Source organism: Balaenoptera physalus (genome assembly GCF_965194825.1).
Source record: "Balaenoptera physalus genome assembly, chromosome: X".
Taxonomy (NCBI): domain Eukaryota; kingdom Metazoa; phylum Chordata; class Mammalia; order Artiodactyla; family Balaenopteridae; genus Balaenoptera; species Balaenoptera physalus.
Genome location: NC_138903.1, coordinates 71,006,185 through 71,078,273, shown reverse-complemented (window position 1 = coordinate 71,078,273; position 72,089 = coordinate 71,006,185). Strand labels below are relative to the sequence as shown.

Here is a 72,089-nt window from a genome sequence, read left to right as displayed (position 1 = left end):
TCTCAGGGAATATTAATTGGCATGAGTTCTCCTGGAGATCTCCATCTCAACACCAAGATACAACACCACCCAACTGCCAGAAGGATCCAGTGATGGATGCCTCACACCAAAAAACAACAAGACAGGAACACTGCCCCATCCATCAGTACACAGGCTGCTTAAATTCTTACTAAGCTCACAGACACCCCAGAACATACACCTTGACGTGGCCCTGCCCACCAGAGGGACAAGACACAGCTCCACCCACCAGAGAACAGGAACCAGTTCCTCCCACCAAGAAGCCTACAGAAACCCCTTGACCAAGCTCACCAACCAGAGGGCAGATAACAAAAACAAAAGACCTACCACCTTGAAGACTGCAGAAAGGAGACCACAAACACAATACGTTATACAAAATGAGATGACAGAGAATTATGTTATAAACTAAGGAGCAAGGTAAAAATCCACAAGATTAAATAACTGAAGAAGAAGTATTCAATATACCTGAAAAAGAATTCAGAGTAATGATAGTTAAGGTAATCCAAGGTCTCAGAAATAGAATGGAGGCATGGATCTAGAAGATACAAGAAATGTTTAAAAAGGACCTAGAAGAATTAAAGGACAAACATACATTGATGAACAATACAATAACTGAAATGAAAAATACACTAGAAGGAATCAATAACAGAATAACTGAGGCAGAAGAACGGATAAGTGAGTTGGAAGATAGAATGGTGAAAATAACAGCTGTGGAGCAGAATAAAGAATAAAGAAAAAAGAATAAAAAGAAATGAAGAGTCTCAGAGACCTCTGGGACAACATTAAATGCACCAACATTTGAACTATAGGTGTCGCAGAAGAAGAAGAAAAAGAGAGAGGGTCTGAGAAAATATTTGAAGAGATTATAGTTGAAAACTTCCCTAACATGGGAAAGGAAATAGTCACCCAGGTCCAGGAAGCACAGAGGGTCCCATACAGGATAAACCCAAGGAGAAACACATGAAGCCACATATTAATCAAACTAACAAAAATTAAATACAAACAAAAAATATTAAAAGCACCAAGGGAAAAGCAGCAAATAATATACAAGGGAATCCACATAACATTAGCAGCTGATTCTTCAGCAGAAACTATGCAAGCCAATAGAGAGTGGCATAATATATTTAAAGTGATGAAAGGGAAAAAAAAAAAAAACCTATAACCTAGAATACACTACCCAGCAAAACTATGGCTCAGATTTGACAGAGAAATCAAAATCTTTACAACCAAGCAAAAGATAAGAGAATTCAGCACCACCAAACCAGCTTTACAACAAATGCTAAAGAAACTTCTCTAGGCGGAAAACACAAGAGAGGAAAAAGACCACAAAAACATATGCAAAACAATAAAGAAAATGGTAATAGGAACATACATATCAAAAATTACCCTAAAGGTAAATGGATTAAATGCTCCAACCAAAAGACACAGAATGCCTGAATGGATACAAAAACAAAGCCCATGTGTATGCTGTCTACAAGAGACCCACTTGAAACCTAGGGACACATACAGACTGAAAGTGAGGGGATGGTAAAAGATATTCCATGCAAATAGATATCAAAAGAAACCTGGAGTAACAGTACTCATATCAGACAAAATAGACATTACAATAAAGACTATTACATGAGAAAAGGAAGGACACAACATAATGATCAGGGGATCAATCTAAAAAGATGATATAACAATAGTAATTATTTATGCACCCAACAGAGGAGTACTGCAATACTTAAGGCAAATGCTAACAGCTATAAAATGGGAAATAAACAGTAAAATGATAATAGTGAGGAATTTTAACACTTCACTTACAAAAATGGACAGATAATCCCAACAGAAAATTAATAAGTAAACACAAGCCTTAAATGGCACATTAAAACCAATAGACTTAACTGATATTTATAGGACCTTCCATCTGAAAGAAGCAATATACACTTTCTTCTCAAGTACACATGGAACAATCTCCAGGATAGATCACATCTTGGGTCACAAATCAAGTCTCAGAAAAGGTAAGAAAATTGAAATCATATCAAGCATATTTTTTGACCACAACAGTATGAGATAAGAAATCAGTTACAGAAACAAATAAAAACTGTAAAAAACACAAACATATGGAGGGTAAACAAAATACTGCTAAATAACCAATGGATCACTGAAGAAATCAAAGAAGAAATCAAAAAATACCTACAAACAAATGACAATGAAAACACAAGGACCCAATTCCTATGAAATGCAGCAAAAGTCGTTCTAAGAAGGAAGTTTATAGCAATACAATCCCACCTCAAGAAACAAGAAAGATCTCAAATCAACAGCCTAACCTTACACCTAAAGCAACTAGAGAAAGAAGAACAAACAAAACCCAAAGTTAGTAGAAAGAAATCATAAAGATCAGAGCAGAAATAAATGAAATAGAAAGGAAGAAACCAATAGCAAATATGAATGAAATTAAAGCTGTTTTTTTTGAGAAATTAAAATTGATAAACCTTCAGTGATAACCATAAAAAAAAAGGGAGAGGACTCAATTGAATAAAATTAGAAATGAAAAAAAGAGAAGTTACAAAGGATCAAAGATACAAAGGATCAGAAATAGGACGGATCATAAAGGACTACTAGAAGCAACTATATGCTACAAAATTGGACAACCTGGAAGAAATGAACAAATTCTTAGAAAGATAATACTTCCAAGAAGAACCAGGAAGTATTAGAAAATATGAACAGACCAATCACAAGTACTGAAACTGAAACTGATTCAAAACCTTCCAGCAAACAAAATTCCAGGATCAGATGGCTTCACAGATGAATTCTATCAAACATTTAGAGAAGAACTAACACCTATCCATCTCAAACTCTTCCCAAAAATTGCAGATGTAGGAATACTCCCAAGCTCATTCTACAAGGCCACTATCACCCTGATACCAAAATCAGACAAAGGTATCACAAAAAAGAAAATTACACACCAATATCACTGATGAACATAGACGCAAAAATCCTCAATAAAATACTCACAAACAGAATCCAACAACATATTAAAACGATCATACACCATGATCAAGTGGGATTTATCCCAGGGATGCAAGGATTCTTCAATATACAAAAATCAATCAGTGTGATACACCATATCAACAAATTGAAGAATTAAAAAAAATATGATCATCTCAATAGATGCAGAAAAGACATTTTACAAAATTCAACACCCATTTGTGATAAAAACTCTCCAGAAAGTGGGCACCTACCTCAATGTAATAAAGGCCATATATGACAAACCCAAAGCAAACATTCTCAATGGTGAAAAACTGACAGCATTCCTTCTAAGATCAGCAAAAAGACAAGGATATCCACTCTCACCAATATTATTCAACATAGTTTTGGAAGACGTAGCCATGGAAATCAGAGAAAAAATGAAATAAAAGGAAAACTGACACCATTTGCAGATGACATGATACTATCCATAGTAAATCCTAAAAAATGCTACCAGAAAACTACTATAACTAATCAATGAATTTGGTAAAGTTGTAAGATGTAAATTAACACACAGAAATCTCTTACATTCCTACATACTAAAAACGAAAGATCAATTAAGGAAACAATCCATTTACCACTGCAACAAAAAGAATAAAATACCTAGGAATAAACCTAAGGAGACAAAAAACCTGTACTCAGAAAACTATAGGATATTGATGAAAGAAATCAAAGATGATACAAATGGAGAGATATACCATGTTTTGGGGTTGGTAGAATCAATATTGTGAAAATGACTATACTACCCAAAGCAATCTACAGATTCAGTGCAATCCCTATCAAACTACCAATGGCATTTTACACAGCATTAGAACAAAATGTTTCACAACTTGTATGGAAACACAAAAGACCACGAATAGCCAAAGCAAGCCTGAGAAAGAAAAACGGAGTTGGAGAAATCAGGCTCCCTGACTCAGACTATACTACGAAGCTACAGTAATCAAAATTGTATGGTACTGGCACAAAAACAGAAATATGGATCGATGGTACAGGATAGAAATCCCAAACATAAACCCATGCACCAATGGTCAACTAATCTATGATAAAGGAAGCAGGAATATACAATGAATAAAAGACAGTCTCTTCAATAAATGGCACTGGAAAAACTGGACAGCTACATGTATAAGAATGAAATTAGGACACTCCCAAACACCATACACAAAAACAAACTCAAAATTGATTAAAGACTTAAATGTAAGACCAGACACTATAAAATTCTTAAAGGAAAACATAGGCAGATAACGCTTTGACATAAATCGCAGCAAGATCTTTTTTCACCCAACTCCTAGACTAATGAAAATAAAAAAATAAATAAATAAATTGGACCTAATTAAACTTAAAAGCTTTTCCATAGCAAAGGAAACCATAAACAAGACAAAAAAGACAAGCCTCAGAATGGGAGAAAATATTTGCAAATGAAGCAATCTAATTTTCAAAATAAACAAACATCACTTGCAACTCAATATCAAATAAACAAATAACATAATCAGAAAATGGGCAGAAGACCTAAATAGACATTTCTTCAAAGAATACATAGAGATGGCCAACAAACTCAAGAATAGATGCTCAATATCACTAATTATTAGTGAAATGCAGATCAAAACAACAGTGAGGTATCACCTCACACTGGTCACAATGGTCATCATCAAAAACTCTATAAGCAGTAAAAGCTGGAGAGGTTGTGAAGGAAAGGGAACCGTCTTACACTGTTGGTGGGAATGTAAATGGATACAGCCACTATGGAGAACAGTATGGAGGTTCCTTAAAAAACTAAAAATAGAATTATCATATGACCCAGCAATCCCACTACTGGACATATAGCCAGAGAAAACCATAATTCAAAAAGACACATGCCCCCCCAATGTTCATTGCCCCACTATTTAAAATATCCAGGTCATGGAAGCAGCCTAAATGTCCATCAACAGAAGAATGGATAAAGATGATGTGGTACATACATACAGTGGTATATTACTCAGCCATAAAAAAGTACAAAATGGTGCAATTTGTGGAGATGTGGATGTACCTAGAGACTGTCATACAGAGTGAAGTGAGTCAGAAAGAGAAAAACAAATGTAGTATTATATCACTTAAATGTGAAATCTAGAAAAATAATACGGATGAACTCATTTGCAAAACAGAAATAGAGATACAGAGATAGAGAATGGATATATGGATACCAGGGTGGGAAGGGGGGATGGGATGAATTGGGAGAATCGGATTGACATATGTACACTAGTATGTATAAAGTAGATAACTAATGAGAAGCTACTTTATAACACAGGGAACTGTACTTAATTCTCTGTGATAATCTAAATGGGAAGGAAATCCAAAAATGAAGGGATATATGTATACATATAGCTGATTCACTTTGCTGTACAGCAGAAAGTAACACAACATTGTAAAGCAACTACACTCCATTAAAAAATAATAAAAAAATATAATGTACATAAACCCACTCTAGGTATTTACTCAAGTAAAAAAAAGAAAAGAAAAAAAAACACATACAAAAGAACCTTTATGTAAATGGTTGTGGTACCTTTATTCACAACTGCCCAAAGCTGCAAACAACCCAGATGTTCCTCAATAGGTAAGTGGATGGACAAATTGTGATAATACAAAAGAATGCTACTTGGCAATAAAAAAAAAGAAAAAAAAATTAAGAAAAGATACTTGCATCCCAAAGTTCATTGCAGCACTGATTATAATAGCCAAGACATGGAAGCAACATAAATGTTCAATATAGATGAATAGTTAAAGAAGTTGTGGCACATATATACAATGTAATATTACTCAGCCATTAAAAAGAATGAAATAATGTCATTTATAGCAACAAGGATGGACCCAGAGATTGTCATACTAAGTGAAGTAAGTCAGACAAAGGCAAATATCATATGTCACTTATATGCATAATCTTAAAAAAAAATTGAAACAAACAAACTAATTTACAAAACAGAGACAGACTCAAAGAATTAGAGAAAGAACTTATGGTTACCAGGGCGCAAGGGTTGGGGGGAGGGACAGATTGGGAGTTTGGGATTGACAGGTACATACTGCTACATTTAAAATAGATAACCAACAAAGACCTACTGTATACCATCGGGAACTCTGCTCGATACTCTGTAATAACCAAAATGGGAAAATAATTTGTAAAAGAATTGATACATGTACATGTATAACTGAATCACCTTGTTGTACACCTTGAAAGTAACACAACATTGTTAATCAACTATACTCCAATATAAAATAAAAAATAAACAAAAGGAAAAAATAAATAAAATAAAATTGGAAATAAAAGGAAAGAAATAAATTAAGAAAAAGGAACAAATACATGAAGATTTGGAAAATTTTCACCCTACCTATACTGCAGAAAATTTTTAAAAAAGCATGCTTTAGAGAGACCATTAGGGTTATGGCCGAACATTTGCTGAAGAGATTATAGGCTTGTGATTTATGGATCCAATCAACCATTTCAGCTGAAGCCAGGAACAGAAATGGAGTTATACTAGCACAATCACTACCAGCTTGGACTGAGGGGAGAAAGATACAATAAAATAAAGGAAAGCTGTTAGACTGGTGTGCTTATAAAACAAGAAGATTAGGACACAGATACAGAAAAATAAAAGAGCATATAAATACAGTAAAATATTGTGGCAAACTACAAACCAAGGAGAGAAGCCTCAAATAAATTAACTCCACTGACAGAAAGATCTTGGATTACTAGGCTCCAGAACTGTGAGAAAATACATTTTTGTTGTTTAAGTCACCCAGTCTGTGGTATCTGTAATGTTAGCCTTAGCAAACTAGTACACATTTTTTTTAATGTGACAGATTTATTTTGGAATAAAAAATAACAAAATTTAATAATTTTAATATCCTAAAAACAATCACTCTTTTGGCTATATTAGTTTTTTCCCAAATATATTTAAGATTATCACTATTTTTTTATTGAAGTGTAGTTAATTTATAACGGTGTTTTAGTTTTAGTTCTATAGCACAGTGATATATATATAGTTCAGAAATATATATATAGTTCTAAAATATGTATATATTTCAGATTGTTTTCCATTATAGGTTATTTAAAATATTGGGTATCTTTCCCTGTGCTATAGAGTAGGTCCTTGTTGGTTATGTTTTTTTTTATTTAATAGTGTGTATATGTTAATCCCAAACTCGTAATTTATACCTCCCTTTCCCCTTTTGTAAACATAAGTTTGTTTTCTATGTCTGTGAGTCTTCCTGTTTTGTGAATAAGTTCATTTGTATCCTTATTTTAGATTCCACATATAAGTGATATCATATGATATTTGTCTTTCTCTGTCTGACTTACTTCACTTAGTATGGTAATTCCTCAGCCCAACCATGTTGCTTCAAATGGCATTATTTCATTCTTTTTTATGGCTGAGTAATATTCCATTGTATATACACCACATCTTCTTTATCCATTCATCTGGTGATGGATATCTAGGGTGCTTCCATGACTTGGTTATTGTAAATATTGCTGCAGTGAACATCGGGTACATGTACCATTTTTAGTTGTTTGTTTGTTTGTTTGTTTTGGATATATACCCAGGAGTGGGATTGCAGGATCATATGGTAATTCTATTATTATGTTTTTAAGGAACCCCCATGTTGTTCTCCATTGTGCCTGTACCAATTTACGTTCCCATCAACAGTGTAGGATGGTTCCTTTTTCTCCACACCCTCTCCAGCAATTTTATTTGTAGATCTTTTGATGATGACCTTTCTGACGGAGTGAAAAGTAACCTTGTTATAGTTTTGATTTGCATTTCTCTACTAATTAGCAATGTTGAGCATTTTTTCCTGTGCCTGTTTGCTATCAGTATGTCTTCTTTGAATATATATCTGTTTAGATCTGCTGCCATTTTTTTTAATTGGGTTGTTGGTTTTGTTATTGATCTGCACAAGCTCTTTGTATATTTTGGAGATTAGTCCCTTGTCAGTTGCATCTTTTACAAATATTTTCTCCGATCCTGTATGTTGTCTTCTTGTTTTGTTTATGGTTTCATTTGTTGTGCAAAAAGATTTTAAGTATAATTAGGTCCCATTTATTTATTTTTGTTTTTATTTCCATTACTCTAGGATATGGATCCAAAAATATACTGCTGTGACTTATGTCAAATATTGTTCTGCTTATGTTTTCTTCTAGGATTTTTTTGAAGTGTATTTGACTTACAATGTTGTGCTAATTTCTGCTGTACAGAAAACTCTAGGATTTTTACAGTATCCTGTCTTATGTTTAGGTCATTAGTCCCTTTTATTTTTTTATATGGTGCTAGAGAAAGTTCTGGTTTCATTTTATTACATGTAGCTGTCCAATGTTCTCAGCACCACTTATTGAAGAGACTGTCTTTTCTCCATTGTATACCCTTGCCTACTTTGTGGGTTTGTTTCCAGGCTTTCTATCCTGTTCCATTGATCTATATGTCTGTTTTTGTGCCACTACCATATTTTTCTCATGACTGCTGCTTTGTAGTACAGTCTGAAGTCAGGGACCCTGATTCCTCCAGCTCCATTTTTCTTTCTTAAGATTTCTTTGGCTATTCGGGGTCTTTTGTGGTTCCATACAAATTTTAATATGCTTTTTTTCTAGATCTGCAAAAAAAATGCCATTTGTAATTTGATAAGGATTACATTGAATCTGTAGTTTGCCTTAGGTTGTATGGTCATTTTAACAATATTGATTATTCCAGTCCATGAATATGGTATATCTTTCCATCTGCTTGTGTCATCTTCAGTTTCTTTCATCAGTGCCTTATGGTTTTCCAGTACAGGTCTTTTTCTTCCTTAGGTAGGTTTATTCCTAGGTATTTTATTATTCTTGATGTGATGGTACATGGAATTGTTTCCTTAATTTCTCTTTCTAATTTTTCATTTTTAGTGTATAGAGGTGCAACAGATTTCTGTGTATTAATTTTGTATTCTCCAACTTTACTGATATCATTAATGAGCTCTAAGATTTTTCTACCAACATGGTTTCTTAAATGGGCTAGCACTTGAACACATATTTCTCAAAGAAGTTATACAAATAACCAATAAGTACATGAAAAGATGCTGAACATGACTAGTCATTAGGGAAATGTAAATCACAATCACAATGAGATACCACTTCACAACCTATGGTATGGCTATTATAAAAAAAAATAATGGAAAATAGCAAGAGCTGGTTATGATGTGGAGAAATTAGAAACCTTGTGCAGTGCTGGTGGGAATGTAAAACATGCAGCTTTTGTGGAACACAGTATGAAAATTCCTCAGAAAATAAAGCGTAGTGTACCATGTTATACATCCATTCCACTTGAAGTTATATAGCCAATAGAATTTAAAGTGGGGCCTCCAAAATAATTGCAAACCCATGTTTATAGCAGCCTTGTTTGTCAGAGCCATAAGATATAATTAACCCAAATGCCCATCAATGAATGAATGGATAAACACAATATGGTATATGCATAGATAGAATACTTTTAAGCTTTAAAAAAGAATAATATTGTGATGCATGATACAACATATAATCATGCTAAGTGAAATAACCCAGACACTGAAGGACAAATATTGTATTGTTTCACCTATATGAGGTATCTAGAATAGTCAAAGTCATAGAGACCTAAAGATAATTATGTGTGTACCTTAGAGAATAGAGGTTATCAGGAGTTGGAAGGAAGAGATAATAATATGTAGTTATTGTGTAATATGTAAAGAATTACAGTTCAGAATAATAAAATATTTTGAAGTTGTAGAGTGGTGATGGTTGCCCAACATTGTGAATGTACTCAATGCTACTGAACTGTACAATTAAAAATGGTTAAAACTGTAATTTATGTATATTGTATAACAATAAAAATGTACCATAAAAATAAACTAGAGTTTTATACTTTATATCTATATATTAGATATATGGGTTTATTTCTGGATTCTCATTTCTATTCCATTCTATATGTCTAGCCAAATGCAAATACCACACTGTTTTGATTACAATGTCTTTGAGGTAATTAAAAAAAATTATATTTTGCCTGAATTTGGTTTTCATTGCTGCATGAGGGCTCTCTCTAGTTACGGCAAGTGGGGGCTACTCTTCATTGCAGTGCATGGGCTTCTCATTGCGGTGACTTTTCTTGTTGCAGAGCATGGGCTCTAGCCACACAGGTTTCAGTAGTTTCAGCATGCGGTCTCAGTAGTTGTGGCACACTGGCTCAGTAGTTGTGGCACATGGGCTTATTTGCTCCATGGCATATGGGATCTTCCTGGACCAGGGATCAAACCCATGCCCCCTGCATTGACAAGTGGATTCTTAACCACTGTGCCACCAGATAAGTCCCACTTGGAGGTAATTTTGATATTGGAGACTGTGAATATTCCACTTCTTTTCTTTTTCAAAGTTGTTTTGGCTATCTGTGGTTGCTTGTGATTCCATAGGAATTTTAGGATCAGTTTTTCAAATTTTGGAAAAACAATTATTAAGATTTTCATATATATTTAAGTAAATCAATACATTGTTTTGGGTAGTATTGACATATTCACCATATTAGGTTTTCTATTTCATGAACATGGGATCTCTTTCCATTTAAATAGGTTTAAAATTTTTTTTCAGCAATATTTCTTTTCAGTTCACAAATCTTTCAACTTTTTTGGGGTTGTTGCTATATTTATTCCTGCTAGTTTGTTATTTTGCATACAATTGTAAATACAACTGCTTTCTTAATCTTTTCATATTTTTCATTCCTCATTTCTATACAGAAATAAAACTTATTTTTGCATTGATTTTGTGCTTTCCTCTAGGCAGAATTCATTTCTTCATTCTAGTATCCTTTTAGTAAATTTTTTTGGATTATCTTTATCTAGGATCATGTCATTTGCACTGAAAATTTTCCTTCTTTCTTTTCAAATGTGATGCCTTTTATTTCTTTTACTTTCTAGTTTTTCTGGCTAGAACTTCCAGTACAGTGATGAATAACAGTAGTAAAAGTGGAATGTTTGTATGGTTCCTGACCTTAGAAGAAATGTTTCAGTCATTCAACATCAAGTCTGACGTTTGTTATCAGTTTTACATATATCCCCTTTATCCTGTTGAGGAAGTTTTGTTTTGTTTTTTTTTCTTAATTTTCTGAGTATGTTTATTGTGAAAGGGTGTGGATTTTTTCAAATGACCTTTATTATCATTTGAAATAATCATTTCTTCCTGTTCATTCTATTAATGTACTGTGTTACATTGATTTTCTTATGATTAACCAACCTTGCGTTCCTGGGATAAATCCCACTTGGACACGGTGTATAATCTTTTCAATATGTTGTTGGATTATGTTTGCTAGTATATTGTGGGGGGTTTTTGCATCTATATTTATAAAAAATATTGGTATATCTTTTCTTGTGATGCCTTGTCTGGCTTTGGCATCAGTGTAATGCTATCCTTATGAAAGGAATTAGGAATTGTCTCTCCTCTATTTTTTGGAAGAGTTTGAGAAAGATTGGTGATAAGTCTTTAAATATTTGGTAAAATTTACCACTGAAGCCAGCTGGTTCTGGAGCTTTTTGTTGTTGTTGTGAGGTTAGTTTTTGATTACTGATTTATTCTCTTTTGTTGTTTGAAAAGACAGCCCTTTCCTCATTTATTTATATTGGCACTCTTGTCAAAAATCACTTGGGCATATACAGGAACATGTGGTGGGTCGCTCTTTACTATTCCATTGGTGTCTATATATGTTTTAATGTAAGTATCAGACATTTGATTATCATTACTTCGTATTAAGTTTTGCAATTAGGAAGGCTGAGACCTCCATATTTTTTCTTATTTTTCAAGGTTATTTTGACTATTTGAGATTTCTTATAATTCCACCTAAATTTAGGATGGATTTTTCTATTTTTTCCAAAAAATATTATTGGATTTTAATAAGGATTGCATTGAATCTATAGATTCTTTATGTAGTATTGACATCTTAACAGTATTGTCTTCCAATCCATGAACATGGAAGGCCTTTTTGTTTATTTGTGTCTTCTTTATTAGTTTTTTCCAGAGGCATTTTGTAGATTTCAGTGTACAAATCTTTTGCTTCCTTGGTTAAATTTATTCCTATATATTTTATCGGTTTGATATAGAAGCATAACTAATGTAAGTATTGATTTCATTTCCTGCAAATTTGATGAGATTGTTTATTTTAACAATTGTTTAATTTTTAGATTTTTCTACATATAAGATTATGTTGTCTACAAATAAATATAATTTTATCTTTTTCTTTGCAATTTGGACACGCTTATTTCTTGTTCTTGCCTAAATTCTCTATTAAGGACTTAAAGTATTACATTTAGATGATGCTAAAGTGCACATCCTTTTCTTTTTCCTAATACTAGAAAAAGATATCTCAGCCTTTCACAATTGAGTGTGATGTTAGCTCTGGGTTTCTCATATATGTCCTTAATTATATTCATATATTCGCCTTCTATTTAGTTAAAAATTTTATTATGAAATTATATTGAATTTTGTCAAAAGGTTTCTCTGCATCAAGATAACCATTTTTTCTCTTCATTCTGTTTATGCAGTGTATTGATTAAATTGTCTGATTTTCTTTTTTTGGTGATTTTTTTAAATTGAAGTATAGTTAATTTACAATGTTTCAGGTGTACAGCAAAGTGATTTGGTTATATGTATACATACATCATATATATCTTCTTTTTCAGATTCTTTTACATTTCAGGTGATTACAATATAGTAAATATAGTTCCCTTTGCTATACAGTAGGTGCTTATTGTTTATCTATTTTCAATATCATAGTGTTTATCTGTTAATCCCAAATCCTTAATTTATCCCTCACCTCCCCTTTCCCCTTTAATAACCATAAGTTTGCTTTCTGTGTCTGTGTCTATTTCTCTTTTGTAAATAACTTTATGTACATCACTTTTTAAGATTCCATATACAAGCGATATATATTTGTCTTTCTCTGTCTGACTTACTTCACTTTGTATGATAATCTCTAGGTCCATCCATGTTGCTTCAAATGGCATTATTTCATTCTTTTTTATTGCTGAGTAATATTCCATTGTATATATATATACCATTTCTTCTTTATTCATTCCTCTGTCAAAAGACATTTAGGTGGCTTCTATATCTTGCCTATTGTAAATAGTGCTGCTATGAATATTGGGGTGCATGAATCTTTTCAGATTAGAGTTTTCTTGGAATGTATACAGATGTTGGGTTGCAGGATCACATGGTAACTTTATTTTCAGTTTTTTTTTAAGGAACTGAATACTGTTCTCCATAGTGGGAGCACCAATTTACATTCTCACCAACAGTGTAGGAGGGTTCCTTTTTCTCCACACCCTCACCAGCATTTATTATTTGTAGACATTTTGATGATGGCCATTCTGACCAGTGTGAGGTTATACCTCATTGTAGTTTTGATTTGCATTTCTCTAATAATTAGTGACACTGAGCATCTTTTCATGTGCTTTTTGACCATCCATATGTCTTCTTTGGAGAATTTCTATTTAGGTCTTCTGCCAATTTTTTGATTGGGTTGTTTGTTTGATATTGAGCTGTATGAGTTTTTTGTATATTTTAAAAATTAATCCCTTGTTAGTTGCATTGTTTACAAATATTTTCTCCAATTCCTTAGGTTGTCTTTTAAGCTTTTAAGTTTATTCAGTTCCCATTTGTTTATCTTTGCTTTGTTTCCATTACACTAGGAGACAGATCCAAAAAAACATTACTGTGATTTATGTCAGAGTATTCTGCTTATGTTTTCCTCTAGGAGTATTATGGTGTCCAGTATTATATTTAGGTCTTTAATCCATTTTGTGTTTATTTTTATATTGGGTTAGAGAATGTTCAAATTTCATTCTTTTACATGTAGATGCCCAGTGTTCCCAGCACCACTAATTGAAGAGACTGTCTTATCTCCATTGTATATTTTTGCCTACTTTGTCATAGATTAATTGACCATAAGTGTGTGGGTTTATTTCTGGATTTTCTATCCTGTTCCATTGATCTATTTTTCTGGTTTTGTGCCAGAACCATAGTGTTTTGTTTCCTGTAGCTTGGTAGTATAGTCTGAACACAGGGAGCTTTATTCTTCTACCTTTGTTCTTTCTCAAGTTTATTTTGGCTATTCGAGTCTTTTTTGTTTCCATACACAATTTAAAATTATTTACTCTAGTTCTGTGAAAAATGCCATTTGTAATTTGGTAGGGATTGAATTGAATCTGTAGATTGCCTTGAGTTTTAGGGTCATTTTAATAATATTGATTCTTTTCATCTAAAAACACATTATCTCTTTTCATCTGTTTGTATCCTCTTCAATTTCTTTCTTCAGTGTCTTATAGTTTTCTGAGTAAAGTTCTTTTATTTCCTTAGGTAGGTTTATGCCTAGGTAATTTATTCTTTTTGATGCAGTGGTAAATGAAATTGTTTCATTAATTTCTCTTCTTGATAGCTTGCTGTTAATGTATAGAAATGCAACAAATTTCTGTGTATTAATTTTGTATCATGCAACTTTAGAAAATTCATTGATAAGCTCTAGCAGTTTTCTGATAGCATCTTTAGGGTTTTCATTGTGTAGTACTATGTCATCAGCAAACAGTGACAGTTTTACTTCTTCTTTTCCAAGTTGGATTCCTTTTTTTTTCTTCCCTGATTGCCATGGATAGGACTTGCACAGCTATGTTGAATAAAAGCAGCAAGACTGGCCATCTTTGTCTTGTTCCTGATCTTAGAGGAAATGCTTTCAGCTTTTCACCTTCGAGTATGATGTTAACTGTAACTTTGTCCTATATGGCCTTTATTATGTTGAGTAATTTCCCTCTATGTTGGATTCAGTTTGCTAATATTTTGTTGAGTATTCTTGCATTTATGTTCTTCAGTTATATTGGCCTATAATTTTGTTTTCTGTGATATCTTTGTCTGGTTTGGGTATCAGGGTGAATCTGGCCTCATAGAATGAGTTTGGAAATGTCCCTTCCTATGCAATATTTATGAATCATTTGAGAAGGATAGGTGTTAATTCTGCTCAAACTGTTTGGTAGAATTCACTTTTGAAGCCATCTGGTTCTGGACTCTTGTTTGTTGAGTTTTGAGTTAAAGATTCCATTTCATTACTGGCAATTGGTCTGTTCAAATTTTCGATTTCTTTTTGGTTCAGTCTTGGTAGATGGTACCTTTTTAAGAATTTGTCCATTTCTTCTAGTTTGTCCATTTTATTCACATATAGTTGCTTGCAGTAGTCTCTTATGGTCCTTTGTATTTCTGTGGTGTTGGTTGTAACTTCTCCTTTTTTATTTCTGACTTTATTGATTTGAGTCCTCTCCTTTTTTTTCTTGAGGAGTCTGGCTAAAGGTTTATCAATTTTGTATATATTTTCAAAGAATCAGCTTTTAGTTTCATTGTTCTCTTGTATTTTTTTTTCTTTATACATTTTTCAGCTACCATCTATTGTTTTATTTCAACCTGAAGGACTCTATTTAGATCTCTTGTAAGGCACATGTAATAGTTACAAACTCCTTCAAGTTTTGTTTATCTGGGGATGTATTAGTTCACTTTTTAGAATAGTTTTTCTAATATAGAATTTTTGATTTGTAGTTTTCTTCTTGAACACTTTAAATATGTCATCACATTACCTTCTAAACTCCATGATTTCTGATGGGAAATTGAATGTTAATCTCATTGAGGATCCCTTGTACATAAAGTGTTCCCTCTTGCTGCTTTCAAGATTTTTTTCCTTTGGCTTTAAACAGTTTAAGTATAATGTTTTTCCTTGTGAAATTCTTTGAGTTTAATTTACTTGGGCTTTGTTGACATTATTGCATGTTTATATTTGCATCTTTTCAAATTTGAGAAGTTTTGGGACACTATTTTTTTGAATATTCTCTCTAATCCTTTCTCTTTGTCTTCTTCCAGCAATGACTCTTGATGGAGTTCCACAGGCTTTGTCACCTTTCTTCATACTTTTAAAAAAGTTTTGCTCCTCATGTTGTATACATTTAATTGTCATATCTTCTATTATATTAATTATTTTTCCTGCTCAAATCTGCTGTTGAACTCCTGTAACAATTTTTTATCTGTTATTATAATTTTTAGCACAGGAATGTCTATTTGGTTTATTTTTATAATTTGTATTCCTTTATTAATATTCTAATTTTGCTCATACATAATTTTTTCCTGGTTTCCTTTAGGTCTTTGTCCTTGTTTGCCTTTATCTCTTTGAGGGATAAAGACACTTGGTGTACAATCTTCATCTAGGAAGTCCAGTGCCTGGGCTTCCTCAGGGATGATTTATGTCAATTAGTTTTTTTTCACTTTCTAAATTACAAATATTTTCCTATTTCTTTGTATGCCTTATATATTTTTTTGTTAATAACTGAACATTTAAATATTACAATATGGTAACACTGAAAGTCAAATTCTCCTGTTCCTTGGGTTTCATTTATTTTTTTAATTGTTGAAGGTTGTAGTGTTCTATTTGTCTTGCAAATTGTTCAGCCCAAGGTGAAAACTTTAGGTCTTCTCACATTTTTCTGAGCTTTCATGTTGACCTGGACATGAGCATGCCTTCCTATATTTCCCTGTATACATGATGGTTTTAATTTGCTTCATTTTTCTCCCTGTTTTTTCTGCCCAGTATTTAGGTGAGCTACTGTATGTCACGAGTGTAATCCTATCTCAGGTGTCTGCAGATGGTTTGTACATATTACCATGTTTTTGAGCAACGTGTATCACTTTTCTGATTTTGGTGATTTCGGAGTTTGGCAAAATAGAGATGAATGTCTTCCTTCAGTTTTTCAGGTGGCCTCCAGACAGTTTAGAACAAACCTACCCAATTTTTTTTAAATAAATTATTCTCTGCTCCCCCCAGAATTAGTGACTAGGATCCCACAATTTGAGTACAGTTTCCCACAATTTGAGTACAGGTTGCTCTCTTTAAGACTCATACCAAGCCAGAGGGAGTAAAGTAAGTCAAGTAAAAATGCTTGAAAAAAGAAAAAAAGCTTAGTGAAGCTTTCTTACCATTTTTAAGTTGACTTTTTCTTGATTCATTGCTTGCTTATTTGCTATAAACTATTGAATGTTTTCCATAGTTTTGACCAAGTTGTTTCTTATAGTTTCTGTTTATTTTTTAATATGTCTATGGGGAGATGGGAGCATGGAGCTGCTTACACTGACATTTTACTGAAGTCAATCCTCTGAAATAATTTTTACTGCAAATTGTTTCCTTGAATTTGGCAACATAGTGCATAGTAAGTATTTAATATTACTTTTTTGAGCTGACTACATTATACAACTTTTTCTCTTTATATTTAAAGTCAAATTTGGGGAAATTTTAAATCATGCTTTCATGTTTTAACCTAATCTTTGGGCACAGTTAAGGTACAGTTCCCTGAGTGACATCTGAACTGTTTTGTACATCATACATAATAATACTAATGTATTATGCATAAAATTAGCATTAATATATTATGAGTGTTAGTATGTGTACACACTGTTCTAAATGATTTTTCAATTATTTATAAATTTATTTTATTTATCAAACGTTTATTGAGTACCGAATAAGTGTTGCTCACTGTTGTAGGAGCTGTTGTTATAGCAGTCAACAAGACAAAATTCTTAATTAATAGATGTTATATTCTAGTGTGAGAAAACTCCTTTGAGTTAGGTACTACTACATCCTCATTTTATGCTGGTGAAGCTGAGATGCCAAGCTGTTAGTTAAATAACTTGCCAAGGGCCACACAGTGTTTGAACCTTGGCAGTCTGATGTTTTTTGTGTGAAAGTGGAACATTTTAGGCAGAGGATACATTGATACATTGTGTACATAGATCCTGAGATGAAAGAGCATAATGTATTTCTGATTGAAAGACAAAAGTAACTCTCCTTAAAGCTTTCCATTGACTTCAGAGATTTACTACGACTGCACTAAAGGAAGAGGAGTTTAAGGATAGCAAGAATGAAGGCAAAGGAGACGAGTTAGGAGGGTATTGAAAATGTCTAGAGTAGTTGATGGCCAGATAGGACAGTGGTAATTTGGACTGAGAGGAGGATAATAATTTTTGGACATTTAGGATGAAAAATTTATAGAGCCTGATGATGTACAGGATGTGGAGTTGAGGAATGTGGGTAGAATGATGGTGTCATTAACTAAAATTTGAAATAGAAATGGAAAATCAAGTTTGAGAGAGGATAAATGAGTGGTTCAGTTTAAGGTTTATTAGGTTTGAGGCATCACTAGGATACTCATGTACATAGATTCAGGCAACAACTTGAAACCCAGGGCAGAAATCAGGGCTAGAAATATGTGATTCACAAATCTATATTTTTGATAGCTAAAACCACAAGAAATATATTAAATTACTGATCAATGAAGGGCAGTTACATGTAAACAATTAAACAAGTTAAAACAACTCTTTTCAAAAAATCAATTTAAAAATATTCAAAAATTCTAGAGAAATTAAGTTGCCATTTCAGCTTCTTCAGGTCTCTATTTTTTTTAAAGGAAATATCAAAATAAGTTTCTGTTCCCTGAGATTGTTCTGAATAGTATAAAAAACACGGTTTAGGTATTCAAATGCACACAAAAGTAGTTGATGGCGTACGTGATGACACAGGGATGCACAGTGATTGAGAAGTAGCATCAAACATATATTGTATATTTTTTGCTAAAGCGTAAGTTACTCCAACTGAAATTTGATAAAGCATTTTAGAAACTATGCACTCAGTACATTAATACAGCTTTCAAAATTGCCTAAGACTTACTTGAGAACAGTAGCTCTATTTTCTCACATTAACCCCCTTCCCCCAAAAAGATGACTGGCAAATAATTCAGTAGAACTTCCCCATTAAAAAGCCATTTTTTTTCAGTCTGCCATTTATTCAATATTTATTTAACTGCTAAATATTTATTTAGCTATCATACTGACATAGATAAGAAAATCTCATTGTCCTCTGCATATGTAAAACTGCTTACAATGTATAGGAGAAGGGGTATGAGTACGGGCTCTCCTGTGAGACACACCGGAGTATGAATCCTAGTTCCACAAATTATTAGCTGTATGGCTTAGAATAAGTTGCCTAGCCATCCTAGGTCTAATCTATTTCCTCATCTGTAAAGTGAAGACTGTAATAGTATTTCACTCATTAGCGTGTTTTTGTATTAAAGAAAATAGTCAATTTAAAGCACTTGACACATAATTAGTTATTTAATAAATGTTAGGTACAGTAATAATGGTAATGGTGATGATGAAGATGATATAAATAGTAATTGTGTCCTAGGAGTACAGAAAACACCTATGGGGCTATTTTCATATAGAATATTTAGATAATATAAGCCACATAAAAGTATGGAATATGCAAAATACAAACTTTTCTGTTTCTGCTGTCTTTCTCCCACCCCCCACAGCATGAATACATGTTACAAACACACACACACACATATACACACACACACACAAACACACATTATCACATATACACATATAAGTTAATGGTGTGAGATTCCTCAAGAAGTTCAACACCTCTCCAAACACCAGGGAAGTGGGCTAGAATTTCAAAGAGGCAGGGCACACATTCTACAGTAAGCACCTCATAGACTAATTAAACCAAAGCCATATGGGTGATCCATTTATAAGAGAACAACCTCTCTACGAAACCATTGAAGACAGCAAATTAAACTCAGGTGCAGAAATGAATGCTCAGCTTTCATTTACAGCTGTTTTAAAAAATATATTGAACTGTCATAAGTCTCAGAAAACAAAACACCAGACTCCACGTGTTCTCCCTTCCTCTGTATGTATGTATGTAGGTATGTATGTATGTGTGTACATGAGTATACACATACATATACACACATACATACATACAGATGATCACATAGAGTTTGATCCTTACATTTAAACTCACTGTAGTTATACAAACATGTATAAAAATCAATTTGCTTTTTTGGACCCTTTCCCCTTTATGATTAATAATGACATTGCACATATATACCTACAAGTTACCTTGTAAGGGACAGAAGATTGTTAAATAAATAAATATGTGATGTTTTGGTGAATGAATACTATAACTGATTTTTTAAACTCGTATATGCTGCTTTGGGACTTATAAACTTATAAAGCAAACATTCCCAAGAGGTGTTTAATTTCAATTCTCTTTGTGACATAAGAAATTAGGAATTTTAAAGCCATCCTGCCATAGTTGCTTTTGTCAGCTAAATGCCTTTTTCTTCTGCCATCTAATTCTTTTGATGACAATGAGTTTACAGTTTCCAGTGATTAATTTTTGTTTACATGTTCTTGTCAGTCTTTTAGTTTTTCTCATATCTCCACTTGACTTTTTGTGTGTGTGTGTGTGTGCAGATCCTCAAATCAGAGAACTAGGATAGATTTCCTATAAAGCTGAGTGGATTCGCATAAAAACAGGATGCCCCTTTTTCATTTTGTTTGCTCTTTCAAAATTACTATAGGTGTGTATATGAGTAAAAGTTTTCCAAAGTATAAAGATTTTTTAAAAATCAGCAATATTAAACTGTAGGCAATTAAACTATTATTTTATATATAAAAAGAAAAAAAGTGAGACAGGTTTATTTTCCACTGGGCTGAAGAGAGAAATAATTTCTTTTAAAATATGTTTTAATTTTACACCCTCACATTTATATTTAAAGAAATGTCAGAGTTATTTTAAATTGAGACTTTGCTAATTGTAAGTTATATATGTATTCCCTTTCCAATTTTACTATACCTATTGGCTTATAAAATCCAGGGTGAGCCCACTTAACTGCTATATTCATAACTTTGGACCTTGAGGGCCCCTGACTTATTCAGCAGTTCTTCAACACCTATCTTGGTAAGTGGTGCTCATAATATCTGTCTGAAAAGTACCTTGCTTGATGCCATTTGTGGCTGGTGTGAGTAGAAAAAAATCTAATATTTTACAAAAACTTCTGCTTAATTCCTATGTTTTTCTATGCAATTTGTTGCTTCTGTGCATTTAATGATTGATCACAATGCTCTTAGGTTCAAGACATCTTTCCATGTTTTAATTAATGTATTTATTTATACATTTACCTTAAATTCTGTAGTTATATCAAGGAGGAAAAATGGATCTATATTTTATGGGAAATCAAAAAATTGTTGTGTTTCAGGTTCAGAGAAATGCAATCAAAGTTTATATATGATCAAGGAGAGAGGCACTAAAGAAACATCACAATTGGAAAAATAGCCATATCCAGAAATTACTTTTAATAGAACAGCAATTTTAGTCATCTCATTGCATAAGTGGGTCTCATTAAAAAAGTACATGACTCTCAAATAAACCAGACCAATTACATTATTTGTCTTGAAAATATTTTATTCATGGAACATTGGAAGACCCCATTTATCCTGCATCTGTGAATGTGAATGCAAAGTGTGTTGAATTTTTTAAAGTAAAACTATTTGAAAAGAGGGACCTTTATGTTTTAAAAAGGAACAACTTTTTTCAGTACTTTATTTTAATTTTTAAAAATCATCTTTACTGAAATAAATATTAATTTTTCCCCTTCTTGCTACATTTTAATTGCGATATATTTGACATACAATATTGTATAAGTGTACTGCGTACAATATATTGATTTGATATATTTATATTGCAATATAATTGCCATTGTGATGTTTGTTACCTCTATCATGTCAGAAAGTTACAATTTCTTCTAGCATTGAGAAAAATTAAGATCTGTAAAACTGTTTATAATACAGCTTTTTTGTCTATAATCACTGTACTGTGTATTAGGTCTCCAGGACTTATTTATCTACTAGTTGCAAGTACGTAGCCTTAAGCTTATCTATTCCATTCCCCCACCCCAGACACTGGTAACCATCATTTTACTAACTGTTTGTATAATTACAATTTCTTTACTTTCACATATAAGAGATATCATATGGTATTTGTCTTTCACTGTCTGACTTATCTCAGTTAGTATAATGTCCCCAAGTTCTATCCATGTTCTTGTAAATGGCAGAATATCCCTTTTTCTCATGGCTGAATAGTTTTTATTGTATGTATAAACCACATTTTCCTTGTTCATTCATTTATTAATAGACAATTAGGTTGTTCCAATACCTTGGCTACTGTGAATAATGCTGCAAAAAACATGGAATTGCATATGTCTCTTTGGTAACCTGTTCTCATTTCCTTTGCTTATATGTACCCAGAAGTAGGATTGTTGGATCATATGGTAGATATATTTTTAATTTTTGAGGAATCTCCATACTGTTCCTCATAGTGGCTGAACTAGTTTACAATCTCACCAACAATGCACAAGGGTTAGCTTTTCACCGCATCCTCCTCCACACTTATTATCTCTTGTTTTCTTGATGTCGCCAGTCTTACAGGTGTGAAGTGATATCTCATACTCGTTTTGAGTTGCATTTCTTTAATGATTAGTAATGCTCAGCACCTTATCATATACCTGCTGGCCATTTGGGTGTCTTCTTTGGAAAAAAGTCTAGTTCCTCTGCCCATTTTTAAATTGGATTTTAGGGAGGGGGTTGTTATTAAGTTTTAGGAGTTCTTTATATGTTTTGAATATTAACCCATTATCAATATGTGGTCTCTAAAATTTTCTCCCTTTCTGTAGAATGCTTTTTCATTTTGTTGATTGTCTCTTTGGCTGTGCAGAGGCTTTTAAATTTGATGTAGTCCCACTTACTGATGTTTTTCTTTTGATATTTGTGCTTAAACTGTCATATCCAAAAAAATCATTGACAATATCAGTGTCAAGAGGCTTCTTCCCTATGTTTTCTTCTATGAGTTTTATGATTTCAGGTTTTATGTTTAAGGCTTTGATCCATTTTGAGTGTATTGTTGTGGGTGGTGTAAGATATGGGTCCAGTTTCATTTTTCTACATGTGGTTATCAAGTTTTCTCAATACCATTTGTTGAAGATACTACCCTTTCCCCTGGATATTCCTGGCTCCTTTATCAAGTAGCAATTGACTGTATATGGGGGGGGGACTTAATTTTCATTTCTCTATTCTGTTCCATTGTTCTACATGACTATTTTTATGCCAGTACTATATTATTTAAATTATTATAGTTTTGTAGTATTGTTTGAAATCGGGAAGTGTGATTACTCCTGCTTTGTTCTTTTCTCTCAGGATTGCTTTGGCTATTTGAGGCGATTTGTGGGTCCATAGAAATTTTAAGATTGTTTCTCCTACTTCTGTGAAGAATGCCATTGGAATTCTGATAGGGATTGCATTGAATCCATAGATGGTTTTGTGTCATATGGGTATTTTAACGATATTAATTCTTTAAATCCATGAACATGGGATGTCTTTCCAATTGGTTGTGTCTTCTTCAATTTATTTTAACATAGTTTTGTATTTTGCATTGTACATACCTTTCACTTACTTGTTTATATTTATTTCCAGGTATTTTATTGTTTTTAATATTATTTTTTAATATGAAAATGTACATTTTTATTTGATTCACACAAGACCAAAATTCCCAAGGAATGCAATGAAAACTTTCAAATATAATCATTTCTGACTTGTTCTGGATGTAAGAGTCTTTTTTTTTTTTAACATCTTTATTGGAGTATAATTGTTTTACAATGGTGTATTAGTTTCTGCTTTATAACAAAATGAATCAGTTATACATATACATATATCCCTATATCTCTTCCCTCTTGCATCTTTGAATAAGATCAATCTCTATTTCTTCTTCAGATGTTTAAATATTAGTGTATAGAAATGCAACTGTTTTCTGTACATTGATTTTTTTCTGTACATTGATTTTATATCCTGCAACTTTACTAAATGTGTTGATTAGCTCCAACAGCTTTTTTTTAGCCTTTGTGATTTTCTATACATAAAATCATATAAGCAAAGAGCAATTTTACTCTCACCTTTCTTATTTGGATAACTTTTATTTCTTTGTCTTTCCTGATAGCTCTAACTAGGCTTCCAGTAGTATATTGAATAAGATTGGAGGGGCTTCCCTGGTGGTGCAGTGGTTGAGAGTCTGCCTGCCAATGCAGGGGACACGGGTTCGAGCCCTGGTCTGGGAGGATCCCACCTGCCGTGGAGCAAGTGGGCCCATGAGCCACAACTACTGACCCTGCGCATCTGGAGCCTGGGCTCCGCAACAAGAGAGGCCACGATAGTGAGAGGCCCACGCAACACAATGAAGAGTGGCCCCCGCTTGCTGCAACTGGAGAAGGCCCTTGCGCGGAGACGAGGACCCAGCACAGTCAAAAATAAATAAATAAATAAATAATTTTTAAAAAATATTACAAAAAAAAAGTCACAGGCTGGCAATACTGCACAAAAAAAAAAAAAAAAGTTTGGAAAGGGTGGGCACCTTTGTCTTATTCCTCATCTTAGTGGAACAGTTTTCAATTTTTCTCCATTGAGTGTAAAGTTAGCTGTGAGTTTGTCATATATGGGCTTCATTATGTTGAGGTATGTTTCTTCTATATTTGTGTGAGTCTATTTTTGTTCCATTGCTCTATGAGCCAATCCCTCCACAAATACCATTATTCTTGATGACTGGGCTATATAGTAAGACTGCATATCAGAGAAGTAATTCCTTTCATTACATTTTTTTCTCAGGATTTAGTTATTTTAAGGTCTGTGCTTGTCCATTTACATTTTAGAATAAGCTGGTCTATGTCTATGAACATCCCAGGAGGTTTTTCATAGGAACTGCACTCAACATATAGATCAATTGGAGAAGAACTGCATCATTGCTATGTTGAATCTTCCAATTCATGAACACGGTATGCATCTCCACTTATTTAGGTCCTCCTTGATTTCATTCATCAGCATTTAGATTTTTAAGCATACAAATCTTATAGATGTTTTGTTGAGTGCATACCTAAGTATTTAATTTTCTGCGGAACAATTGTGTATGGCATTGTGTTTTTAATTTCAGTTTCTAATATAAAATAAAAAGTTTTAAAAAATCCCTGAACACATCCTCTTCATGAATAGATAACACAGATGGAAGTTTGCTCCTAGGCAACTAGATCCCCCCCGTCCCCCACTCATAAAAAAAAGAAAAAGAATACTTTACAAGAAATGCTGGAGAATTACGTATGTTTCTAATGTGAATTTGTGTCATCAAGAAAATCTAATTTCATGCTCCCTATCTTCAAACAGAAAAAGGCAGAAACCTGTAGAAAAGTGTCTACTGGAAATGTTAGATTATGAACATTTTAAAGTTGCTTCTTAAGAAAAAAAAGCTTCAACTATGTGGATAATTTACCTATATGTAATACATATTATCCTTCAGTATTTCTAGTTACAAATATTACTTCAGCTGCTAAAAAGTAACATTTTAATTTTGGAAACAATTTTTGAATTTTTTTTCTTATTTAGAGAATTCTTGTTTGTGTCATCTTCGATTTCTTACATCAACATATTATAGTTTTTGGAGTACAGGCATTTTGCCTCCTTAGGTAAGTTTATTCCTAGGTATTTTATTCTTTTTCGATGTGATGGTAAATGGGATTGAGAATTCCTATGAATGTAAATGGGCCTGTCTGTGATCTGTGTTGATATTTAAGGTGCTTACATAACCATAAGGAAAGCGAGATGAAAACTCCTGTTTACATTTCTTGAACATTTTACATATTTTTTAAAGTTCAAAAATTTTAATGTTAAGAAGTGTTCTTGTTTATAACACACATAAATATGTTTCTCAGAAAAGTAGTTTTAACAAATATCTGCTTGAATTAAAAGGTAATCCTTTGAATTCAGCATCTAATGTAATATCAGAAGCTTGGGTACCATCCAAAGTAAGAGGAGTCATTAAGCCATCTTTCCTGAGGCTAACTAGTAGTTAGTCACCAGTTCACTGGTCTGAGATTTGGTTATCTGTGCAGACTTTCATACAGACAATATCTGAAATTTTAAGTATCTTTTTCCCCTATGTAGTTTGAACCACCACCTAGAGGTTTTGTTCTAGTAGTCTTGCAAACACATTTAGATGGCAGGTGTTTGTTTTTATTTTTCCCTAGTCTTATTCAACACCTTAAAATTTGTTTTTAAATTTGGTGACTTTAGGTGAGGTCACATTGTAAGTTCCCCTCAGTCCCCACTCTTCTGTCTCATGCAGACCTGTTCTGTTGATGTACATTTCCTATCTGTCTCTCCCAAGGCATCTGAGTTTTTCCTCTGGCTTCAGTGTATTGTTTACCAATTAGTGACAAAGGTACTAATTTCATTTACACTTGCAGTGTTAGATCTTGCTGCGTGGAGAAGCCTTCAGATCTCCTTCAAATGGTTATGGAAATGTGACCATGTGGATTAATTTTGCTCGAGTCAAAGGCTGAATACAGGAGTCCCTGGCTATCCCAGGAGGACTCCAGATGCCTCACAGAACTGGGTAGAAAAAGGCAGAGACAATGACAATGACAATCTGGGATTCCCCTCTGTTCTCTCCAGCATTTAATGCCATAACATGAAGCAAGTGCAGGGACAGTTACTTACTCGGTTTACTGAGAATGTCTGACCCAGAGTGGGAAATAACCTGGTGCAATCATCTTGAGAATACTGCAGGAGAAAGCAGAGAGTGGGATTTAACATTGACAATTAGAAGTTGATCTTACTTCTTAGAAAAAATTGAGATTGACAAAATCGAGGTTTATCTACAAAAACCCTTAAACAAAGACGCGGTTCTGAATCAAAATTAGGGACCTGGAAAAATAAAATGAAGTACTCTTCAGAGGGAAAAGGGCATAAGAAGAAATATATAAAGGAGCAGCTTTCGTCTTGTGCTATTTTGGGTTGGTTGCTGGAAAGCACTATTTTGGCCACACATTTTCTTGAGAGTGGCTTCTGCACGTTCTATAATTTCTGAGATCATTTACAACTTAAATTTCGGTTCTAAACCCCCAAACCACTTAATTTTCTGTGAGCTAGTAAACGAGGGATTTCTTGACAAGTCATCCCTGAATTAAAATCAATTTCCCTATGAAATGCTGACCTCAGATCATTTCTCCATCCTTAAACTTGATCTGTTTTACATAAAAAGTAGGCTTGTTAAAACAGATATCACAGATTTTTAAAAACAGATAAAGAACATCTTCTGTGGCAGCATCTCCCAGCTGTTTGCTGAAGGTCTAAAAGAATTAATAAGCAGACAATGGCCTTGTGTCCTCTTCAAAATTAAGTAACCCCCAAGTACCTCAGGCTTTTGCCTGAGCATTGTATATTTCAGCTATATGGTGACCAGAGGCATAGTGTGAAAAAGATTTCATTTACTAAATGAGTTCAAGTTTGCAGCATACAAGATCAACACACACACACACACACACAAATCAATCACATTTCTATATAATAACAAACATGCTGAAACTGAAATTAAAAACACAATACTATATATAATTATTCCACAGAAAATGAAATCTTCATAACAGTTGCTTTTTATTGAACTGTGGTTGATTTACAATATTATATTAGTTTTATGTGTACAACATAGTGATTCAGTATTTTTATAGATTATAATCCATATAAAACTATTACAAAATAATAGCTATATTTGCTTGTGCTATACAATATATCTTTGTTGTTTATTTGTTTTGTACATAGTATTTTGGGTCTCTTAACACCATACTCTAATTTCACCTCTCTCCCCTTCTCTTCCCCAACTGGTAACCACTAGTTTGTTCTCTTTATCTGTGAGTCTGTTTTTGTTTTGTTGTACACATTCGTTTCATTTCTTTCTTTCTTTATTTATTTTTTAGATTCCACATACAAGTGATAACATAGAGTATTTGCTTTTCTCTGTCTTATTTAACTAAGCATACTACTTGATAGGTCCATCCACTGTGTTGATTATGCCAAAATTTCATTCTTTTTATTGCTGAGTAATATTCCATTGTGTATATATACTGCATTTCCTTTATCCAATCACCTGTTGATGGGTACTTAAGATATATCCATATTTTGGCTATAGTAAAATAGCTGCTATTAAAATCGGGGTCATGTTTCTTTTCAAATTAGTGTTCTCATTTCCTTCAGATATATACACAGCAGTGGACTTATTAGTTCCTACGCTAGTTCTCCTTGTGGTTTTTGACTTGCATTTCTCTGATGATTAGCAATGTTGAGCATATTTTCATGTGCCCATTGGCCATCTGTATATCTTCTTTGGAAAATAGTCTATTCAAGTCTTCAGCCCATTTTAAAATATGGCTTTATATTTTTTGATATTGAGTTGCATGAGTTTTTTATATATTATGGATATTAACCTCTCATTAGGACCTACTGTATAGCACAGGGAACTCTACTCAATACTCAGTAATGAGCTATATGGGAAAAGAATCTAAAAAAGAGTGGATATATGTATATGTATAAGTGATTCACTTTGATGTATAGCAGAAACTAACACACATTGTAAATCAAAGATACTCCAATAAAAATTACTTAAGAAAACTTCTCATCAGTCATATCATTTGCAAATATTTTCTCCCATTCAGAAGGATTTTATTTTTTTCATTTTGTCTGTGTTAGTTTCCTTTGTTGTGCAAAAGTTTTAAGTTTAATTAGTTCCCATTTGTTCATTTTTGGTTTTGTTTCTTTTATCTTAAGAGACAGATACATAAAAATGTTGCTACAATTTATGTCAAATAGTGTTCTGCCTATGTTCTCTTCTAAGACTTATGATCTCAGGTCTAAATATATTATGACAATAAATATATTAGGTCTTCAATCCAATTTTTAAATTTTTATTTTATTTATTGGAGTATAGCTGATTAACAGTGTTGTGTTAGTTTCAGGTGAAAAGCAAAGTGATTCAGTTCTACATATACATGTACCTATTATTTTTTAGGTTTTTTTTTTAGGTTATTACAGAGTATTAAGCAGAGTTCCCTGTGCTATACAGTAGGTACTTGTTGCTTATCTATTTTAAATATAGCAGTGTGTACATGTCAATCTCAAACTCCCAATTTATGACTCCCCCCCAACTTTCCCCCTGGTAACCATAAGTCCCTTCTGTAAGACTGTGAGTCTGTTTTTGTTTTGTATATAAGTTCATTTATATCTTTTTTTAAGATTCTGCATATAAGTGATATCATATGATATTTGTCTTTCTCTGTCTGACTTACTTCACTTAGTATGATAATTTCCAGGTCCATCCATGTTGCTTCAAATGACATTATTTCTTTCTTTTTTTTTCTTTTTTTAAAATAAATTTATTTATTTATTTATTTATGTTTGGCTGCATTGGGTCTTTCTTGCTGTGCATGGGCTTTTCTAGTTGCAGCGAGTGGGGGCTACTCTTCGTTGCAGTGCGCAGGCTTCTCATTGTGGTGGCTCCTTTTGTTGTGGAGCACAGGTTCTAGGTGTGCGGGCTTCAATAGTTGTGGCACTCAGGCTCAGTAGTTGTGGCTTGTGGGCCTAGAGCGCAGGCTCAGTAGCTGTGGCACAGGGGCTTAGTTGCTCCATTGCATGTGGGATCTTCCCGGACCAGGGCTCGAACCTGTGTCTCCTGCATTGCCAGGTGGAGTATTAACCACTGTGCCACCAGGGAAGATCCTTTCATTCTTTTATAATTGTTGAATAATATTTGATACGTACAACATATTCTTTATCAATTCCTCCATCTACGGACATTTAGATTCTTCCATGCCTATTGTAAAAAGCACTGCAGTGAACATTGGGGTGCATGTATACTTTCAAACTATGTTTTTCTTTGTATATATACCCAGGCGAGGGATTGCTGGATCATATGTTAGCTGTATTTTTAGATTCTTAAGGAACCTCCACAGTGTTATCCATAGTGGCTATACCAATTTATATTCCAACAGTGTAAATTTACATTCCTCCAACACTGTAGGAGGTTTCCCTTTTCTCCACACTCTCTCCAGCATTTATTGTTTGTAGAACTTTTGCTGATGGCCATTCTGACTGGTTTGAGGTGATATCTCATTGTAGATTTCATTTGCATTTCTCCAATAATCAGTGATGTTGAGCAACTTTTGCCTTTTGGCCATCTGTATGTCTTCTTTGGAGAAATGTCTATTTAGGTCTTCTGCCCTTTTTTTTTTGATTTTTTTTTTTTTTGATATTGAGCCCATGAGCTGTTGGTAAATTTTGGAAACTAATCCCTTCTCAGTCGTATCATTTGCAAATATTTTCTTCCATTCTGGGTTGTCTTTTTGCTTTGTTTATGGTTTCCTTTGCTGTGCAAAAGCCTTTGAGTTTGATTAGGTCCCATTTGTTTATTTTTGTTTCTATTTCCTTATTCTAGGAGAGGGATCACAAAAGATATTGCTGCCATTTATGTCAAAAGGTGTTCTGCCTATGTTTTCCTCTAAGAATTTTATAGTATTCAGTCTTACATTTATGTCTTTAATCCATTTTGATTTTATTTTTGTGTATGGTGTTAAAGAAGGATCTAATTTCATTTTTACAGGTAGTTGTCCAGTTTTCCCACCACCGTTTATTGAAGAGACTGTTTTTTCTCCCCTGCATAGTCTTGCCTCCTTTGTTGTAAATTAAATGACCATAAGTGTGTGGGTTTATTCCTGGGCTTTCTATCCCATTCCATTGACCTATATTTCTGTTTTTGTTCCAGTATCATACTGCTTTCTTTCTTTTTTTTCAAAACTGATCAAACATTTTAAAAGTTTTCCATTGATGATAATATTTGAACACCCAATAAGCACATAAAAAGAAACTCATCTTTACTCATTAGGGAAATACAAATGTACACCACTTCATACCCACTAGAATATGATTATAAACAAAATGACAAACAGCAAGAAGCGTTTATGAGGTTGTGGAGAAATTGAAATTCTTTTACATAGTATGTGGAAATTTGAAATGAAGCAGCCAGTTTTGTAAAAGAGTTTGGCAGTTTATTAAATGGCTAAACATAAATTTACCATATGACTGTACCCGTAGGAATTTTTTCCTCAGGGGGACAATTTTATAGCAGCATCAATACTGCCTTCATTTGCAAAGATGTTCATTAGGTTAAAGAGAAAATAATCAATAATATCAATGTAAAAACACATAATTCTGCAGAGCATAAGTGCGAAATTTCAATTAATGATAAAGCAGTGCATAGTGCAGGAAGTGTTTAATCTCTCCATACTAATATCTTCATTCAAATATACAGTATATCATAATGTGTGCTTGACTTCATATGTTTGGTTGATGTGGATGTGTCTGACTGGAAATGGTGCATTAAAGAAATGTTCATTTTAACCCTTTGTTTCTTTCCGTTCTTTTAATTTTTATTGGAGTATAGTTGCTTTACAATATTGTGTTAGTTTCTACTGTACAGCAAAGTTAATCATCTATACATACACACATATACTCTATTTTTTGGATTTCCTTCTCATTTAGGTAACTGCAGAGCACTGAGTAGAGTTCCCTGTGCAATACCATAGGTTCTCATTAGTTATCTATTTTATATATAGTATCAATAGTGTATATATGTTAATCCCCATGACCCCATTTATCCCACCCTCCCTTCCCCCTTGGAACAGATACATTTGATCTCTGTCTCTGTGTCTCTATTTCTGCTTTACAAATAAGATCATCTATACCAGTTTTTTATATTCCACATATATGCATAAATATACGACCTTTTTTTCTCTCTTTCTGACTTATTTCACTCTGTATGATACTTGCTAGGTCCATCCACGTCTCTACAAATGACCCAATTCCACTCCTTTTTATGGCTGGGTAATATTCCATTGCATACATGGACCACACCTTCTTTATTCATTCCTGCGTTTTTGGATATTTAGCTTGCTTCCATGTATTAACTATTGTAAATAGCACTGCAATTAACACTGGGATGCATGTGTCGTTTTTTTTTTGTTGTTGTTGTTCTTCTTCCACATTGATCACATATGTATATATATTATTTAACAACTTTATTGGAGTATAATTGCTTTACAATGTTTTGTAAGTTACTGCTTTACAGTGAAGTGAATCAGCCATACATATACATATATCTCCATATCTCCGCCCTCCTGCGTCACCCTCCACCCTCCTTATCCCACACCTGTAGGTGCACACAAAGCACCAAGCTGATGTCCCTGTGCTATGCAGCTGCTTCTCACTAGCTATCTATTTTACATTTGGTAGTGTATATATGTCCATGCCACTCTCTCACTTCGTCCCAACTTACCCTTCCCCCTCCCTGTGTCCTCAAATCAATTCTCTATGTCTGCGTCTTTATTCCTGTCCTGTCCCTAGGTTCTTCAGAACCAGTTTTTTCTTCTTTTTAGATTCCATATATATGTGTTAGCATACGGTATTTATTTTTCTCTTTCTGACTTACTTCACTATGTATGATAGACTCTAGGTCCATCCACCTCACTACAAAAAAACTCAATTTCATTTCTATATATGGATGAGTAATATTCCATTGTATATATGTGCCACATTTTCTTTATCCATTCATCTGTTGATGGAAACTTAGGTTGCTTCCATGTCCTGGCTATTGTAAATAGAGCTGCAATGAATATTGTGGTACATGACTCTTTTCGAATTATGGTTTCTCAGTGTATATGCCCAGTAGTGGGATTGCTGGGTTGTATGGTAGTTCTATTTTTAGTTGTTTTATGAACCTCCATACTGTTCTCCATAGTGGCTGTATCAATTTACATTCCCACCAACAGTGCAAGAGGGTTACTTTTTCTCCACATGCTCTCCAACATTTATTGTTTGTAGATTTTTTGATGATGGCCATTCTGACCGGTGTGAGGGGATACCTCATCATAGTTTCGCATTACATTTCTCTAATGATTAGTGATGCTGAGCATACTTTCATGTGTTTGTTGGCATTCTGTATATCTTCTTTGGAGAAATGTCTTTTTCGGTATTCTGCACATTTTTGGATTGGATTGTTTTTTTTTTTTTTTTGATACTGAGTTGTATGAGCTGCTTGTATAGTTTGGAGATTAATCCTTTGTCAGTTGCTTCATTTGCAAATATTTTCTCCCATTCTGAGGGTTGTCTTTTCGTCTTGATTTTGGTTTCCTTTGCTGTGGAAAAGCCTTTATGTTTCATTTGGTCCCATTTTTTTATTTTTGTTTTTATTTCCATTTTTCTAGAAGGTGGGTCAATAAGGATCTTGCTGTGATTTATGTCATGGACTGTTCTGCCTATGTTTTCCTCTAAGAGTTTTATAGTGTCTGGTCTTATATTTAGGTCTTTAATCCATTTTGACTCTATTTTTGTGTATGGTGTCAGGAAATGTTCTAATTTCATTCTTTTACATGTAGCAGTCCAGTTTTCCTAGCACAACTTACTGAAGAGGCTCTCTTTTCTCCATTGTATGTCCTTGCCTCCTTTATCAAAGATAAGGTGACCATATGTGTGTGGGTTTATCTCTGGGCTTTCTATCCTGTTCCATTGATCTATATTGCTGTTTCTGTGCCAGGACCATACTCTCTTGATTACTGTAGCTTTGTAGTATAGTCTGAATCCCGGGAGCCTGATTCCTCCAGCTCCGTTTTTCTTTCTCAAGAATGCTTTCTCTATTCAGGGTCTTTTGTGTTTCCACACAAATTGTGAAATATTTTTCTCTTGTTCTGTAAAAAATGACATTGGTAGTTTGATTGGTATTGCAATGATTCTGTAGATTGCTTTAGTTAGTATAGTCAATTTCACCATGTTGATTCTCCCAATCCAAGAACATGGTATATCTCTCCATCTGTTTGTATCATCCTTAATTTCTTTCATCAGTGTCTTATAGCTTTCTGCATACAGGGCTTTTGTCTCCTTAGATAGGTTTATTCTTAGGAATTTTATTCTTTTTTTTTTGCAATGGTAAACAGGAGAGTTTCCATAATTTCTTTTCCAGATTTTTAATCATTGGTGTATAAGAATGCAAGCGATAACTGTGCATTAATTTTGTATCCTTCTACTCTACCAAATACATTGATTAGCTCTAGTAGTTTTCTAGTAGCATCTTTAGGATTCTCCATGTATATTATCAAGTCATCTGTAAACAGTGACAGTTTTATTTCTTCTTTTCTGATTTGGATTCCTTTTATTTCTTTTTCTTCCTGATTGCTATGGCTAAAACTTCCAAAACTATGTTGAATAATAGTGGTGAGAATGAGCAATCTTGCCTTGTTCCTGATCTTAGTGGAAATGGTTTCAGTTTTTTACCATTGAGAACGATGTTGGCTGTGGGTTTGTCACGTATGGTCTTTAATATGTTGGCATAAGTTCCCTCTATGCCTACTTTCTTGAGGGTTTTTATCATAAATGGGTGTTGAATTTTGTCAAAATATTTTTCTGCATCTGTTGAAATGATCATATTGTTTTCCCCTTAAATTTGTTAATATGGTTTATCACATTGATTGATTTGCATATATTGAATAATCCTTGCATTCCTAGGATTAACCCTACTTGATCACGGTATATGAGCCTTTTAATGTGCTGTGGATTCTGTTTGCCAGTATTTTTTTGAGGATTTTGCATCTATGTTCATCAGTGATATTGGTCTGTAGTTTTCTTATTTTGTGGCATCTTTTCTAGTTTTTGTATCAGGGTGATGGTGGCTTTGTAGAATGAGTTTGGGAGTGTTCCTCCCTCTGCTATATTTTGGAAGAGTTTGAGAAGGATCGGTGTTAACTCCTCTCTAAACGTTTGATAGAATTCAAACCTTTGAAGCCATCTGGTCCTGGGCTTTTGTTTGTTGGACGATTTTTAATGACCATTTCAATTTCAGTGCTTGTGATTGGTCTGTTTATATTTTCTACTTTTTCCTGGTTCAGTGTCAGAAAGTTGTGCTTTTCTAAGAATTTCTTCATTTCTCCCAGGTTGTCCATTTTATTGGCATATAATTGCTTGTAGTAATCTCTCATGATCCTTTGTATTTCTGCAGTGTCAGTTGCTACTTCTCTCTTTTCATTTCTAATTCTATTGATTTGAGGCTTTTCCCTTTTTTTCTTGATGAGTCTGGCTAATGGTTTATCATTTATCTTATCTTCTCAAAGAACCAGCTTTTAGTTTTATTGATCTTTGTTCTTGTTTCCTTCATTTCTTTTTTATTTATTTCTGATCTGATCTTTATGATTTCTTTCCTTCTGATAACTTTGGGTTTTGTTTGTTCTTCTTTCTCTAATTGCTTTAGGTGTAAGTTTACGTTGTTTATTTGAGATGTTTCTTCTTTCTTGAGGTAAGAGTGTATTGCTATATACTTTCCTCTTAGAACTGTTTTGCTGCATCCCGTAGGTTTTGGGTCATCGTGTTTTCATTGTCATTTGTTTCTACGTATTATTTTGATTTCTTCAGTGATCTCTTGCTTATTAAGTAGTGTGTTGTTTAGCCTCCATGTGTTTGTATTTTTTACAGATTTTTTTCTGTAATTGATATCTAGAGTCAAGGCGTGTGGTCAGAAAAGGTACTTGATATGATTTCAATTTTCTTAAATTTACCAAGGCTTGATTTGTGACCCAAGATATGGTCTATCCTGGAGAATGTTCCATGAGCACTTGAGAAGAAAGTGTAATCTGCTTTTTTTGGTTGGAATGTCCAATAAATATCAAGTCCATCTTTTTTAATGTATCATTTAAAACTTCTGTTTCCTTATTTATTTTCATTTTGGCTGATCTGTCCATTGGTGAATGTGAGGTGTCAACGTCCCCTACTATGATTGTGTCAATTTCCCCTTTTGTGGCTGTTGGCATTTGCCTTAAATATTAGTATTCTCCTAGCTTGGGTACATAAATATTTACAGTTGTTATATCTTCTTCTTGGATTGATCCCTTGATCATTATGTAGTGCCCTTTTTGTCTCTTGTTATAGGCTTTATTTTAAAGTCTATTCATCTGATATGAGAATTGTTACTCCAGCTTTATTTTTATTTCTATTTGCATGGAATATCTTTTTCCATCCCTTCACTTTCAGTCTGTATGTGTCCCTAGGTCTGAAGTGTGTCTCTTGTAGACAGCATATATACAGGTCTTGTTTTTGTATCCATTCAGCCAGCCTATGTCTTTTGGTTGGAGCAGTTAATCATTTACATTTAAGGTAGTTATCAATATGCATGTCCCTATTACCATTTTCTTAATTGTTTTGGGTTTGTTATTGTAAGTCTTTTCCTTCTCTTGTGTTTCCTTCCTAGAGAAGTTCCTTTAGCATTTCTTGTAGAGCTGGTTTGGTGGTGCTGAATTCTCTTAGCTTTCGCTTGTCTGTAAAGCTTTTAATTTCTCTGTCAAATGTGAATGAGATCCTTGCTGTGTAGAGAAATCTTGGTTGTACTTTTTTCCCCTTTCATCATTTTAAATTTGTCCTGCCACACCCTTCTGTGTTGCAGAGTTTCTGCTGAAAAGTCAGCTGTTAACTTTATGGGGATTCCATTGTATCTTAACTGTTGCTTTTCCCTACCTGCTTTTAATATTTTTTCTTTGTATTTAACTTTTGATAGTGTGATTAATTTTTGTCTTTCTGTGTTTTTCCTTGGAGTTTTCCTGTATGGGACTCTCTGCTCTTCCTGGACTTGATTGACTATTTCCTTACTTATATTAGGGAAGTTTTCAACTATAATCCCTTCAAATATATTCTCAGTCCCTTTTTCTTTCTCTTCATGTCCTCGGACCCTTATAATTCGAATGTTGGTACGTTTAATGTTGTCCCAGAAGTATCTGAGACTGTTCTCAATTATTTTCATTCTTTTTTACTTTATTCTGCTCTGCAGTAGTTATTTCCACTATTTTATCTTCCAGGTCACTTATCCTTTCCTCTGCCTCAGTTATTCTGCTATTGATTCCATCTAGAGAGTTTTTAATTTCATTTATTGTGCTGTTCATCATTGTTTGTTTGCTCTTTAATTCTTCTAAATCCTTCTTAAATGTTTCTTGTATTTTCTGCATTCTATATCCAAGATTTTGGATCATCTTTACTATCATTACTCTGAATTATTTTTCAGGTAGGCTGCCGATATCCTCTTCATTTATTTGGTCTGGGGAGTCTCTACCTTGCTCTTTCATCTTATGTGTATTTCTCTGTTTTCTCATTTTGCTTAACATAATGTGTTTTGGGGTTTCCTTTTCACAGGCTGCAGGTTAGTAGTTCCTGTTGTTTTTGGTGTCTCCTCCCAGTGGGTAAAGTTGATTCAGTGAGTTGTGTAGGCTTCCTGTTGGAGGGCACTGGTGCCTGTGTTCTGGTGGATGAGCCTGGATCTTGTCTTTCTGTTGGGCAGGTCCACGTCTGGTGGTGTGTTTTGGGGTGTCTGTGGCCTTATTATGATTTTAGGCAGCCTCTCTGCTAATGAGTGGGGTTGTGTTCCTGTCTTGCACATTGTTTGGCATAGGATGTCCAGCACTGTAGCTTGCTGGTCGTTGAGTGGAGCTGGGTCTTAGTATTGCGATGGAGATCTCTGGGAGTGCTTTCGCTGTTTGATATTATGTTGGGCCAGGAGGTCTCCTGTGGTCCAATGTCCTGAACTCAGCTCTCCCACCTCAGAGGCACAGGCCTGACAAGCGGCCAGAGCACCAAGACCCTGTCAGCCATATGGCTCAGAAGAAAAGGGAGAAAAAAAAAGAGAACATAAAATAAAATAAAGTTAGTAAAATAAATTTTTTTTAAATATTAAAAATTAAAAAAAAGAAAGAAAGAAGAGGACAACCAAACCAAAAACAAATCCACCAATGATAACAAGCGCTAAAAAGTATACTAAAACATTAAAAAAACACCAAAAAAAGCAAAAAAAAAAAAAAAAACCGGATAGTCAGAACCCTAGTGTAAATGTCAAAAGCAAAGCTATACAGAAAAAAATCACAGATAGAAGCATACATATATGTATGCACAAAAAGAAAATAAGTTATATATATATATAAGGATGAGAGCAACCAAATCAATAAACAAATCTACCAGTGATAATAAGCTCTAAATACTAAACTAAGATAAACATAAAACCAGAAACAAATTAGATGCAGAAAGCAAACCCCAAGTGTACAGTTGCTCACAAAGTCCACCTCCTCAGTTTTGGTATGATTCATTGTCTATTCAGGTATTCCACTGATACAGGGTACTCACGTTGATTGTGGAGATTCAATCTGCTGCTCCTGAGTCTGCATGGAGAAATTTCCCTTTTTCTTTTTTGTTTGCCCAGCTCCTGGGTTTCAGCTTTGGATTCAGCCATGCCTCTTTGTGTAGGTCACCTGAGAGCACCTCTTTCCTGCCCAGACAGGACAGGGTTAAAGGATCGGATCAGCTAATTAGGGTGTTTTGGCTCATTCAGGCTGGGGGGAGGGAGGGGTATGGAATGTGCAGCGAGCCTCCAACGGCAGAGGCTGGCATGAAGTTTCAGCTGCTGAGGCACGCCATGTGTTCTCCCTGGGAATGTGTCCCTGGATCACGGGACCCTGGCACTGGTGGGCTGCACAGGCTCCTGGGAGGAGAGGTGTGGATAGTGACCTGTGGTTGCGCAGAGTCTTCTTGTTGGCTGCAGCAGCAGCCTTAGTGCTTCATGGCCATCTCTGGTGTCCACGCTGATAGCCGCAGCTCATGCCCATATCTGGAGCTCATTTAGGCAGTGCTCTGAATCTCCTCTCCTCACACACCCCGAAACAATTGTCTCTTGCCTCTTCAGCAGGTCCAGACATTTTCCCCATCTCCTGCCAGGATAGCTGTGACATACTAGCCCCCTTCAGGCTGTGTTCACCCAGCCAAGCCCAGTCCTCTCCCTGGGATCTGACCTCTGAAGGCTGAGCTTCAGCTCCCAGCCCCCACCTGCCCTGGTGGGTGATCATACAAGCCTCTCAGGCTGGTGAGTGCTGGTTGGAACTGATCCTTTGTGCAGGAAACTCTCTACTTTGTCCTCTGCACCCCTGTTGCTTTGCTCTCCTCCGTGGCTCTGAAGCTTCCCCACTGCCCACCCCTTGTCTCCACCAGTGAAGGGGTTTCCTAGTATGTGGAAACTTTTCCACATTCACAGCTCCCTCTCAGAGGGGCAGGTCCCTTTCCTATTCTTTTGTCTCTGTTTTTCCTCTTTTCTTTTGCCCTACCTAGGTTCATGGTGAGTTTCTTGCCTTTTGGTAAGTCTGAGATCTTCTGCCAGCGTTCAGTAGGTGTTCTGTAGGAGTTGTTCCACATGTAGATGTAGTTTTTATGTATTTGTGGGGAGGAAGGTGATCTCCAATTCTTACTCGTCCACCATCTTGAAGGCACCCCTCTCACACGTGTCTTTTTGAATTATGGTTTTCTCTGGGTATATGCCCAGTAGTGGGATTGCTGGTTCATAAGGTAGCTCTATTTTTAGTTTTTTAAGGAACCTCCATACTCTTCTCCATAGTGGCTGTATCAATTTACATTCTCACCAACATTGCAAGAGGGTTCCCTTTTATCCACACCCTCTCCAGCATTTATTATTTGTAGATTTTTTGATGGTGGCCACTCTGACCTGTGTGAGTGTGATACCTCATTGTACTTTTGATTTGCATTTCTCTAATAATTAGTGATGTTGAGAATCTTTTCATGTGCCTCTTGGCCATCTGTATGTCTTCTTTGGAGAAATGACCATTTAGGTCTTTCACCCATTTTTTACTGAGTTGTTTGCTTTTTTGATATTGAGCTGCATGAACTGTTTGTATGTTTTGGAGATTAGTGCCTTGTCCATTGATTTGTTGGCAAATATTTTCTCCCATTCTGAGGGTTGTCTTTTCATCTTGTTTATGGTTTCCTTTGCTGTGCAAAATCTTTTAAGTTTAATTAGGTCCCATTTGTTTATTTATTTTTTTATTTTTGTTACTCTAGGAGGTGGATCAAGAAAAGATCTTGCTGCAGTTTATGTCAAAGAGTGTTCTGCCTATGTTTTCCACTACGAGTTTTATTTTGTCTGGCCTGACATTTAGGTCTTTTATCCATTTTGAATTTATTTTTGTGTATGGTGTCACGGAGTTTCTAATTTCATTCATTTACATGTAGCTCTCCAGTTTTCCCAACACCACTTATTGAAAAGGCTCTGTGTTCTCCATTGTATATTCTTGCCACCTTTGTCATAGATTAGGCGGCCATAGGTTTGTGGGTTTATCTCTGGGCTTTCTATCCTATTCCATTGATATATCTTTCTGTTTTTGTGCCAGTACCATTCTTTTTTTCATTACTGTAGCTTTGTAGTATAATCTGAAGTCATGGAACCTTATTCCTCCAGCTCCATTTTTCTTTCTTAAGATTGCTTTTGTTATTCAGGGTCTTTTGTGTTTCCATACAAATTAAAACTTTTTTTGTTATAGTTCTGTGAAAGATGCCATTGGCTCTTTGAAAGGGATTACCATGAATCTGTAGATTGCTTTGTGTAATACAGGCATTTTTACAATATCGATTCTTCCAATCCAAGAACATGGTATATCTCTCTACCTGTTTGTGTTGTCTTTGATTTCTTTCATCAATGTCTTATAGTTTATGGAGTACAAGTCTTTTGCCTCTTTAGGTAGGTTTATTCCTATGTATTTTATTCTTTTATTTGCAATGGTAAATGGGATTGTTTTCTTAATTTCTCTTTCCTATCTTTCATTGTTAATGTATAGAAATGCAAGACATTTCTGTGTATTAATTTTGTATCCTGCTACATTACCAAATTCATTGATTAGCTCTAAGTGTTTTCTGGTGGCATCTTTAGGATTTTCCCTTATACTATCATGTCAACTGCAAAAGGTGACAATATTGCTTCTTCTTTTCCAATTTGGATTCCTTTTATTTCTTTTTTTTCTCTGATTGCTGTGGCTACAACTTCCAAAACTACATTGAATAATAGTGGTGAGAGAGAGCACACATGTCTTGTTCCTGATCTTAGAGGAAATGTTTTCAAGTTTTCATCATTGAGATAATGTTTTCTGTGGGTTTTTCATATATGGCCTTTTTTTTATGTTGAAGCCATACTGTTTTCATGACTGTAGTTTTGTAATATAGGCTGAAATCAGGCAGCCGGATTCCTCCAGCTCCATTTTTCTTTCTCAATATTGATTTGGCTATTCGGGGTCTTTTGTGTCTCAATACAAATTTTAAGATTTTTTCTTCTAGTTTTGTGAAAAATGCCATTGATAGTTTGATGGGAATTGCATTGAATCTGTAGATTGCCATGGGTAGTATAGCCATTTTGAGAATAATGATTTTTCTAATCCAGGAAAATGGTATGGCTTTCCATCTGTTTATGTCATCTTCAGTTTCTTACATCAACATCTTATAGTTTTCAGAGTACTGGTCTTTTGCCTCCTCAGGTAGATTTATTCCTAGGTATTTTATTATTTTTGATGTAATGGTAAATGGTATTCTTATTTAATGTCTCTTTCTGATATTTTGTTATTAGTGTATAGAAATGCAACAGATTTCTCTGTATTTATTTTTTGTCATGCAACTTTACTGAATTCATTGATGAGCTCTGATAGTTTTCTGGTAGGTCTTTAGGATTTTTTATGTATAGTATCATGTCATCTGCAAAGAGTTACAGTTTTACTTCTTCTTTTCCAATTTAAATTCCCTTTATTTCTTTTTCTTCTCTGAATGCCATGGCTAAGACTTCCTAAACTATGTTGAACAAAAGTGGCAATAGTGGATATCCTTGTCTTGTTCCTGATATTAGAGGAAATGCTTTCCATTTGACATTGTTGAGTATGATGTTAGCTGTAGGTTTGTCATATATGACCTTTATTGTGTTGAGGTATGTTCCCACTATGCCCATTTTCTGGAAAGTTCCTGCCATAAATAGGTGTTGAAATTTGTCAAAATCTTTGTCTACATCTATTGAGATGATCATATGATTTTTTATTCTTCAGTTTGTTGATGTGGTGTATCACACTGATTGATTTATGGATATTTTAAAATTCTTGCATCCCTATGATAAACCCCACTTGATCATGGTGTATGATCCTTTTAATGTATTGTTGAATTTGGTTTGCGAGTATTTTGTTGAGGATTTTTGCATCTATATTCATTAGTGATATTGGTATATAATTTTGGTTTTTGAGATATCCTTTTCTGGTTTTTGTGTCATGGTGATGTTGCCCTCATAGAATGAGTTTGGGAGTGTTCCTTCCTTTGCAATTGTTGGAATAGTTTCAAAAGGATATGCATTAACTCTTCTCTAAATGTTTGACAGAAATCATGTATGAAGCCAATTGGTCCTAGACTTCAGTTTGTTGGGAATTTTTAAATCACATTTTCAATTTTAATACTTGTGATTGGTCTGTTCATATTTTCTGTTTCTTCTTGCTTCAGTCTTGGGAGAATTGTACCTTTCTAAGAATGTGTCCATTTCTCCTAGGTTTTCCATTTTATTGGCATACAGTTTCTTGCAGTATTCTCTTATTATCCTTTATATTTCTGTGGTGTCCATTTTAACATCTACTTTTACATTTCTATTTTTATTGATTTGAGCCCTCAACTTATTGAAGAAACTGTTTTTTTCTTCATTGTATATTTTGCTCTTTTGTCATAGATTAATTGACAATAAGTATGTGGGTTTATTTTGGGCTCTATTTTCTGTTCCATTGCCCTATATGTCTGTTTTTGTGTCAGTACCATGCTGTTCTGATTACTATGGTTTTGTAGTTCATTCTGAACTCAGGGAGTGTGGTACCTCTGGGTTTTTTTGTTTTGTTTTGTTTTGTTTTTTTCCCCTCAGGATTTCTTTGGCAATGCAGGGTCTTCTTTATTTCCACATATTTTTTAGAATTATTTGTTCTAGCTCTCTTAAAAATGTCATGGGTTCTGACCACAATGGTATGAAACTAGAAGTCAATTATTTGAAGAAACAACTGGAAAAGCACAACACATGGGGACTAAAAAAAACCAAAAAACAAATGAGTCAATGAAAAAAATCAAAGAGAAAATCTGATGTTACCTTGAGACAGATGAAAATGGAAATGCAACTTTCCAAAATCTATGGGATGCAGCAAAAGCATTTCTAAGATGGGCATTTATAGGACACAGGCCTACCTCTAGAAACAAGAAAAATCTCAAATAAATAACCTAACTTTACATATAAAGGAATTAGAAAAACAAGAACATATGAAGCCCAGAGTCAACAGAAGATTGGAAATAATAAAGATCAGACAATAAACAAATAAAATAGAGACCAAAAATAATAAAAAAAGATCAATGAAACCAAGAGATGATTTTTGAAAACATGAACTAAATTGATAAAACTTTAGCCAGGATTATTAAGAATAAAAGACAGAGGACCCAAATAAACAAAATAAGAAATGATAGGGAGAAATAATAAAAGATTCCACAGAGAAAAAAAAATAAGAGAATACTACAAACAGTTATATGCCAATAAACTGGTCAACCTAGAAGTAAAGGACAAATTTTAAAAATCATACAACCTTCCAATGCTAAATCAGGAAGAAATGTACAATATAAACAGACTGATCACTAGTAGTGAAAATGAATGTGTAATAAAATCACTCCCAGGAAACAAAAGTCCAGGGCAGGATGGCTTCATAGGAGAATTCTACCAAACATATTAAGGAGAATTAATACTTATCCTTCTCAAACTATTCCAAAAATTTGAAGGGGATGAAACACTCCCAAATTGATTCTATGAAGTCACAATTACCCTGATATCAAAACCAGAGACAAAACTAGAGAAAAAGAAAATTATAGCCCAATATCTCTGATGAATATAGAAGCAAAAACCCTTGACAAAACATTAGATAATGAAATTCAACAATAATTTTTAAAGATAATAAATCATGCTCAAGTGGGATTTATACCAGGGATACAAATATGTTTCACTAGTGAGAAATCAATCAATGTGATACACCACATTAACAAAAGGAAGATAAAAAAATACTGATCATCTCAATAGTTGCAAATAATGCATTTGAAAAAATTCAACATCCGCTGATGATAAAAGCTCTTATCAAATTTTGTATAGAGGGAACATATCTCAACATAATAAAGACCCTTTGTAACAAACCCACAAGTAACATCATAATTAATGAAGAAAACCTGAAAGCTTTTCCTCTAAAATCAGGAACAAGACAAGGATGCCCACTCTTGCCATTTCTATTTAACATAATATTGGAAGTCCTAGCCATAGCAATAAGAAAAGAAAAGGAAACAAAAGACATCCAAGTTGGAAGGGCAGAAGTAAAACTCTCACTATTTTATAGATGGTGTGATACTCTATGTATAAGACCCTAAAGTCTTTACCTAAAAACTATTAGAGCTAATAAATTAATTCTATAATATTACAGAATACAATATTAATAAACAGAAATCTGCTTTTCTAAAAACTAACAATGAACTATCAGAGAGAGAAATTATGAAATTACCATTTACAATTGTATCAAAATAAAATAAAATAAAATACCTAGGAATAAACTTAACCATAAGGGTGAAAACCTATACTCTGGAAATTATAAAACTTTGTTGAAGGAATATGAAAATGATACAAAGAAATGGAAAGTTATCCTGTGTTCTTGGATTGGAAAAGTTAATATTGTTAAAATGTCTATACTATTCAAAACACTCTACAGACTTAATGCATTCCCTATCAAAATATCCATGACATTTTTCATATATCAGTTACTTTGAATTATTTATCAGTTAGATTGCAATATTTCATGACTTTGAGTTCAGTTGTGGAGAATTGCCATTTTGTTTTTGTGATACCATATTTCCTTGATTTTTTTTTTCATTTTGTTTGTAGCTATACATTTCTGTTTTCACTTTTGAAGTAGCAGATGCCAGTTTAACTAAATTTTTTTTCTCTTTGGTTCTTATGATTCACCAGCATTGTAATTAGAAATCTTTCTTTTTTATTCCAGAATGTGGTGCTGTAGCACAAGTGAGTGGTTTCTCCCTTGCTTATCAACTGTGACCCGTTTTCTGAGCATGCTCCTTGTCTACTAGAGATCACTCTCATGACACACTTGGGAGCATGTACAGGGAATCAGCAGCAGAGTGGAGGGAAATGTGGATATAGCACTTGGTGTATTTGGTGCACCCATTGACATGATAGGGAAATCCTATGCCTGTGGGAGTGTGGGGGAACTTTCTGTAGAGTTCAACCATTTCAAGGCCATTTGAATTTTTAAACTTCCTTCTTTCTCACTTATCTCCTCCCCCCAGTGGCAGAGATCTCACCTTAGTACTCTCGGTGCTGGTGAAGAAAAATTAGTTTCTCCAACTGCCTCCCCCCAGATTAGGGTAGTCAGACCCTCTCTCCCTGCCCTCCTTTCTCCCTGCAGGAGACTTGCCTCCTCCTGATAAATCAATCCTGATCAGTGCTTCTTGGAGGTGGGGCAGCACCTGGAATGTTTCTCTTATTACCTCTGCTGTGACCAAGCTCACCTCCTCTGTGACCAAACTTGTATCTTTCTTTTTAGTTGTTTTTGTTTTCCAATAGTGTGCTGAATTCTCCCTTCAGAAGGATTGGACTTCTGCAAGTTCTGTCTCGTGGGTGAGTACCTGTCTGATTCAGCACTCACCCAATTCTTACCTAACAGGGGCAAGAGTGGTCCAGGCAGTCTCATTGGTTCCTCTGGTTCCATAGTCCATATGGGGGTTTATCTATCTCATACTGGCACACTTGTGAGAAAGATTATTCTTGAGTCCCTTAGAGAAAGGTGTGATGTCTGGAAACCCCCACAAAATTGCTCTTGTTCATGTCTGGATGTTAAATTAATTGATTAAAAAGGGGGATAAAAAGGAGGAATGTCTCATGCCACCGTGTTGCTGATGTCACTCCCCAGTCTCACTACTTTGATGTTTGTTTGTTCTTGACTATTGTAATTGTTTTCTACATGACACTCTGTCTTCTACTAGCTCTTTTCTCCAGCCCACCCTATATATCAGATTAATCTTTCTAAAGAACAGCTCTGGCTATGTCTTCCCTTACCCAAAGCATTCAAATATTCATAGTACAGTTTAACACTTCTTAGCCTGGTGCTTGATAATCCCCCTAGTAATTACCCATTTTACCTTTCCTTCTTCTCTCACTATTCTCTTTGCAATATGTGTCATATTCCCAAGAAAACTAGATGATTATCTGTTTCTCAATCATGCAGTTTCCCATTACTGTGATTTGCTGATGATCCTTCTTTCTAATTAAGTTGTCCTTTTCCTATATTTATTGTCATCAAGCTTCCCTGTCCTTCAGTATTTAACTCGAATGTCACCCAGTAGATATAAAATTCTCTTTAATCTGCTGCCAGAGTTAATCACTTCTATGAATTTCTAATTCATTTTGTTTATATCCCTCACCATTTTCACATTTATTATATCTTTAGTGTAAGTCTTAAAATTCCTATGGTACTGAAAATTCTTTGAGGATAGGAATTATGCAGTTTGTATATATCTGTATTCCTCACAGTTTCCTGTGTATTAGAAATTCATTATTTTTCGTGCTTATTTAGTTGGTTGAATGAATGCAAGAAAGAAAATACATGCATCTTATTGAGGTATCAGCCCTTAGCAGATTCACTACAGATGTTTCTGCGTTCATTCGTTTGATAAATATTTATTACATACCTACTATGTTCCAGACACTGTAATGTCCTATGGGAATTCGTCAATGAACCAGTCCAAAATCCATGTCATCATGGAAAGCAGTTACCACTTAACTTCCCAGGATATTTTACAGTGACTTGTTTGGAAGACAGGAGTTTTGTAGCACAGCCCCTCAAGCTTTAGAAAGCAACTGCAGTATTAAGCTCCTGTCATGTGATTTGTCATGCCCAATTGCACATTGCCCTCATTCCTGCACTGCATGTACCCTCCCTGTCTCTGATTCTTGTGTTTGCTTTTGCTCAGACTTAATCTCTCCTGCTGTGTTGACTCAACGTTTGACTCTGACCTGCCTCTGAGTCCACTGACACTACTTTCCCCTCACAGACTAACTATTGGCATATTGCTCAAGCACTCCCAGGCATTCATGATCACCTTCACTGCTCCTGTCAGTGTACTAACAGCTTGCTGTAACCTTGTCCTTCTGCTTGGCTCCACATAGGATATATATTGACTCACCAGTCATTCTGTGTATAAATGTAACTGTAATGCACTTTGTGCCAGTGGCAGACAGACATAAACCAAACACTTCTTTACTGAGGACCTGGTGAGTGCCCAGCATCGTGCTAGGCAATGTGGGGAGAAACAAAGAAGTAACCATCTTCCCCCCCCTTCCCCACATGCACATTTATAAAAATATATCCTCTAGTTGAGGTACTGGTAAATAATTTGTACAAAGGAAATTGGTGAATGCATTATGACCTCTTTCTCCACTCCTTTTCTGCCTCATTTACCTCTACAGTCTAAGACTAGATTTGTAGCTCTTGGTCTGTAGCCTGAATTAAAAAATAATAGTTGTAGGAGAGTATATCTAGAATTCCATCACACTTATATTTAACTTCTATGAATTCAACTTTAAATGATAATTTAATTTAAATAAAATACTGTTAAATTATGCACACATATGTATTTCCTCTTATGTACCATAATTGCTATCTAATACTTTATAAAGTATATGTAGTCACATATATGTTACTCTCCAGGATTGCATACCAAAATAACATTTGTCCCAGTGTTTCTATGGGCAATGTAAAAGAAGCATAAAAAAAATCAAGAGTAATTTTGACCAAATGTTACTTTAACCATTTTTAATGTTTTTTTTTGGGGGGGGAGGTGAGAGGGAGGTCCAAGAGGGAGGGGATATATGTATACATTTAATGTTATTTTTAACTTAAGGAATGCATTTATAACATAATCCCATGTATAAAATGCTACTCTGAGTAAGTAGAGCTGATAGAGATTAGAAAGGGGAGTAAGGCAAGTCACGTTGGAGTAACCAAAGTAACGAGGGTACATATGCAGCCATTTTATTATTTTTTTCCAATTTTTATGAAAGCATTTCCTAAATCTAAAATGTCCAAATATACATACAGGTTCCACGGGAAAAAATGACTTCAGAAATGAGTTTCTAAAAATAAATCATTTGGTGTTTACAGCAAAGGTATTGAACTGCCACAGGTAAAGAATGAACTGCTTCCTCTTCAGCATATATATGAAAGCTTATAAATAGTTGATAAGCCATCGGCTACCATGTAAAAGTGACAACATGTGCGTTTAGACTCATATAAAATCTAATCCTGCACCGACGCGGAGTTGGAGCCCAGAAGTGGGTTCCCAGCCTCAGGTGGACAACCTATCCATCCACAGTCACAGAGCAGAGCAGCCTGCCCCCTCCCGGCACTCCGAAGTGGGGGGACGGAGGCAGGGTCGGCTGCAGCTTCACACTGAAGAGCGCTAAGATGGCCGCTCTGGATCGGGATCTTTCCAGATGCTTCAGGTGTTGTGAACAGAGACTTGTTTGGATTATGTATTTCTCAGCTAGACTAAATGTTAACAATGGATAAGTGCAAGCACATTGGGCAGTTGAGGCTTGTTCAAGACCATTCCATCCTCGACACTCAGAAATGGCATTGTGTGGACTGCAATACAACTGAGTTGATTTGTGCTCGCATTAGCAGTTCCTGTGTTGTCTGTGGAAGATATATTGAAGAACCTGCACTCAAGCACTTTCAAGAAAGCAGTCATCCTGTTGCATTGGAGGTGAATGAGATGTGTTTTTTTTTGTTACCTTTGTGATGATTATGTTTTTAATGATAATGCAACTGGAGACTTGAAGTTACTATGAAGTACATTAAGTGCAATCAAAAGTCAAAATTATCACTGCAACACTGGTAGTGGAAGTATTTTACAGTCTATGGGTACAAGTGATGATTCTTATTTCTTACAGGATGGCGCACACTCTCTGCTTCAAAACGTATATCAGATGTATACTGCTCTTTGGCACAGGAGAAGGATACTAATGGGTAAAATATTTTGAACTTGTTTTAACAGTCACCCATTGGATGAAAAATGCAAGAAGAACAATTTCAGGAAAAAATAGCAAAAAGAGAAGTGAAAAAAAGACTGCAAGAATTAGAGTATCAAGTTAAAGCAGGATTGGAAAGTATGTCTCCAAGAAAGAGTTTACATTTGCAAGGTCTAGATCAGTCCCCCACAAGATAAATAGTTCCTGTTCAAGTACCACTTCAAACCTTAGCATCACCAGCAAAAGATGAAGTGGTATACACCTCAGAAGATGTAAGATTAAAAATCCAAGTGACATGCACCCCAATGTTCATTGCAGCAATATTTACAACAGCCAGGTCATGGAAGCATCCTGGATGCCCATCGGCAGATAAATGGATGAAGAAGATGTGGTACATATATACAATGGAATATTGCTCAGCCACAAAAAGGAATGAAATTGGGTCATTTGTAGAGACGTGGACGGACCTAGAAACTGCCATACAGAGTGAAGTAAGTCAGAAAGAGAAAAACAAATATTGTATATTAATATATATATGTGGAATCTAGAAAAATGGTACAGATGAACCAGTTTTCAAGAAAGAAATAGAGACACAGATGTAGAGAACAAACGTATGGACACCAAGGGGGGTGGTGGTGGTGGTGGTGGGATGAATTTGGAGATTGGGATTGACATATATACACTTATATGTATAGAATAGATAACTAATAAGAACCTGCTGGATAAAAAATAAATAAATAAAATAAAATTTTAAAAATTGCCAGTGATTCCTCCATTAAATGAATGCCAATTGTAACTCTTGGTGTAACAGGATTGAGAAATTTTGGAAATACTTGCTATATGAATTATGTTCTTCAAGTATTGAGTCATTTACTTATTTTTTGACAATATTTTTCAAACTTGATCTGAACAGATGGCTGGCTGTGACAGCTAGTGATAAAACAAGATCATCTTAAAGGCATCCTCCAGTCACAGATACAGTATATCAAATGAATGAATGCCAAGAAAAAGAAACAGGCTCTGTTTGCTCCAGACATCCAAGTTTATCATCAGGACTAAGTGGTGGAGCATCAAAGAGTAGAAAGATAGAACTTATTCAGCCAAGGAAGCCAAGTTCATAATACACTTCTCTCTGTCATGAATTGCATACTTTGTTCCAAGTTATGTGGTCTGGAAAGTGGGCCTTGGTCACACCATTTGCTATGCTACCTCAGTATGGAGATTAATACCTGATTTTCGTGGTTATGCCTAACAAGATGCTCGAGAAATTATTTTTGAGCTTTTGGATAAAATACAGCATGAACTAGAGACAACTGGTACCAGGATACCATCTCTTATCCCCACTTCTCAAAGGAAACTTATCAAACACTTTATGAATATTGTGAATAACATTTTTCATAGACAACTTCTCAGTCAGGTTACATGTCTTGCATGTGAAAACAAATCAAATATCATAGCACCCTTCTGGGACTTGTCACTGGAATTTCCAGAAAGATACCAATGCAATGGAAAAGATACTACTTCCCAGCCGTGTCTGGTTACTAAAATGTTGGCCAAATTCACAAAAACTGAAGCTTCAGAAGGAAAAATCTATATATGTGACCAGTGTAATTCAAAGCATAGAAGGTTTTCCTCAAAACCAGTTATACTCACAGAAACCCCCAAACAGCTTATGATTTTCCACCTACTTCAGGTTCTCAGACTACATCTCAAACGATTCAGGTGGTCAGGTCATAATAATTGAGAGAAGATTGGTGTTCATGTTGGCTTTGAAGAAATCTTAAACATGGAGCCCTATTGCTGAAGGGAATCTCTGAAATCTCACAGACCAGAATGTTTTATTCATTACTTACCTGCTGTAGTAATGCACCACGGGAAAGGATTTGGCTCAGGACATTACACTGCCTAGCGTTATAATTCCAAAGGAGGGTTCTGAGTACACTGCAATGATTCCAAGCTAAACATGTGCACTATGGATGAAATATGCAAGGCCCAAGCTTATATTTTGTTTTATGCCCAGCGACTTACTGAGAATGGACATTGTAAACCCCTGTCTGGTAGCCAACATCCCAAAGAAGAAATTGATACCTCTTCTAATGAAATCCTTAGTTGATCCAAAGACAGTGGGTCTTTCTTCTTGCGATTTATATATATATATATATATATATATATATATATATATATATATATGTGTGTGTGTGTGTGTGTGTGTGTGTGTGTGTATGTGTGTGTGTGTGTGTGTGTGTGTGTGTGTGTGTGTTTTAAAAAGGCTGACTTGGGGCTTCCCTGGTGGCGCAGTGGTTGAGAGTCTGCCTGCCAATGCAGGGGACATGGGTTCGGGCCCTGGTCTGGGAGGATCCCACGTGCCACGGAGCGGCTGGGCCCGTGAGCCACAATTACTGAGCCTGTGCATCTGGAGCCTGTGCTCCGCAGGGAGAGGCCGCGATAGTGAGAGGCCTGCGCACCGCGATGAGGAGTGGTCCCCGCTTGCCGCAGCTGGAGAAGGCCCTCGCACGGAAACGAAGACCCAACACAGCCATAAATAAATTAAAAAAAAAAAAAAAGGCTGACTTAACAATTTTAAGCTTCATTGTTTTTATTTTCTTACTAATCAGTGCACACTATGTTTACACATTTTGTATCTAACTACAATAAATCTCTTTTTTTTACAGAGACAAATTAGCATAAGTATATGTATATCAATGACAGCAGGTAACTAAACATTTTTCAAGTACCTGGGAGTTTTAAACTTTTAGTGCTTACCTCAGACTGGTGTTACCTCTTTTACATATTGATGTCTTAATTGGCTCACATCATGAATTTGTGCAGTCTTCTACTGAAGAATTTCAGGTGGCATCATTTTATACATTTCTTATTTATCTTTTGTAGCTATTTTCTATACAAATTCTTATTAGACAGAATATTAGACTTTCTTCACTAATAGTCTTACCAAAAACAAGGCATTTCTTTCAGATTTGCATATTGGAAGTTACGTTTGCTCCCTGAAGGGAGTTAAACTACTACAAAGTAAAATGTCAATGTATCATCTAAATACTCATTGATCACACTTATTAATATTTCTGAGGCTTTGTGTGTTACAGGGCTCAGAACAGACATTACTTTGGTTAATGGAACTTCCTTTTCCAAAAATTTATTAAGTTTTTATAATTGTTCTTTATTTGGTCTAGTCAAACTGCATACAAATGAAGATGACAGCTTTATAAGTATTAGGTTGAAAAAGACCTCTATTAGGAAATTTTCCTTAAATTTTAGAGAAAAAGTCATCTGGGGAAGCTGATCCTGAAGTGCAATGAGAATTTATCACTGAACAAGGAAATCATTCATGCCAAAAATACAGGTTGAGTATTAAACGGCTAAGGTTTAAAATAATTCATCTATTAAATACCTATACAAGTTGTTACTTCAACTGTTAACAAAATTATACCTCATTAAAGATTTATGTGGTCAAGATAAAAAAAAAAAAAGCTAAATTTGTCATCCAAAACTATTTACGTAGGTATTACACTCTTTCGGCACTGATTCTCTTTAGCTCTGATATTAGCCTGGGTTAATAAAGTAAGAATGTGTACTGGGGGATGTAAGAAATATTGATTTTTCAAGTTTTCTTATTAGTAAAGTGATAGATGACACAACTTTTAATTATATTCTTTATGTCACATCAACTCCCAGAACATATATTTTATCTTCCTGCCATTCATTTTTTAAATAAACATATATTTTATCTTCCTGTATTCATTTTTTAAAATTTTGACAAAATATTTCAATTATAGCAAATATGTAATTGACAAGAAGTCATTTCCTATCTAATTGGTTTACCTTTCTGTATGACTCGTTTGCATCTATATGTACACAGCTGTAAAGTGAAGTGAATTTAGTTTCATTTGTTCAATGTAAACAAAGTGTGTCATTTGGGGAAAAAATCATGTAAACAAGCAAACCAAATCATTCTGTCAGGGGACTCAGTCATTATTCATGGTGGGATGTATGGAGCTCACATATATAGTAAGATCAGTTGAAATGACATGGCAAATACCTGTGGGCATATTTTCACAAGAATTTCTCCATCATTCAGTTTCATACTACACACTGGAGAAAAGGAAACTAGTCACTGTTGATGTCAGAAAAATTAAAGTTTACAAACATTCTTATTTTTTTCTACTGTGTGTTTTTGCTTTGTGGTTAACACCATAAGGCTTACATAAAACTTCTTATTGGTATAATATTCAATTTTTAGATGATAACAACATAACTTCAATCACATTAAAAATGTTTATCCTTTTACTCCTCCCTCATATATTTTATGTTTTTGGTGCCACAATTGACCTGTCATTATATTGTATATCCATTAACAAATTATTGTAGCTATAGTTATTTGTAATTCTTATGTCCTTTAATCTTTATACTAGAGTGAAAAAGATTAACACACCACAGTATCACAATATTAAAATATCCTGAATTTGACTTTATAACTTAAATCTTACCTGTGTGTTTGATATCATACGTTTTCATGTTACTAATTAGCACCCTTTCATTTCAGCTTAAAGAACTCCTTTTAGCGTTTCTTATGAGACAGGTCTAGTAGTGATGAACTCCTTCAGCTTTGGTTTGTCTGGGAAAGTCTTTATCTCTCCCTCATTACTGAAGGACAACTTTGCCAGGTAAAGTATTCTTGGTTGTCAGTTTTTGTTTCTCCTTTCTTTTATCACTTTGAATATATCATTTTACTCTCTCCTGGCCTTCAAAGTTTCTGCTAAGAAACCCACTAATAGCCTTATGAGGGTTTTCTTGTATATGAAGACCATTGTTTTTTTTCTCTTATTTAACTTATACAGTTTTATTATAATATGTGTTGTATAATAAATTTTTGTTGTTCTTTAAGCATTTTAATGAGGTTTTCAAAAAATTATTTTTATTTTGAAATAAATGCACACAGAAAAATATGACAGTAACATACCCACAATTTAGGAATTAATATTTTGCCATATTTCCTTTATTTTTTCATGTTCCTATATTGTTTTCTTTACTTTTTTTTTTAAACATCTTTATTGAAGTATAATTGCCTTACAATGCTCTGTTAGCTTCTGCTTTATAACAAAGTGAATCATTTATACATATAAAATATGTTCCCAATTCTCTTCCCTCTTGCATCTCCCTCCCTCCCACCCTCCCCATCCCACCCCTCTAGGTGGTCACAAAGCACCGAGCTGATCTCCCTGTGCTATGCGGCTGCTTCCCACTAGCTATCTATTTTACATTTGGTAGTGTATATATGGCCATGACACTCTCTTACCCTGTCACATCTCATCCCACCCCCTCCCCATATCCTCAAGTCCATTCTCTAGTAGGTCTGTGTCTTTATTCCCGTCTTGCCACTAGCTTCTTCATGGCCTTTTTTTTTTTTTTCCTTAGATTCCGTATATATGTGTTAGCATACTGTATTTGTTTTTCTCTTTCTTACTTCACTCTGTATGACAGACTCTAACTCCATCCACCTCATTACAAATACCTCCATTTCATTTCTTTTTATGGCTGAGTAATAGTCCATTGTATATATGAGCCACATCTTCTTTATCCATTCATCTGTCGATGGACACTTAGGTTGCTTCCATGTCCTGGCTATTGTAAATAGAGCTGCAATGAACATTTTGGTACATGACTCTTTTTGACCTATGGTTTTCTCAGGGTATATGCCCAGTAGTGGGATTGCTGGGTCGTATGGTAGTTCTATTTGTAGCTTTTTAAGGAACCTTCATACTGTTCTCCATAGTGGCTGTACCAATTTACATTCCCACCAACAGTGCAAGAGTGTTCCCTTTCCTCCACACCCTCTCCAGCATTTATTGTTTCCAGATTGTTTGATGATGGCCATTCTGACCGGTGTGAGATGATATCTCATTGTAGTTTTGATTTGCATTTCTCTAATGATTAATGATGTTGAGCATTCTTTCATGTTTCTGTAGGCCATCTGTATATCTTCTTTGGAGAAATGTCTGTTTAGGTCTTCTGGCCATTTTTGGATTGGGTTGTTCGTTTTTTTGTGATTGAGCTGCATGAGCTGCTTGTAAATCTTGGAGATTAATCCTTTGTCAGTTGCTTCATTTGCAAATATTTTCTCCCATTCTGAGGGTTGTCTTTTGGTCTTGTTTATGGTTTCCTTTGCTGTGCAAAAGCTTTTAAGTTTCATTAGGTCCCATTTGTTTATTTGTGTTCTTATTTCCATTTCTCTGGGAGCTGGGTCAAAAAGAATCTTGCTGTGATGTATGTCATAGAGTGTTCTGCCTATGTTTTCCTCTAAGAGTTTGATAGTGTCTGCCCTTACACTTAGGTCTTTAATCCATTTTGAGTTTATTTTTGTGCATGGTGTCAGGGAGTGTTCTAATTTCATACTTTAACATGTATCTGTCCAATTTTCCCAGCACCATTTATTGAAGAGGCTGTCTTTTCTCCACTGTATATGCTTGCTTCCTTTATCAAAGATAAGGTGACCATATGTGCGTGGGTTTATCTCTGGGCTTTCTATCCTGTTCCATTGATCTATATTTCTGTTTTTGTGCCAGTACCAAACTGTCTTGATTACTGAAGCTTTGTAATATAGTCTGCAGTAAGGGAGCCTGATTCCCCCAGCTCCATTTTTCGTTCTCAAGATTGCTTTGGCTATTCGGGGTCTTTTGTGTTTCCATACAAATTGTGAAATTTTTTGTTCTAGTTCTGTGAAAAATGCCAGTGGTAGTTTGATAGGGATTGCATTGAATCTGTAGATTGCTTTGGGTAGTAGAGTCATTTTCACAATGTTGATTCTTCTAATCCAGGAACATGGTATATCTCTCCATCTATTTGTATCATCTTTAATTTCTTTCATCAGTGTCTTATAATTTTTTGCATACAGGCCTTTTGTCTCCTTAGGTAGGTTTATTCCTAGATATTTTATTCTTTTTGTTGCAATGGTAAACGGGAGTGTTTTCTTAATTTCACTTTCAGATTTTTCATCATTAGTGTATAGAAATGCAAGAGATTTCTGTGCATTAATTTTGTATCCTGCTACTTTACCAAATTCACTGATTAGCTCTAAGAGTTTTCTGGTAGCATCTTTAGGATTCTCTATGTATAGTATCATGTCATCTGCAAATAGTGACAGCTTTACTTCTTCTTTTCCGATTTGGATTCCTTTTATTTCTTTGTCTTCTCTGATTGCTGTGGCTAACACTTCCAAAACTATGTTGAATAATAGTGGTGAGAGTGGGCAACCTTGTCTTGTTCCTGATCTTAGTGGAAATGGTTTCAGTTTTTCACCATTGAGGACAATGTTGGCTGTGGGTTTGTCATATATGGCCTTTATTATGTTGAGGAAAGTTCCCTCTATGCCTACTTTCTGCAGGGCTTTTATCATAAACGGGTGTTGAATTTTGTCGAAAGCTTTCTCTTCATCTATTGAGATGATCATATGGTTTTTCTCCTTCAGTTTGTTAATATGGTGTATCACATTGATTGATTTGCGTATATTGAAGAATCCTTGCATTCCTGGGATAAACCCCACTTGATCATGGTGTATGATCCTTTTAATGTGCTGTTGGATTCTGTTTGCTAGTATTTTGTTGAGGATTTTTGCATCTATGTTCATCAGTGATATTGGCCTGAAGTTTTCTTTCTTTGTGACATCTTTGTCTGGTTTTGGTATCAGGGTGATGGTGGCCTCGTAGAATGAGTTGGGGAGTGTTCCTCCCTCTGCACTATTTTGGAAGAGTTTTAGAAGGATAGGTGTTAGCTCTTCTCTAAATGTTTGATAGAATTCACCTGTGAAGCCATCTGGTCCTGGGCTTTTGTTTGTTGGAAGGTTTTCAATCAAAGCTTCAATTTCAGTGCTTGTGATTGGTCTGTTCAGATTTTCTATTTATTTTTGGTTCAATCTCGGCAGTTTGTGCATTTCTAAGAACCTGTCCATTTCTTCCAGGTTGTCCATTTTATTGGCATAGAGTTGCTTGTAGTAATCTCTCATGATCTTTTGTATTTCTGCAGTGTCAGTCGTTACTTCTCCTTTTTCATTTTTAATTCTATTGATTTGAGTCTTCTCCCTTTTTCTCTTGATGAGTCTGGCTAATGGTTTATCAATTTTGTTTATCTTCTCAAAGAACCAGCTTTTAGTTTCATTGATTTTTGCTATAGTTTCCTTCATTTCTTTTTCATTTATTTCTGACCTGATTTTTATAATTTCTTTCCTTCTGCTGGCTTTGGGGTATTTTTCTTCTTCTTTCTCTAATTGCTTTAGGTGCAAGGTTAGGTTGTTTATTCGAGATGTTTCCTGTTTCTTGAGGTAGGCTTGTATTGCTATAAACTTCCCTCTTAGCACTGCTTTTGCTGCGTCCCATAGGTTTTGAGTCATCGTATCTCCATTGTCATTTGTTTCTAGGTATTTTTTGATTTCCCCTTTGATTTCTTCCGTGATCACTTCGTTATTAAGTAGTATATTGTGTAGCCTCCATGTGTTTGTATTTTTTACAGAGCTTTTCCTGTAATTGATATCTAGTCTCATAGCATTGTGGTCGGAAAAGATACTTGATACGATTTCAATTTTCTTAAATTTACCAAGGCTTGATTTGTGACCCAAGATATGATCTATCCTGGAGAATGTTCCATGAGCACTTGAGAAGAATGTGTATTCTTTTGTTTTTGGGTGGAATGTTCTATAAATATCAATTAAGTCCATCTTTTTTAATGTATCTTTTAAAGCTTGTGTTTCCTTATTTATTTTCATTTTGGATGATCTGTCCATTGGTGAAAGTTGGGTGTTAAAGTCCCCTACTATGATTGTGTTGCTGTCGATTTCCCCTTTTATGGCTGTTAGTATTTGCCTTATGTATTGAGGTGCTCCTATGTTGGGTGCATAAATATTTACAATTGTTATACCTTCCTCTTGGATTGATCCCTTGATCATTATATAGTGTCCTTCTTTCTCTCTTGTAGTATTCTTTATTTTAAAGTCTATTTTGTCTGATATGAGAATTGCTACTCCAGCTTTCTTTTGATTTCCATTTACATGGAATATCTTTTTCCATCCCCTCACTTTCAGTCTGTATGTGTCTCTAAGTCTGAAGTGGTTCTCTTGTAGACAGCATATATATGGGTCTTGTTTTTGTGTGCATTCAGCCATCCTGTGTCTTTTGGTGGGAGCATTTAATCCATTTACATTCAAGGTAATTATTGATATGTATGTCCCTATTCCAATTTTATTAAATGTTTTGGGTTTGTTATTGTAGGTGTTTTCCTTCTCTTGTGTTTCTTGCCTAGAGAAGTTCCTTTAGCATTTGTTGTAAAGCTGGTTTGGTGGTGCTGAACTCTCTCAGGTTTGCTTGTCTGTGAAGGTTATAATTTCTCCATCACATCTAAATGAGATCCTTGCTGGGTAGAGTAATCTTGGTTGTAGGCTTTTCTCCTTCATGACTTTAAGTATATCCTGCCACTCCCTTCTGGCTTGCAGAGTTTCTGCTGAGAGATCAGCTGTTAACCTTATGGGGATTCCCTTGTGTGTTATTTGTTGTTTTTCTCTTGCTGCTTTTAATATGTTTTCCTTATATTTAATTTTTGTCAGTTTGATTAATATGTGTCTTGGCGTGTTTCTCCTTGGGTTTATCCTGTATGGGACTCTCTGTGCTTCCAGGACTTGATTAACTATTTCCTTTCCCATATTAGGGAAGTTTTCAACTATAATCTCTTCAAATATTTTCTCAGTCCCTTTCTTTTTCTCTTCTTCTTCTGGGACCCCTATAATTCGAATGTGGGTGTGTTTAATGTTGTCCCAGAGGTCTCTGAGACTGTCTTCAGTTCTTTTCATTCTTTTTTCTTTATCCTGCTCTGCAGTAGTTATTTCCACCATTTTATCTTCCAGGTCACTTATCCTTTCTTCTGCCTCAGTTATTCTGCTATCGATCCCATCTAGAGTATTTTTAATTTCATTTATTGTGTTTTTCATCGTTGCTTGGTTCCTCTTTAGTTCTTCTACGTCCTTGTTAAATGTTTCTTGCATTTTGTCTATTCTATTTCCAAGATTTTGGATCATCCTTACTATCATTATTCTGAATTCTTTTTCAGGTAGACTACCTATTTCCTCTTCATTTGTTAAGTCTGGTGTGTTTTGACCCTGCTCCTTTATCTGCTGTGTGTTTTTCTCTCATCTCATTTTGCTTATCTTACTGTGTTTGGGGTCTCCTTTTCACAGGCTGCAGGTTCGTAGTTCCCGTTGTTTTTGGTATCTGTCCCCAGTGGCTAAGGTTGATTCAGTGGGTTGTGTAGGCTTCCTGGTGGAGGGAACTAGTGCCTGAGTTCTGGTGGATGAGGCTGTATCTTGTCTTTCTGGTGGGCACGTCCACGTCTGGTGGTGTATTTTGGGGTGTCTGTGGCCTTATTATGATTTTAGGCAGCCTCTCTTCTAATGGATGGGGCTGTGTTCCTGTCTTGCTAGTTGTTTGGCATAGGGTGTTCAGCACTGTAGCTTGCTGGTCATTGAGTGATGCTGGGTCTTGATGTTGAGATGGAGATCTCTGAGAGATTTTTGCCATTAGGTATTACGTGGAGCTGGGAGGTCTCTTGTGGACCAGTGTCCTGAAGTTGGCTCTTCCACCTCAGAGGTATGGCCCTGATGCCTGGCTGGAGCACCAAGAGCCTTTCGTCCACACGGCTCAGAGTAAAAGGGAGAAAAATTAGTAAGAAAGAAAGAAAGAGGATATAATATAGTGAAGTAAAATAAAGCTATTATAAAGCAAAGCTATACAGACAAAATCTCACCCAGAAGCATATACATATACACTCACAAAAAAAGGAAAAGGGGAAAAATTAATATATCCTGCTCCCAAAGTCCACCTTCTGAATTTGGGATGATTCGTTGTCTATTCAGTTATTCAACAGATGCATCACATCAAGTTGTTTGTGAAGTTTTAAACCACTGCTTCGGAGGCTGCTGGGAGAGATTTCCCCTTCTCTTCTCTGTTTGCACACCTCCTGGTGATCAGTTTTGGATTTGGACCCGCCTCTGCGTGTAGGTCGCCTGAGGGCATCTGTTCCCCGCCCAGACACGACGGGATTAAAGGAGCAGCTGCTTCGGGGTCTCTGTCTCAACCAGGCCGCGGGGAGGGAGGGGTACAGAGGAGGCTGTGGTGAGCCTGCGGCGTCAGAGGCCGGCGTGACGTTGCACCAGCCTGAGGTACGCAGTGCGTTCTCCCGGGGAAGTTGTCCCTGGATCAGGGGCCCTGGCAGTGGCGGGCTGCACAGGCTCCGGGGAGGGGAGGTGTGGAGAGTGACCTGTGCTCGCACACAGGATTTTGGAGGTGGCAGCAGCAGCCCCAGCGTCTCACGCCCATCTCTGGGGTCCACGCTGATCGCCACGACTCACGCCCGTCTCTGGAGTTCGTTTAGGTGGCGCTCTGAATCCCCTCTCCTTGTGCGCTGCGAAACAAAGAGGGAAGAAAAAGTCTCTTGCCTCTTCAGCAGCTGCAGTCTTTTTCCCGGTCTCCCTCCCAGCCAGCTGTGGTGCGCTAACCCCTTCAGGCTGTGTTCACGCCGCCAACCCCAGTCCTCTCCCTGCGATCTGATGGAAGCTGAGCCTCAGCTCCCAGCCCCGCCCGCCCCGGCGGGTGATCAGACAAGCCTCTCAGGCTGGTGAGTGCTGGTCGGTACTGATCCTCTGTGCGGGAATCTCTCCACTTTGCCCTCTGCACCCCTGTGGCTGCGCTCTCCTCCGTGGCTCCGAAGCTTCCCCCCTCTGCCACCCACAGTCTCTGCCCACGAAGGGGCTTCCTAGTGCCTGGAAATCTTTCCTCCTTCACAGCTCCCTCCCACTGGTGCAGGTGCCGTCCCTATTCTTTTGTCTCTGTTATTTCTTTTTTCTTTTGCCCTACCCAAGTACGGGGGGAGTTTCTTGCCATTTGGGAGGTCTGACGTTTTCTGCCAGCGTTCAGTGGGTGTTCTGTAGGAGCAGTTCCACGTGTAGATGTATTTCTACTGTATCTGTGGGAAGGAAGGTGATCTCCGCGTCTTACTCTTCCGCCATTTTCTCCTGCCCTGTATCTACTTTTTTTTTTAAATAGAAGGTTACAGATACAGTTGCAGTCCCCTTTGCATCCTGTACTTTTAAGAAGCATACGTATTTCTCACATACAAATTGGCGTCTTCCCTGCCCTCCCATTCTTTCTCACATATTCATACAACAGTGTACTGATTTTTGTTTTTATGAGTTACAGAAATGACTTCACACATACATATCTCCCAGAAACTTGCTTTTTCACTCAACTTTATTTCTGAGATTTATTCGTGTCAGTACATGTAAATCCAGCCCCTTTGTTCTAACTTCTGTACAGTGTCCTGTCAAATGGAAGTACATCCTTCATCCGTACACTCCCCACTGAAGGATACATGAGTTGTCACCAGTTTCATGCTGCTGCCAGTGCTGCAGTGGCCACCATCCTTGTATGGAGAATACCATTTTGAGTTAATTATTTTAGGAAATCTAGGAGCTTCATTCATGAACTTGGATGACCATATCTCCACTTAAACTCGGGATGTTCTCAGCTATTATTTCTTTTAATAAGCTTTCTGCTCCTTTCCCCCTTTCTTCTCCTTCTGAAACTCCAATAATGTGTATAATGCTTCCTTTATTGGTATCCCACAGTTCACAAAGGTTTCCTTCACTCTTTTTCTTTCTTTTTTCTTTGTTCTCCTCTTGAGACAGAAAGACAGGAGTGTAGCCATCTTAGAAAAGGACCAGAGAATGACCTTGAACAAACAAGCTTAACAAACTCAGCAAAGCAGAGCACGTGAAGTCTTGGGTGTTTGAGAAAATACCAGAGATCCAAAGGGGTAAAACATTATCTCTGTTCCTTTGGTTTATGTACATAGTTTCCAAAGGACAAAAGTGGGACTATAAATCCACCACATAGCAGAATCACCAAACTCCCAGTTCCCTGAAAGATATAGATGAACACCTGACACACACTCCTACGTTGTGTTTTTTTTGTTTGTTTGTTTTTTTCTTTTGCAGGGAGCAGACCCACAGCAGATGAAAACTCCTGACTGCAAGCACATAGACATCAGACCTGTTGAAACGAGAAAGTTGATGATGTTCAAAACTTCACTTTGATGCCAACCAGTCTGAGAATTGAGCACAAGCTGTTCAGACACCCTATAGCCTTCTCCCTCACACTGCCTTTAAAATACTTCCCTGAAAGTCTTCAAGGAGTTGGCACCCTTTCACGTTCTCTCTCCCTTGTGCACAAGTTATCATTTCAATAAAAAGTATTTTCCTAAAAATCTTGTGGGAGCAATATTTATTTCTATGGTATTGCTGTTCAAGAATCTGGAGAAGAAAATCTTGAACTGAGTGTCAAGTGCAGCAGTCCTGCACATGGTCCCAAGTGGAGGTGTCGGCACAGCCGTTTCACACTCAAGTGCCAGGTGCAAGGCCTCTGCACACGGTCCCCTATGAGCAAGTGAAACTAGATGAAGCACAGAGGAAAAACGAAAAAGATGATTTAGGCTCTCACTTCCTCTTGCGAGAACACCAGAATCAAAACTAGCTGCTGGACAATCATCGACAGGAAGACACTGGAACTCACCAAAAAAATACCCCACATACAAAGACAAAGGAGAAGCCAAAATGAGATGGTAAGAGGGGCACAATCAGAGAAAAATCAAATCCCATAACTGGTGGGTGGGTGACTCACAGACTGGTGAACACTTATACCACAGAAGTCCACCCACTGGAGTGAAGGTTCTGAGCCACACGTCAGGCTTCCCGACCTGGGGTTCCAGCAAGGAGAGGAGGAATTCATAGAGAATCAGACTTTGAAGCCTAGTGGGAATTGATTGCAGGACTTTGACAGGACTGGGAGAAACAGAGACCCCACTCTTGGAGGGTGCACACAAAATAGTGTGTGCATCGGGACCCAGGGTACGGAGCAGTGACCCTGGGGGACACTGAACCAGACCCACCTGATAGTGATGGAAGGTCTCCTGCAGAGGTGGGGGGTGGCTCTGTTTCACCGTGGGGACAAGAACACTGGCAGCAGAAGTTCTGGGAAGTACTCCTTGCCATGAGCCCTCCCAGAGTCTGTCATTAGCCTCACCAAAGAGCCCATGTAGGCTCCAGTGTGGGTTGCCTCAGGCAAAACAACCAACAGGGAGTGAACCCAGCCCCACCCATCAACAGTCAAGTGGATTAAAGTTTTACTGGGCTCTGACCACCACAGCAACAGTCAGCTCTATCCACCACCAGAGCCTCCCATCAAGCCTCTAAGATAGCCTCAACCACCAGAGGGCAGACAGCAGAAGCAAGAAAATTTATAATCCTGCAGCCTGTGGAACAAAAACCACATTCACAGAAAGATAGACAAGATGAAAAGGCAGAGGGCTACATACCAGATGAAGGAACAAGATAAAACCCCAGAAAAACAACTAAATGAAGTGGAGATAGGCAACCTTCCAGAAAAAGAATTCAGAATAATGATAGTGAAGATGATCCAAGACCTCGGAATAAGAATGGAGGCAAAGAACGAGAAGATGCAAGAAATGTTTAACAAAGACCTAGAAGAATTAAAGAACAAACAAACAGAGATGAACAATACAATAACTGAAATAAAAACTACAGTAGAAGGAATCAATAGCAGAATTACTGAGGCAGAAGAACGGATAAGTGACCTGGAAGACAGAATGGTGGAATTCACTGCTGCGGAACAGACTAAAGAAAAAAGAAGGAAAAGAAATGAAGACAGCCTAAGAGACCTCTGGGACAACATTAAACACAACAACATTTGCATTATAGGGGTCCCAGAAGGTGAAGAGAGAGAGAAAGGACCAGAGAAAATATTTGAAGAGATTATAGTTGAAAACTTCCCTAACATGCGAAAGGAAATAGCCACCCAAGTCCAGGGAGCGCAGAGAGTCCCATACAGGAAAAACCCAAGGAGAAAAATGGCGAGACACATAGTAATCAAATTGGCAAAAATTAAAGACAAAGAAAAATTATTGAAAGCAGCAAGGGAAAAACGACAAATAACATACAAGGGAACTCCCTTAAGGTTAACAGCTGATTTCTCAGCAGAAACTCTGCAAGCCAGAAGGGAGTGGCATGATATACTTAAAGTGATGAAACGGAAGAACCTACAACCAAGATTACTCTACCCAGCAAAGATCTCATTCAGATTCGATGGAGAAATCAAAAGCTTTACAGACAAGCAAAAGCTAAGAGAATTCAGCACCACCAAACCAGCTCTACAACAAATGCTAAAGGAACTTCTCTAAGTGGGAAACACAAGAGAAGAAAAGAACCTACAAAAACAAACGCAAAACAATTAAGAAAATGGTCATAGGACCATACATACCGATAATTACCTTAAACGTGAATGGATTAAATGCTCCAACCAAAAGACACAGGCTCGTTGAATGGATACAAAAACAAGGCCCATATACATGCTGTCTACAAGAGACCCACTTCAGACCTAGGGACACATACAGACTGAAAGTGAGGGGATGGAAAAAGATACTCCATGCAAATGGAAATCAAAAGAAAGCTGGAGTAGCTATACTCATATCAGATAAAATAGACTTTAAAATAAAGAATGTTACAAGAGACAAGGAAGGACACTACATAATGATCAAGGGATCAATTCAAGAAGAAGATATAGCAATTATAAATATATATGCACCCAACATAGGAGCACCTCAATACATAAGGCAACTGCTAACAGCTATAAAAGAGGAAATCGACAGTAACAAAATAATAGTGGGGGACTTTAACACCTCACTTACACCAATGGACAGATCATGCAAAATAAAAATAAATAAGGAAACAGAAGCTTTAAATGACACAATAGACCAGATAGATTTAATTGATATTTATAGACATTCCATCCAAAAACAGCAGATTACACTTTCTTCTCAAGTGCACATAGGACATTCTCCAGGATAGATCACATCTTGGGTCACAAATCAAGCCTAGGTAAATTTAAGAAAATTGAAATCATATCAAGCATCTTTTCTGACCACAACGCTATGAGATTAGAAATGAATTACAGGAAAAAAACACAAACACATGGAGGCTAAACAATATGTGAGTAAATAACCAAGAGATCACTGAAGAAATCAAAGAGGAAATCAAAAAATACCTACAGACAAATGATAATGAAAGCACGATGATCCAAAACCTATGGGATGCAGCAAAAGCAGTTCTAAGAGGGAAGTTTATAGCTATACAAGCCTACCTAAAGAAACAAGAAAATACTCAAGTAAACATTCTCACCTTACACCTAAAGGAAGTAGAGAAAGAAGAACAAACAAAACCCAAAGTTAGCAGAAGGAAAGAAATCATAAAGATCAGAGCGGAAATAAATGAAATAGAAACAAAGAAAACAATAGCAAAGATCAATAAAACTAAAAGCTGGTTCTTTGAGAAGATAAATAAAACTGATAAGCCATTAGCCAGACTCATCAAGAAAAAGAGGGAGAGGACTCAAATCAATAAAATCAGAAATGAAAAAGGAGAAGTTACAACAGACACCACAGAAATACAAAGCATCCTAAGAGACTACTACAAGCAACTTTATGCCAATAAAATGGACAACCTGGACGAAATGAACAAATTCTTAGAAAGGTATAACCTTCCAAGACTGAACCAGGAAGAAACAGAAAATATGAACAGACCAATCACAAGTAATGAAATTGAAACTGTGATTAAAAATCTTCCAACAAACAAAAGTCCAGGACCAGATGGCTTCAGAGGTGAATTCTATCAAACATTTAGAGAAGAGCTAACACCTATCCTTCTCAAACTCTTCCAAAAAATTGCAGAGGAAGGAACACTCCCAAACTCATTCTATGAGGCCACCATCACCCTGATACCAAAACCAGACAAAGATACTACAAAAAAAGAAAATTACAGACCAATATCACTGATGAATATAGATGCAAAAATCCTCAGCAAAATACTAGCAAATGGAATCCAACAACACATTAAAAGGATCATACACCACGATCAAGTGGGATTTATCCCAGGGATGCAAGGATTCTTCAATATACGCAAATCAATCAATGTGATACACCGTATTAACAAATTGAAGAATAAAAACCATATGATCATCTCAATAGATGCAGAAAAAGCTTTTGACAGTATTCAACACGCATTTATGAAAAAACTCTCCAGAAAGTGGGCATAGAGGGAACCTACCTCAACATAATAAAGGCCATATATGACAAACCCGCAGCCAACATCATTCTCAATGGTGAAAAACTGGAAACATTTCCTCTAAGATCAGGAATGAGACAAGGATGTCCACTCTCACCACTATTATTCAACATAGATTTCGAAGTCCTAGCCATTGCAATCAGAGAAGAAAAAGAAATAAAAGGAATAAAAATTGGAAAAGAAGAAGTAAATCTGTCACTGTTTGCAGATGGCATGATACTATACATAGAGAATCCTAAAAATGCCATCAGAAAATTAGTAGAGCTAATCAATGAATTTGGTAAAGTTGCAGTATATAAAGTTAATGCACAGAAATCTCTTCCATTCCTATACACTAATGATGAAAAATCTGAAAGAGAAATTATGGAAACACTCCCATTTACCACTGCAACAAAAAGAATAAAATACCAAGGAATACACCTACCAGGGAGACAAAAGACCTGTATGCAGAAAACTATAAGACACTGATGAAAGAAATTAAAGATGATACCAACATGTGGAGAGATATACCATGTTCTTGTAGTGGAAGAATCAGTATTGTGAAAATGACTATACTACCCAAAGCAATCTACAGATTCAATGCAATCCCTATCAAATTACCGTTGGCATTTTTTATGGAACTAGAACAAATCATGTTAAAATTTGTATGGAGCCACAAAGACCCCGAATAGCCAAAGCAGTCTTGAGGGAAAAAAACGGAGCTGGAGGAATCAGACTCCCTGACTTCAGACGATACTACAAAGCTACAGTAATCAAGACAATATGGTACTGGCACAAAAACAGAAATATAGATCAATGGAACAAGATAGAAAGCCCAGAGATAAACCCACACAAGTATGGCCAACTTATCTATGACAAAGGTGGCAAAGATATACAATGGAGAAAAGACAATCTCTTCAATAAGTGGTGCTGGGAAAACTGGACAGCTACATGTAAAAGAATGAAATTAGAACACTCCCTAACACCATACACAAAAATAAACTCAAAATGGATTTGAGACCTAATGTAAGACTGGACACTATAAAACTCTTAGAGGAAAACATAGGAAGAACACTCTTTGACAGAAATCACAACAAGATCTTTTTTGATCCACCTCCTAGAGTAATGGAAATAAAAACAAAAATAAACAAATGGGACCGAATGAAACTTCAAAGCTTTTGCACAGCAAAGGAAACCATAAACAAGACGAAAAGACAACCCTCAGAATGGGAGAAAATATTTGCCAACGAATCAACAGACAAAAAATTAATCTCCAAAATATATAAACAGCTCATGCAGCTCAATATGAAAGAAACAAACAACCCAATCCAAAAATGGGCAGAAGACCTAAATAGACATTTCTCCAAAGAAGACATACAGATGGCCAAGAATCACATGAAAAGATGCTCAACATCACTAATTATTAGAGAAATGCAAATCAAAACTACAGTGAGGTATCACCTCACACCTGTTAGAATGGACATCATCAGAAAATCTACAAACAACAAATGCTGGAGAGGGTGTGGAGAAAAGGGAACCCTCTTGCACTGTTGGTGGGAATGTAAATTGATACAGCCACTATGGAGAACAGTATGGAGGTTCCTTAAATAACTAAAAACAGATTTACCATATGATCCAGCAATCCCACTCCTCAGCATATATCCAGAGAAAACCATAAAAAGACAAAAAGACACATGCACCCCAATGTTCATTGCAGCACTATTTACAATAGGAGGTCATGGAAACAACCTAACTGCCCATCGACAGATGAATGGATAAAGAAGTGGTGGTACATATATACAATGGAATATTACTCAGCCATAAAAAAGAGCGAAATTGGGTCATTTGTTGAGGCGTAGATGGATCTAGAGACTGTCATACAGAGTGAAGTAAGTCAGAAAGAGAAAAACAAATATCATATATTAATGCATGTATGTGGAACCTAGAAAAATGGTACAGATGAGCCGGTTTGCAGGGCAGAAGTTGAAACACAGATGTAGAGAACAGACATATGGACACCAAGGGGGGAAAACTGTGGTGGGGTGGGGATGGTGGTGTGCTGAATTGGGCGATTGGGATTGACATGTATACACTGATGTGTATAAAATTGATGACTAATAAGAACCTGCAGTATAAAAAACAAACAAAACAACTAATACTAAACTTTCATTGCGTTATTTGTATGGAAATATGTTAATATAAATGTTTCAGACATTACATGAAATTTCTAAAAATTTTAGAAAAAAAAAGAAGAAGAAGATTTAATTGTATCGGCTTTTATATGTAAGTCCATGATTCATCTTGAATTAATTTTTGTGTTTGATTAGGAAAGTATTGGAATTTTTTTTTCCCATTTGGTGAATAAAATTTTCTTTCTTCATTAAAAAAAAAAGAAACAGGTAAAATAAATTCAATGAGTTAATCAAATATTTCCAAAATAGTATCATTTCAACATGTAGTTGATAGAGCATATTAGTAATTTTATTAAATTTTTTGTGTGCTGAAAAAAAAAAAGAATCTGGAGAAGGCCTGGTAACATTTCTTGGCAAGCCAGTCAGGAGGGACAGCTGTGCTGGGACACCCCTTTTTTTGGGGGGGGGGGCGTCCCAAGCTCCAGGGGTCTTGGACGAGAAGGCTTCTTTTCATAGCATAGGACAAGCAGCAACCTGAAACTCTTCTGTTTCAGCATCCTTGAAGCTGGTAAGTCCCTGTTGAGGCTCTCAGTTTTTGTTCATCTACAATGGGCAAGCATAACTTTTCCCTTTATATCTCCCTTTCTCTCTATCTCCCTTTCTCTTGAGAAGGAAACATCCTCCTTCTGTTCTGTTGATGTCTGGTTTGCTCTGCCAAAACCTGAAAATCCTAGACTGATCCCCTTTGATTGGGTGCAGGTGGGAATTGTTTTCCCTATGCATGCCTCTGTTGTTGTGGTGCACCATGGAGGATTATGCTTGCTTTAATTACCTCTTAGAATCTCAATGGTATTTTTCTGAGTGGTGTTGGTTTTTTTGGGGAAAGGACTTTTGTGACATAAGTTGATGGAGCCACAGAGGCTGCAGCCCCCTCTCAGCTCACTGCTATTTATGGTTACTCTCCACCTGGGAACACACACTTTCTGAGCCATGGATTCCTCTGATTTTTCTCTTTGTCCATTTAATTGGGCATCTGTGTGAATGTTATAAGATGGTTGAGTGATATAACATGGTTGTAAGCAGAGATTGGACCTGGGCTAAAGTGTATATTGTTGAAAAATTGAAGGGAATTCAAGATCTGATAAAGGAGTACTCTCTTTGCAGTCTTTAGTGGCCTAGGGTCTGGTAGAGCAACTCTATTGGAGAGTAATTTGGGACCAATTTCAGGCCTCCATATATTGAGATAGGAAATATAGAGGAATACAGTCAACCCTGGTCTCTGTGTTAATTTGGCATCTTGCCCATAGGACATTGGCCTCTTGCCAAAGGCAGCTCTCAGATTCTGTCCAGCAGCTGCCTGAGCATTTTTGTCTCAGGGACTGTCCCAAGTGCTGGCCAGTGACTGGGCATAACTAACCCACAGCACTTTAAATTCTGTGGTGAAGGAAACAGGGCTCTGGTCCTGGTCTGGTCTGGTCTGCTCTGATCTGTGAGATGTCTCTTGTAAGTGGTGGATTCTCACTTGTAGTGACACAAGGCTATACTTCTTTACTGGGATGCCTTGACTGGAAATTTTCTTTTTTAGGGGGAAAGTTGCAGAACTTGGTCACCTGGTTTTGAGCAGATTGCCACTTTAATTGGATTTTCCGTTCTGGGCTGTGGAGTCCCTTTGCCATCTGGCACCATCTGAGTGGTGATTGGGAAAATCCTCTGTTAAGACTGAGGCTCATCTGTAACCCCTGTCTGAAACAGTAGGTAGGAAATCTTCCATTATCATGGTGGGGAACAGCAACCCTGAGAGGCCATTAAGAACTGGTTTATCTAGTTCTGGTCTGTATGTTTCTGGCAATAGCAGGTCTGTGAAAGAACAATGGGAAATGAGAGCTCTATTCCATTTTGTAGTTTGTCCCTAGGAAGTATTTTATGAAATCTGCAAGATCTTTAGTTATACTCCTATAAAGAAATATAAAGAAAGCTTTTTTAACACTATATGGCCACAATATTATTTAGACTCCAGAGGGGAAAAAGAAAAAAATTTAGAACTTGTTCTTTTTACATATGCAGTTAGAAAAAGCTGGCTTGATAAAATACTTTTTTCAGACCCTGAGAGAACAAAAATATGCCTAGGAGAAAGCTTGAAGTTATGACTCTTACCATGGCCTTGAAAATACACACACAGCACACATTGCCTGAGACTTCAGCGTTGGGTTAACTAATAAAATTTCAAAACAAAGGAAAAAAAGGGAAAGAGGCCTTTTTTAAACTCAAGTAAGTAAATTTAACTTATTCTAACTGCTATTTGTGGTTTTGCACTTGCCAGGTGAATTGCCACGACACACAGTCATGATTCCCTATTTTTCCATTTGCATGTTGCTTTTTGTTTAAAAGAGGGACATGTTTGAAAAAGTTAAGGGACTTGTTGGACTTAACCCTTTGTTTTTGTCCTGCAAGAATTAAATTTTGTTTTTTGTATGTATGGTTTCATTTGTAATGTAAGTGAGCTGGATATGGATAACAAATTTGTTTCTCAAATGCAGCTCCTTGGGGTGAATTCTCCAGAAATGGACCACTTTCAGTCACAAGCCAATGAAATATAAAAAGATAATTTTCCTTTGTAATACGATGTGGCCATAATACTCCCTAGATTTAGGGAAAAGTGATCTCTTAATGTATCTTTAAACTATGGTACTATTATGCAATTACAAGTGTTTTCTTATAGAGAGGGAAATAGGATAAAATTTATAAATTAATAAGTTTTGTATTAAAATACCTGATGCATGAATAAGTTTTAAAATGAAGCTATGAGACCTTTGTCTGGAAGTATGTATGTTTATGTATACATTATGAATATATGTCTTTATCTTTGGATAGTATTAACAAAATCATCTTGTGAGTGAACTCTATTTAATTGGCTTAAATAAAAGTAAGCACTTACTAATCAAACATTTCTAAAAATCAACAGAAACCAACCAAAATAAATTTCTGGTTCATGTGATCTGGGGAATATTCAGTATTAAATTAATATCTGGTATTAAATTTAGTTTAAGTTTGTTAATTAATACACACATGTCTTTAGAGTCATCAATATTAAGTATAGTACTTTCATTGTATCTAGATTTACTGAAAGAATAATTTCATATTATATCTTTTGCAAAATTTGTCAGCAAGAAAATTAACTTGGTATGGTTATATTGTCATAAGTAATCAAATAGAGATAAATGCAATAAAAGCTTTTAGGTGAAGTATTTGGGAATAATTATGTTTTAGCTTTTTTAGATTCTTAGTAACTTGAAAATTTAGAGTTTTGCTAAATTAAGTTAAATAAAGAGAATTCATTGAAGGTCTAAATCATTTTTAAATGAGACAAAATCCTGGAACATTGGCTGCTAGACAAGTCTAATTTCACTTACTATTCCCTTCTTATGAGAGAAAAGCTAAAGATGTTTGGGTTTATTAGACATATGTGCCACATTAAAAAGAGAAATTATTCAATGAAAAATGTATTTTTTAGAGTATGTTCTTAAGTTTGCTAATCAGGAACTACTGGTATGACAAACAGTTCATATTGCTTGCTTCTTAGTTTTCACTAGAGATTAAGGCTTTTTTAAGGGTTAAAAATGATAATGATAATATATGTAATTAAACACCAAAATAATAAGGGAAGCATTTTATTTTTTGAAGTGGGATATATATTGTCAGTGATAGAATGTATGAAGAATGGAGATATCTTTGCTTTAGGGGAAAAAAAAAAGAGAGAGAGAATAATTTTGTCCTAGAGCTGGTTGTTTCCGTATGGGAAAATAAGGTACAAACTAATGTGGATAAAGAAAATGATGCAAGGTTTATTAAAAAGGAAACTTGAGAAAGTTTTGTGCACAGTCAAAACTGTCTAAGATTAGATTAAATTTAATTAAGTAAATGAATTTTGTT

The 72,089-nt window shown here is 35.6% G+C and overlaps 1 long non-coding RNA gene and 1 pseudogene across 2 annotated transcripts in view; both read left to right on the top strand.

The window, feature by feature from the left end:
* LOC309653132 overlaps positions 1 to 4,633 on the top strand; it is a 10,275-nt gene extending 5,642 nt beyond the window's left edge. Inside the window, exons 1-2 of the long non-coding RNA XR_014259005.1 lie at positions 1 to 3,728; positions 3,908 to 4,633. The exon at positions 1 to 3,728 is cut by the window's left edge and continues 5,642 nt beyond it. This is a non-coding gene — a long non-coding RNA (uncharacterized lncRNA). The remainder of the gene's footprint in view (positions 3,729 to 3,907) is intronic.
* A 21,590-nt stretch (positions 4,634 to 26,223) lies between these two features.
* Positions 26,224 to 54,635, top strand: LOC309653060 (ubiquitin carboxyl-terminal hydrolase 44 pseudogene; annotated as a pseudogene). The gene is made up of 2 exons (XR_014268768.1): positions 26,224 to 51,075; positions 51,372 to 54,635. The product of XR_014268768.1 is annotated as a ubiquitin carboxyl-terminal hydrolase 44 pseudogene (transcript).
* The last annotated feature ends 17,454 nt before the right edge of the window (positions 54,636 to 72,089 follow it).